Below are 62,584 nucleotides of genomic sequence, written 5' to 3'. Positions count from 1 at the left end.
TTCAAGCCCCAGGACTGGCAAAAAAAGAAAAAAAAACAAAAACAACTCTGACCTACTTGGAGAGAGCATGCGAAGGGGTGATATTGTCCAAAAAAAGTACTTATTACCTGACTTATGCAACTGTAACCTTTCTATATATCAACATTATAATAATAAAATTAAAAATTAAAAAAAAACTTTGGAAGTAGTGCTGTGGCTCAAGTGGTGACGTGCTAGCTTTGAGTAAAAGCTCAGGGGCAACACCCAGGCCCTGAGTTTAGCCCCAGGACCATTACCAAATGAAAATAGATTATAGCTAAGTGCCAGTAGCTCACACCTATAATCCCAACTACTCAGGAAGAAGCTTAGATAAGAGGATTGTGGTTCAAGGCCAGCCCATGCAGGAAAGTCTGTGAGATTATTATTATTTTGCCAGTCCTGGGGCTTGAACTCAGGGCCTGGCCACTGTCCGACCAAAAAAAAAAAGGAAATTATCATTTTTTTCTTCATTTTTATTTTTAAATTGTCATTATAAAGGTGATGAATAGGAAGTGGTGCTGGGGCTCAAATGGTAGAGTACTTGCCTTGAGCTAAAGAGTTCAGGGACAGCACCCAGATGCAGAGTTCAAGCCCCACAACTGACAAAAATAAAAAATAAAATCCAGGAAGTGGTGCTGTGCCTCAAGTGGTAGAGCACTCACCTTGAGCTGAAGAGTGCAGAGACAGTGCCCAAGCCCAGAGTTCAAGCCCCACAACCAACAAAATAAATAAATAAATAAAATAAAATCCAGTTAAGCCGAGCACTGGTGGCTCATGCCACTGGTAGCTCATGTAATCCTAGCTACTCAGGAGGCTGAGATCTGAGGATCATGGTTCAAAGCCAGCACAGGCAGGAAAGTCTGTGAGACTCTTATCTCCAATAAACCACTAGAAAACTGGAAGTGACACCATGGCTCAAGGGGTAGAGCACTAGCCTTGAGCTGAAACGCACAGAGACAGTGCCCAGGCCCAGAATTCAAGCCCCACGACCAACCAAAAAAAAAAGAAAAAGGAAAAAAAAATCCAGCTAAAGGTGATGTATAGAGAAGTTAGTTTCATAAGTCAGGTAATGAGTATATTTTTTTTTAGACAATGTAACCCCTTCCCCTCAGCTCTCTCCCAGTTTTTCCTTTTTTTTTTTTTTTTTGGGTCTGGTCGTGGGGCCTGAACTCTGGGCCTGGGTGTTGTCCCTCAGCTCTTCAACTCAAGGCTAGCACGCTACCACTTGAGCCACAGCACCACTTCCAGCTTTTTTCTTTTTGCTTATGTGGTGCTGAGGAATCGAACCCAGGGCCTTAGGCATGCAAGGCAAGCGCTCTACCACTGAGCAACCTTCCCAGCCCCATCCTTCTTGTCCACACCCACAAGTTGTATAGTTCATTTTCAACATAGTGTCTAGTGAGTAAGGAAACTATCTTAGGAGAAAACATTTACATGGAAGGAAACATCTTACTTTGCACACTTTTTGTTGTTATTGTTACTGGTCCTAGGGCTTGAACTCAGGGCCTGGATGCTGTCCCTGAGCTTTCGCCATTAAGACTAGTACTCTACCACTTGAGTTGCAGCTCCATGTCTGGCTTTTTGGTGGTTAATTATGCAGAAGAGTCTCATGGACTTTCCTGCTTGGGCTGGCTTTGGACTATGATCCTCAGATCTCATATCTCATATCTCCAAGTAGCCACCAAAAGTCAGAAGTGGAACTGTGGTTCAAGTGCTAAATTATCTAGCCTTGAGCAAAGAGGCTCAGGGACAATGCTCAGACTCTGAGTTCAACTCCGAGGACTGGCTCACACACACAAAATATCCAAAAATCATAAAGTTGTAACCATACAATCATATAATATAAAATGCATAAAGCCCTAAATGTAAAAGCTCAAATTATAAAATTCTTCAAAGAAAACACAGGGGCATATCTTCATGCCCATGGACCTGGTAATGGTTTCTTGGCTGCAGCATCAAAAGTATATGATGTAATTTCTTTGAACAGCTAACAAACTATTTAACAAAATAAATACCTGGAGTCTCAAACATGTTATAGGGGGACAATAAAGGGCAATACACAAACGGAGGAAGGAAGGGTGAGCAAAAGCTGTCATTATATCCAATGTACATTATGTAAACATTGAACTATGTAACTTGAAGGTGGGGATGGGAGGGGGAAAATGGAGAATGATGGAAGGGGTGACACTGACCAAGAAGCGTTGTATTCATGACCTGATTTATTGAATTGTAACCTCTTCGTACAACCAATTAATAAAAATAAATAAATACAAAAAGTATAAGCAACTAAAAAAATAGTAACTTGGACTTCACCAAAATTAAACTTTAATGTATTGAAGGATACCATAAAGGAAATGAAAAGACAACCCATAATATAGAAGGTATTTACAGCTAAGCAAGGTGGTTCAAGCCTATTATCCTAGCTACTTTGAGAGGCAGACAATGGAGCATAGAGGTTCAATGCCAGACCATGCAAAAACAATTCTGCAAGACTCTGTAGGTGGATCAGTAATAGGTATATTATGGCATAGATCACAGCTCAAGCTTTCTGACATGGACAAGAACTGGAGGTGTGGTTCAGCAGTATCTTGCCAGCATAGCAAGTATGAGGCCCTAAGTTCTAATACCAGTACCATAAAAAAAAAAACCCATGGGGCTGGGAAGGTGGCTCAGTGGTAGAGCGCTTGCCTTGCATACATGAGGCCCTGGGTTCGATTCCTCAGCCCCACATAAGCAAAAAGTAAAAAGCCGGAAGTGGTGCTGTGGCTCAGGTGGTAGAACGCTAGCCTTGAGCTGAAAAAGCTGAGGGACAGTGTCCAGGCCCAGAGTTCAGTCCCCACGACCGGACCAAAAAAAAAAAAAACCCATACACATATGTGAAGATATTCAGTATTATTCACCATTAAGAGAATGTGAATCAAAACCACACTGAAACCAAGCACGGGTGGCTCACATCTATAAACCTAGCTACTGAGGAGGCTGAGATCTGATGATCGAGACACTTGCCAGATTGATTGGGAAAACTCATGAAACTCTTATCTTCAATAAACAAGCAAAAATGCCAGAAGTGGAGCTGTGACTCAAGCGGTAGAGCACTAGCCTTGGCACAAAGCTCAGTAACAGCCCCCAGGTCCTAAGTTCAGGCCCCAGGACTTATACATATAGACAAAAAAAAAATCTTACACCTTAGCAGTTCCCATTCATCAAAGTTTACTGAATAAAAACATACACACAAAGACTTTTTACTGATTAAAATGAGCTTGAGCTAGAAGCTGAAGCACTGGTGTCTCATCCCTATAGTCCTAGCTACTCAGGAGGATGAGATCTGAGGATCATAGTTTAAAGTCAGCCGAGGCTGGAAAGTCCAGGAGACTCTTATCTCCAGTAAGCCATTAAAAAGCTGGAAGTAGCCAGGTGCCTGTGGCTCCCGCCTGTAATCCTAGCTACTCAGGAAGCTGAGATCTGAGAATCGCGGTTCAAAGCCAGTTCGGGCAGTAAAGTCCGTGAGACTCTTATCTCCAATAAACCAGTAGAAAACCGGAAGTGGCGCTGTGGCTAAAGTGGTAGAGCGCTGGCCTTGAGCTGAAGAATGCAGGGACATTGTCCAAGCCCAGAGTTCAAGCTCCAGGACCTACCACCCCCCCCCCCAAAAAAAAAAGCTGGAAGTGGAGCTGTGGCTCAAGTCAGAGTGCTAGCCTTGAGCAAAAATATATGTGTGTGTATATATAAATGAAATAGGGAGTCGTTGTCCAGCATATGTGAGACAATGAGTTTGATGTCCAGTATAACCAAGTATTTCTTCCACAGAGCCCTCCCTTTTTTACTACAATCTAGATGAACTTCATTCTTTTGATTCCTGCAATGTACTTCAGCTGGGCACTGGTGGTTTACTCCTGTAATTATAACTAATCAAAAAGCTGAAATCTAATGATTGTGGTTTGAAGCCAGACTGGCAGAAAATCCAAGAGATAATTGTTTTTTCATGTCAGTCCTAGAGCTTATACTCAGGGCCTGGCCATTGTTCCTAGGCTTTTTTGTTCAAGGTTAGCACTCTACCATTTGAGCCACAACTTTGCTTCTGGCTTTTTGGTGGTTAACTGGAGATTAAGAGTATTGCAGCTAGGCATCAATGGCTCATGCCTCTAATTCTAGCTACTCAGAGGCTGAGATTTAAGGATTGTGGTTAAAAGCCAGCCTGGACAGGAAAGTCTGTGAAACTCTTATCTCTAAGTACCAAAAGCTGGAAATGGCACCAGGCTCAAAGTGGTAGAGCAGTATCCTTGAGCACAAAAAACTCAAGGACAGCACTCAGGCTCTGAGTTCAAGCCCAAGGACTAGCACCAGATCTCAGCCTCCTCATAGGCATGAACAAACAGTACCAGATCTAAGAGACTCTTATCTCCAATTAACCAGTTAAAAATGTAACTGGGGGTGAGGCTTAAATGGTAGGGCACCAACCATGAGCAAGAAAGCTAAGTAAGAGCTTGAAACCCTGAGTTCAAGCCCCAATACACACACACACACACACACACACACACACACACACACACACACACACACACACACACACACACACACACACACACACACACACACACACACAGCGCTAATGCTGCCTTCAAAAAAGTAATGAAGGAAAGTATACTGTTCAATGTAGTACACTATGGGAAAAGGTTTATTATTATTCCATGTAGACTAGCTTTGACGTATCCAACTTAATTTTCTTGAGCAGGATGGATGAGTAAGTCTTCCGTTTCTCAGAAACACCTGACACATAGCTGGACACATAGGAAAGGCTCAAGAAATACTTGGTAGCGTGAAGAATCAAATGAATGTGTATGTACTTGTTTTCATACGTGTGTCAAACATACAGAGAAGTTGGGGGAATGAATATCATGATACATATTAGGTGAGAGAAAGACGCTGTGTGAAGCTGCAGAATACATAATTTATTTAAGGGACAAAACAGCATGGTTTGAACAGTTCTTCCTGCCTTCAGCCTTCTGCTGCTCAATGACACCACATGGTCAACCTTATCCTGGTCTCTGAGATTCTAATGGAGTCACTGAGGTCCTGTCTAGACACTTAACTGTCTGGTGTTATTATTCTCCCATGGCTTCCTCCTTCTCCTCCTCCTCCTCTTCCTCCTCCTCTGTCCAGCTCAGATCATCATCTGAATCCTCAGATTCTTCCTCATCCATCTCTAAGACAACTCCTGTCCTAGCCTTCTCAGCTAGTGCATCGGGGTGCTCCAGCTGGGCCCAGGATCCTGGGTCAGCCTTGACCAGGGAGATTTCAACCCGAGATGGCATCAAGGAGACAGAGCTCTGCTCCACATTAATGACCTGAAGAGGAAAAGAGAGGAACAAAGAAGAAACACAGAATGAGGACATCGAAGGAATTGGGGTTGAAGGAATAGTGATGAAAGAGAGGAAAATAAAAAAAGAAAGCCAAAAAGAGGAGAGAGGGAAAGAAGGAAAAGGGGGGGGGGGGGAGGAAGACAGCAGAGGAGAAAGAAATGGTATATAAAAGTAAATGAAGAGAAAACCTCCACTTTGCCAGTACAACTCTTTCTGTCAGGATACCCTCTAATCACTCCAGTCTGGCCCTTCTTTGCCCCCATCTGCCTCCCCATCCTCTGTTCCTTTTTGACTTACCCCCCAGAGCTTCATCTCTGCTTGGAACACGCGGTTACCATCAAAGACAAGGTGGACATGAAGCTAAGAGGGAAAAAAAAATCATGAAATAGTAGCAATACAAAGTCAGAACACATCATACAAACTGGGTGCCAACGGATCACACCTATAATCCTAGGTATTCAAAAGGCTAAATTCTGGGGATCAGTTTGAAGCCAGCCCATGTGGAAAGTCTGTGAGACTCTAATTTCCAATTAACTACCACAAAAGCCAGAATAGATCTGTGGCTCAAGAGGTAGAGCACTAGATGAGCAAAAACCCTCAGGAACATTGCCCAGGCCCTGAGTTCAAGCCCCAAGAATAGCACAAAAAAAACCGAAGTACAGCTGTGGTTCAAGTTGTAGAGAGCCACTCGAGAAAAATAAATAAGAAACATCCCCCAGGGCCTGGGAAGGTGGCTCAGTGGTAGAGCGCTTGCCTTGCATGCATGAGGCCCCAGGTTCCATTCCTCAGCACCACATAAGCAAAAAGAAAAAAGCCGGAAGTGGCACTGTGGCTCAAGTGGTAGAGTGCTAGCCTTGAGCTGAAGAGCTGAGGGACAGCGCCCAGGCCCAGAGTTCAGGCCCCACGACCTGACCCAAAAAAAAAAAAAAAAAAAAAGAAACATCCACCAGGCACTGAGTTTAAGCCCTAGAACCAGAACACAAAAAAACAACACGTCATAGAACAAGACAGAACCAGACCCGAGGCATGATCATTAGGTCAGCCAGACAACCCTGACCTAACTAGCACTCCTTCTCGGTTAGGGGACTATAGAGACTACGGTTTAAATGCATCAGCATCTCTGCCTATAAGATTATAACATCACCCAACTATCACTATGCTCCCACCCTATAGCAAATCATTTCTCACCTCAGTTTGACTAGCCTTCACCCAGTTGAATGCAGGAAGTGGAATCTGGCCATATACAGTCACCACTACTAAGGAATCTGTCTGATGCCAATCATGCCGGCAAGATGCTGGCAGCTAAAGAGATGTAAAATGCAGATGGTTAAAACTCAACTCCTGAGCCGGGAGCTGGTCTCACTCCTGTAATCCTAGCCACTCAGGAGGCTGAGATCTGAGGATCACGGTTCAAAACCAGCCCGGGCAGGAAACTCCATGAACCTCTTATCTCCAATTAACCACTAGAAAACCGGAAATGGTGCTGTGGCTGAAATGGTAGAGTGCTAGGCCTTAAGCTGAAGAGCTGAGGGACAGTGCTCAGTCCCAGAGTTCAAGCCCCACTACGGACAAAAAAACAACAAACTCAACTCCAGAATTTCATGGAGTATGTAGAAGAGACCTGCAGTGTCTCACAGACATTCACAATATTTCATGTTACAAGGTCTCTAGACTATCGAGGAATAGGAGCAGAATCTTATTTCATTCATAATAAAGGAAACAGATAGGGAGCTTGACAATGAGGTACAGAGAAGAGTTTCTAATGAAGAGTTCAGGAAAGTTGCAGCTTACCTGCTTCCCCCAGTCATGTCTACCAACTCTGCATCCCGGCTGAGCCAAAAATGCCCCAAAATCCAGGGTCTGGATGCCACAACAGCTCCAAGACTTCATCCTGAGGTAAAAAGATAATTCAACAAAATCCCCCACCACTCAGCAATCTCCTACTTTTTTGGGTACCAGTCCTGTGTCTTGAACTCAAGCCCTCGGAACTGTCCCTGAGCTTTTCCTCTGCAAGGCTGGTCCTCTACCAATTGAGCCACAGCTCTACTTCCAGCTTTTTGCTGGTTAATTGGAGCTAAGAATCTCATGGATAAACCGGATGCTGGAGGCTCACACCTATAATCCTAGCTACTCAGGAGGCTGAGATCTGAGGACTGTGGTTCAAAGTCACCCTGGGCAGGAAAGTCCATGAGATTCTGATCTCCAATAAACCACTCAGAAAACCAGAAGTGGCATTGTGGCTCAAGTAGTAGAGCGCTAGCCTTGAGCTGAAGAGCTGAGGGCCCAGCACCTAGGCCTAGAGTTCAAGCCCCAGGAACGACCAAAAAACAAAACAAAACAAAACAAGAGTCTCATGGACTTTGCTGCCCAGGTGGGCTTAGAACTTCAATCCTCAGATCTCAGCTTCCCAAGTAGCTAGATTACAGGTTCAACCACCAGCACCCTACTTTTTTTTTTTTTTTGTCATGAGGCCTGGGCACTGTCCCTGAGCTCTTCAGATCAAGGCTAGTGCCCCACCACTTAAGCCACAGCGCCACTTCTGGTTTTCTGGTGGTTAACTGGAGATCAGAGTCTCATGGACATTACTGGCCAGTCTGGCTTTGAACTGCAATCCTCAGATCTCAGCCTCCTGAGTAACTAGAATTACACAGGTGTGAGCCAGTGGCGCCTGGCCAGCACCCTACTCTTCATTGGGAAAAATCCATCTCAAGACCACCGAACACTTTCCTCTCCCCTCCCTCACCCCTCATGGAATCGAGGTGCTCCTGGGTGGTAGGTACATGGAGTAGCATCATTCTCAGGGCCTTGGTAAACCTAACAAGGATAAAGAAGAATCAAAAAAAGAATCAGTGCATTTTTTTTTTGGTCCGGTCGTGGGGCCTGAACTCTGGGCCTGGGCGCTGTCCCTCAGCTCTTCAGCTCAAAGCTAGCGCTCTACCACTTGAGCCACAGCGCCACTTCCGGCTTTTTTCTTATGTGGCTGAGGAATGGAACCTGGGGCCTCATGCATGCAAGGCAAGCGCTCTACCACTGAGCCACCTTCCCAGCCCAAGAATCAGTGCATTCTATAGTATACTGCATTCAAGTTTACACCTACATGCAGGTTTCTCTTAGCCATTGTTATCCCTCAGCCCCATGCTTGAGCTTTCCGTCCCCTCTGAAAAGTCTTACAGCATCACATCCTGGGTTTTGGCAGCTCGAACCAGTCCGAACCAGACTACTGTCAAGTCCTGGGAAAGGGAAACAAGAGTCAGAAGCCTATCTACTTCCCTTAATTGCAATTTCCACTAAATCCCAGACTGTAAGGCCTCTCTTTCTAAAGATCCACCTACCTGCCCCAGGTTTCTGGTCTAGTTCTTTTTGTTCCAATGCCATTTCCAGGGCTTGAGATATATTTAGTGGTAGCAGTTTTGGAGGCAACTCTGACCTAGGGGTTATAGGCACGTCATTCAGTTCTGATCCATTAATCACGATTGCCAACTCTAGTGTTCCTGCCCTTGGTAGTGGACGCAAAGAAGTCTGGGAAAAATGGGTCATAGTTGGACAAGTTGAGTAGTAATCTCTTTGCCAATTTTCATCTCTGTGAACATCTGTGAAATACCCAAACCCAAGGGAAATCCCTAAGCCTTCCAGTTGCTTTCAATCTGTTTCTCTAGAACTACATCATTTTATCTTCCTGTCTAATCATGAAACTGTTGCTCATATCCTCACAAAATTCATTTTCTCAGCAGGGTGCTGGTATATTGGAGTTTGGAGACAGCCAGACTAGGAATGTCTAGGATACTTTTATCTTTACTTAACCAACAATGACAAAAAAAAAAAAAAGCCAGAACTGGATCAGTAGCTCAAATGATAGAGCACTAGCTTTAAAAATAGCTGAGATATGGGGGCTGGGAAGGTAGTTCAGTGGTAGAGCGCTTGCCTTGCATGCCTGAGGCCCTGGGTTCCATTCCTCAGCACCACATAAGCAAAAAGAAAAAAGCCGGAAGTGGCGCTGTGGCTCAAGTGGTAGAGCGCTAGCCTTGAGCTGAAGAGCTGAGGGACAGTGCCCAGGCCCAGAGTTCAGGCCCCACGACCAGACCCCCCCCCCAAAAAAAAAAATAGCTGAGATAGCACCGAAGCTCTGAATTCAAATCCTAGGACTAGCACATACATAAGAAAAATTAATTTTCTTTAGCTCCCTATCTCCTCATATTTTTATTTTCCCTGCCAGTATTAAGAATTGAACTCAAGGGTCTTGAACTTGCTGAACTGCCACTCTTACCACTTGAGCCACACCTTCTATCTTGCTTTATCGCTGGCTATTCTGGAGATAGAATTGTCTTAGACTTTTCTCCCTGGACTGGCTTTAAACCATAATCTTCCAGACCTTATCCTCCTAAGTAGCTAGAATTAGAAGCACTAGCCACTTTTCTTTATCTTAAAGTCTTTTTTAGAAATAAAAAAAAAACCCTCAATTCTCAGCCAGGTATAGTGTTATATATGCACACCTCTAATCCCAGCCCTCATGAGGCTGAGACAGGATTATGAATTCCAAGTCAGACTGGGCTACACTGTTAGAACTTTTCACAAAAAGAATCAAGTAATTCTTAATCTCACTTTCATTACATACTAAATATGTATTTTAAGGGGGTATCAACTTATTTCATAGACTCAAGGTATCTAGCCCATCTCTCACGTACTGCCTAAGAGCAAAGGTCATTTCTGACATATTTCCTTAAGGCACAGAATATATATTGTACCATCTAAAACCTGACACAGGTCTTTGACCTGTGATTCATTAGTCACTTCTAGGAAGCTGCATGAATATAGCACAAACTCGGGCCTTCTGATTACTTAGGCCTTTCTCGTTGTAAGGTTTCTGCTGACTTTTGAATTGTGTTCAGAGGTTTTTGCTCCTGAAGTGAACTTGTAGCAGGGTCTTCAGGCTGAGGAGTCTCAGCAAACTTCTCAGCACAATGTGGTCCCATAGTACAGCCCTGGTACAGATAAGGATAAGGAAATAAGGATTAGAAATAGAATTCTTTACTTTTAATGTTTTGTCACTATAAAGGTGATATACAGAAGGGTTACAGTTACGTAAGCCAGGCAATGTACATTCTTTTTGGACAATGTCACTCCTTTCCTCACTCATTCCGTTTTTACCTCCCTTCCCCACTTACAAGTTGTATACTTCATTTTCAAGTGTCTATTGGGTGCCACTGCTACATTTGTTCACCCTTTGTCCCTCCATTTCTGTGCCTCCCCTTACCCTCCCAAAGACAGATAAACAAACAAGACAAAAAGAAAATGAAAACAACAAATAAATAGAATTCTTCTATTGGGAGTAGAACCCAAGGAAGGATTTACCTTGATGTTTAAGAACTCTGAGAAATCTACAGTTCGCTTTCGGCAGCATGACCAACCCTATTTAACAAGAGACCAAGGTCAGCTAAAAATGTATATTTCCTTTGGGACATGCTCATGCTATCCCCCATTACCTACTCCTCACCTTAAGTGCATCGTGGAATATTGGGACCCCAGGGTGATAGCAACAGGAATCTGTGGATACCAGATCGAAGACCACTATACCAAATGTCACTTGTCACCTTTTCTCCAGGTTCATGTTTATGGTTTCTTTTCATATAAGGCAATAAACCAACAAAGCTTGACACTTGAATCAAAATTATACCAAATAAAGACTTAAAAAGAAATCCCATTCCTTTGATAAGTCCTACAGCTAAACACCCAGAACCCCTGGCCAGGTCAGGATGATTTACTCACCAGGAAGGTTGGTATTAGGATCAAAATGTTGCCCACAGCCTTTGTTATGGCAGAGTAGAGACATGGAGGCGTTGGTAGAATTACTGAAAGGGTATTTCAAGGAGTCTGGCTGCAGAGTGGGGAACACCTCTGTCTGGAGGCTTTTAGCTGCCTGGAAGGGCCAGCTGTTTCTATCTTTAGTTCAGGAGGCGTACACCTCCTAACATGGGCAAGGGAACTTCAATTGGCCTTCTCAGCCAATAGGAAAGAGCTCTGGAGCATTTTAGCTTTGAGGCTCAGGAAAAAAGGATCAGGCAGAGTAGTGCTTGGAACTTGGGTGAGGTCAGCGAACCACTGCTGAGACAGTTTTAGATGCTGCCAATTCCAAGCCTCTGACATATCAACAGCTGCTCAGATAAACCAGTTGAGACCACCTCTCCCAACTAGATGAGGGTACCTCAACTTTCCAATTCATTTATTCCTCTCAGGGGAGCAGCTATACTGCCATGGTCATTACTTCCACATAGCACCAAGAGCACTGATCCTTGCATCTCATCCTACCTCCTCCCCATATTTTCCTGGATGGATGACTAATATTTCAAAGTCAAAGTCTTTATCCTTACAGAGCCTTCTGTTCATCTCCCAAGATACTCCCCGCCCTCCCTTCCCCTTCAAAAATAGCACAGAAAATTAAAAGGCTTAAAATGTATTTTAATAAGTTGATGCTGCATCATTGATCCATTTCTCAGAAAAACTCCAAATTTTCAGGTATTAGGGACAATCAAACATAATACACCGATAAAAAAAAAAATGCACAGCGTTAACTACCTAAGATAGGCAAGGCTAAGAGCTACTGTCAGACCATCAGCATACAGCAACCCTGTTCCCATGTTTATTCTAGGCCTATCAAGAAAAGCTGTGAAGGTCAACATCATGGACACAAGAAGGTAATTCCTGGGTTGTCCTTACCCAAGAAAAAGATGGAGGCAAGTTAACACAAGTTTGCTTTTTTTAAGATATGCTAAAATGAAAATCTCTAAGAGAAAATGTCTTCCTTAGGACATGAAGGGGTGATATATGGGCTATAACAAAACCGTACATATGCAGTCTGTGACCTCTGGACATTTGCCTGAATTCTCACCTGGGAGTGAATGGAGAAATGAGGCTAGGTCATTGGGGGAAGTTTGGTTTTTGTGGTATATGTGGCAGTGTCTCTGGGTTGAAGAGTTGTAGGGTTGAGAACAAATAAAACATTATTGACCCAAAAAAAAAGTGTGGAATGATCAAGATTATCAGGGCTAATGATCCAGTTTGTTACAGTTTCCCCAGACCCCAACAATTACACGGAGACTTCAGGAATGCACCACACGATTGATTTAACAATATACCACACCCACACAGAGCTGACTGGTTAACTATCACCCCCTCCCTTGCCCTCCGCCTCCAAGTAAACTCTCCAGAGTAACACAGGCAGGAAAGACCTATCTATTGGGATAATCCCTAACACTTTTCCAGGGTAGAATTCTGGCTAGTCCAAAAAGGGTCCTTCTTTTAAGGGTTTTGGGAAACTAGACACTGCAAATTTTATTAGTATCGGCGACGTTTGTTTGGAGCAAATTCAGCTCCAGGAGCTGCACGGTTGAATGCAGGAGGAGTTCCACCAATTGCCCCAATTCCTTCCATTGTAGCAGCCTGGCCAAAGCGTTCAGTTGTTGGAGGGGTCTTAAAAGAGAAAAAGAGAACAACATTACAATAGAACTTATGCCCTAAAAATTCCATTCACTTATACAGACAAGTCTCTCCATTAGGGTCCATTTCCATTCAACTACTCAATGCTCCAGATGCTATGGATATGGTACCTAAGTCAGCTCAAAATGCTAGTGCAAAAACTGGGGGTAGATTCAAGTGGTAGTGCATCTGCCTGGAAAGCATGAGCCCAAACCCTAGTACTACCAAAACAAAGCAAGAACACTAGTGAAAAAGAGAAAAGACAAAAAAATACATTAAAAAAACCCAAACAGGTTTGGGATGGAGCTCAGTGGCAAAGCACTTGCCTTGCAAATGCAAGGTGTCCTGGGTTCAATCCCCAGTACCAAAAAAGAAAAAAAAAATTAAAAAAAAAAAAACACAAAACAAAAACAACTCTTCTTACTAGATGAACCACAGAAGCAGCTTATGTGAATTAGGAGCCCACTTAATCACTCTACCTTTATATTTTTGGGGGGAGGGAGCAATGCTGGGCATTGAATTCAGGGCCTACATGCTGTCCTTGAGCTTTTTTGCTCAAGGTTGGAACTCTACCATTTGAGCCACATCCCTACTTCTGACTTTTTGGTGGTTAACTGGAGATAGAGATCATACTTTTTTTAACTAAGCTGGCTTAGAACCAAGATTCTCAGATCTCAGTCTCTTGAGTAGATAGGATTATAGGTGGATGAGCATTTGGTGCCTGGCTTCTATGTTTTATGTGTTTTAAAATTGTATCTATTTTTGTCTTTTCTTTTTGGTACTAGGGATTGAACCTAGGACATTGCATTTGTGAGGCAAGTGCCTTGTCACTACATCCCAGCCCTCTAACTTAAAAAAGCAATTTATTGTTATTATAAAGGTGATGTACCGAGGGAGTAGTTACAAAAGTCAGGTAATGACTCTTATTTCTTCTTGGAAAATGTCATCTTTTCCCATGCTCTCTCCCAATAGCTTTAACTTTTTTGTTGTTGTTGTTTTTTTGGTTGGACGTGGAGCTTGAACTCTGGGCTTGGGCATTCTCCCTGCACTCTTCAGCTCAAGGAGAGCGCTCTACCACTTGAGCCACAGCACCACTTCTGGTTTTCTAGTGGTTTATTGGAGATAAGAGTCTCACGGAGTTTTCTGCCCGGGCTGGCTTTGAACTGCGATCCTCAGATCTCAGCCTCCTGATTAGCTAGGATTACAGGCGTGAGCCACCAGCGCCCGGCTTAGCTTTAACTTTTAATCTACACTCTTGACTACTACCTAAACAGTATCACATATTAAATACCTAAGCTAGATAATTTGTATCCAAGTTCTTTTCCCATACTAAGCAACTAGAAACCACCATTCTCAGGAAACTGAAGCCTATTCAGATTGTTACGATTCCTTTTCTTACTAGAAGCAATACAACCTGGACCTATGATCTATGAAGCCTTTGATTAACATGCGATTTATGTGATATTGCCTAACCTTAACCCTTTAAAAAAAAACTGGTTTGGCTGGGAATGTGACTTAGTGGTAGAGTGCTATCCAGCATGCATGAAGCCCTGGGCTCAATTACTCAGTACCACATAAACAACAACAACAAAAAAAAAAGCCAAAATGGGGCTGGGAAGGTGGCTCAGTGGTAGAGCGCTTGCCTTGCATGCCTGAGGCCCTGGGTTCAATTCCCCAGCACCACATAAGCAAAAAGAAAAAAGCCGGAAGTGGCACTGTGGCTCAAGTGGTAGAGCGCTAGCCTTGAGCTGAAGAGCTGAGGGACAGCGCCCAGGCCCAGAGTTCAGGCCCCATGACCGGACCCCCCAAAAAAAAAAAAAAGCCAAAATGCCAGGCATCAGTGGCTCTCACCTGTAATCCTAGCTATTCAGGAGGCTGAGATCTGAGGTTCAAAGCCAGCCTGGGCAGGAAAGTCTATGAAACTCATCTCCAATAAACCACCAGAAAACCGGAAATGGTGCTGTGCCTCAAGTGGTAGCACGCTAGCCTTGAGCTAAAGTGCTGAGGGACAGTGCTCAGGCCCAGAGCACAAACCCCATGACTAACAAAAAAAAAAGCCAAAAGTGGTGGTGTGGCTCAAGTGGTAGAGTGCTAATCTTGTGCAAAAGCCCCAGGACTGGGGCTGGGAAGGTGGCTCAGTGGTAGAGCACTTGCCTTGCATGCATGAGGCCCTGGGTTCGATACCTCAGCACCACATATGCAAAAAGAAAAAAGCCGGAAGTGGTGCTGTAGCTCAAGTGGTAGAGCGCTAGCCTTGAGCTGAGCTGAAGAGCTGAGGGACAGTGCCTAGGCCCAGAGTTCAGGCCCCACGACTGGACCCCCCAAAAAAAAAAAGCCCCAGGACTAGCTGGAAAAAAAGTGGCTTACCCATGGCAGCAAGTAGAAGTTGCTTAAATCCAAAATAAAAAGTATAAATTGAGCCCAGTGCCAGTGGCTCACACCTATAATCCTAGCTACTCAAAGGGTAAGATCTGAGGATTGTGGTCCAAAGCCAAACTGGGCAGGAAACTTTGGGAGACTATGATTTCCAGGATAAAGAAGCCAGAAGTAGAGCTGTGGCTCAAGCGGTAGAGCACTAGGCATTAGCCTTTGGCAAAAAGGTCAGGGACAATAAACCAGGCCCTGAATTCAAGCACCAGTACTGGTACCAAAAAAAAAAAAGTACCATTTGAGCTGGGTGCCAGTGACTCATGCCTGTAATCCTAGCTACTCAGGATGCTGACCAGGTCCCTGAGTTCCAAGCCCCAGGACTGACACAAAAAGAAGTATAGTTATTGAATTTGCTCAAGATTAAAAATAGGTCAAAGTCATGGTTCACATGGTAGAGAGCCTAACAAGTACAAGTCCCAGCACTGCTAAACAAAAAGAAAAACATTTTCAAAACTAAAGAGCATAGCTGGGAACAAATGGTTCATGTCTACAATCCTAGCTACTCAGGAGGTTGAGATCTGAGGATCAAGGTTTGAAGCCATCTGGGACAAGAAAGTCCATAAGATACTTATCTCCAATTAACCACCAACAAGCTGGAAGTGGAGCTGTGTGGCTCAAGTGGTAGAGTGCCAGTCTTGAGCTAAAGAGCCAAGCAAGAACATAGAGCCCTGAGTTCAAGCCCCAGTACCAACACACCCACCCACACTCTTAAAGTTATATTTTAGTAGTCCTAAAGACTGACATCTGTAGTAAAACTGAAGTAGATAAATACAGGTGCTATAAAGAAAAAGTCCTTTCTCCTCCTACTAGTCACTTAGTTTATTACCAGTCTCCTGCAGCTTATTACCAGTCCCAAGGTTCCATCTGGCATCATAGTGGCAGGTCCTGGAGGAGCTGGGGTACCAGCTGGCACAGGAGCAGGGGGCAAGGCGCCTCTATTGTTTATGCCCATAGCACCTAAAGCAGAGGAACATGATCAGTACAGGGGAGACTGCCCATTTCTTTCTATACAAAAGGAAAATAACTCAATAAGACCTGTTGGCTACGTTATCTCACACCCACTGCCCACATAATGTTCCTGGAAATGTCAGCCCTTTAAATTTGGACAGAAGCTACATAGTTCACTATAATGACAAAAAGGTAACCTAAGTCCTTACCTCCCATAGCCATCTGGCCCATTCGTATCTCTTGTTCTCTCTGAAAAACAAAATATACTCAAGACAGTCCAAGACAGCAATGTATTCTACCACAATCCACTGAGGACCACACACTAAGGGACATTAATATTGATCACATACCCCAAGAGCACTGAGAGCAAGCTGAGGAACACTAAAGCTCCTTGTGAGTTGTACACTGAGTTCAGGTCACAGAGCTGACCTGAATGTTCCAATGTTTCCCATTAGGAACAGAAAAAGAAAGTCGTCTTCTTCCAGGGCTCCAACTCTTACAACTGCAAGGACAGCAGTGCCCTAACCAAGTGGGCTACACTTGCTTGTCACGAAGTATAAAATTTCCATCCTAAATTTCCTGGGAGGCAGAATTCCTCTTCAAACCTTACCTCTCCTTCCTATGAACTCTTTTTTTAAAAAGGTAACTTTAGAGCATAGAAAAACTGGTCATAACTTGGCATCCTAACAAACATTCCATGGTGGGCTCATCAAATCACAACCAGCTTGGTACATCATGGGCACATGGGAGATATACCGCATCAGGGAAGGTTCCCTTGAATCCTTCCTGCTGTCGTCGCATCATTTCTTCTTGTTGTCGCCGCATTTCTTCCTCACGGCGCCTGCGCTCCTCCTCCTGCCTATACAGTCACCAAGATATTTTAAGATAGAGGCATTCCAGAACTTGAACACGTTACCTTTATAGGAGTCCAAGCTAAGGTGAGCCTACTGAAATCTATCACAGCTCACCAGAATTAAGGCAACCCCCAAAGGAGTGGCAGGAGACCAGCAGTAGGCTCCTTGCTCTTTAGTGCAGTCCCAGGTTAAGTCCTAGGATCACAGGCAGCTAAACTTGAGAAGCATCCACAAATTATTTGCCAATATCTTTACAATGTATGAGGTAGCAAGGTTGTAGGAAGCCAAGAGTGAGGTTTCCTAATCTTTTAGAGCTATCAGGAAAAAAGGGCTAAAAAAAAAAAAAGTAACCTGAGCTCCAGCTGCTTTCGTTTTTGAACTTCTTGGTTATGCAGCTCTTCCATTCTCCGAAGTTCTTCCTGACGCCTCATCAAATCTACAAACAACAGGTCCAGAATATTATTTCCATAACAAGGATTTAAGAAAAAAAAAACAAAAAACAGCTGAGTGCTGGTGGCCCATGTCTGTAATTCTAGCTACTCAGGAGGCATGGTTCTCAAACACAGCCTGAGTAGGCAGGTCTGTGATTCTTATCTCTAACCACGAGAAAATGGCAAGTGCGGCTATGGCTCAAAGTGGTAAAGCACTACCCACGAGCAAAAGAGCTCAGGGACAGAGCCCAGGCCCTGAGTTCAAGTCCCATGACCAAACAAAAAGACAGGACATAATTTGAATACCCATCCAAAGTGCCCAGATTCCAAAAAGGAAGTCAAACCCATCATGTCCTCAACAAGATAGTTCACAGACTTAAAACAGAGGATTAAGTCTCTCTTTACTGAGGGATACAAATAAATTCCTGAATAAAAGCTATTTGTTTTTTTCAAAGTTTTCAGACTTACTGGCCTATACATACCCTGCCTCATTAGCATGACCTGGTGCTCATGACGAGCTGCTTCCATCTCCATCTCCAGCTTCTCACGAGCCTCCTTGATGTTACGATCTACTTGGTCCTGCTGCTGCTTCTCCATTTCAATGAGTGCCTTCCAGCGCATGGCATACTCATACTCAAAGGAGCCAGGCTGTGCAAATCTGGGTGGCTGCTCTCGCTCCCTATAGATTACATTCCCAAGATTACTGTGCTTTTCCTTTGTTTATACAACCCTTTAGAAGGTTCCTCAAGAATAGCATGACAGTTACTCAGGAGGCTGAGATCTGAGAACTGTGGTTCAAAGCCAGCCCAAGCAGAAAAGTCCATGAGACACTTATTTCCAATTAACAACCAAAAAACCAGAAGTGGCGCTATGGCTCAATAGGTAGAACACTCACTTTGAGCTGAAGAGCTCAGGGACAGTGCCCAGGCCCAGAGTTCAAGACCCACAACTGAAATAAAAAAAAGAATAGGGTGACAACTAACAGGACCACATACTTGTGAAATTGTTGGTTTTTTATAACCAACTTTTCTGGAAGCCCCTCTTCATCATCTAACTGGTCCATGGGTTCCACAGTCACAGGCCGAGGAAATCTGGATGAAAGAAGGAAGTTAAGTGTTAATCATACAACACTAGGCAGCCTCCTGACACCTGTCATGGTGCAATGACCTATTAAGTTTCACCACTGGGCAACTGAGCATATTCCCAGGGTTCTTTACACCCGACCTGAAGTAACCAAGTCCTTTTAATGGCATTATTGGGAATTTGGGGCTAACAGGATGGGGTCAGGCTTCAGATGTCTCATCTTAGCCTTTCAAAGTTTGAAACCAGTCTAGGCAAACTTAGACCCTACCCTATCTTAAAACCCAAATAAGAACAGGGCTGGGAAGGTGGCTCAGTGGTAGAGCGCTTGCCTTGCATGCATGAGGCCCCAGGTTCCATTCCTCAGCACCACATAAGCAAAAAGAAAAAAGCCGGAAGTGGCGCTGTAGCTCAAGTGGTAGCGCGCTAGCCTTGAGCTGAAGAGCTGACGGACAGAGCCCAGGCCCAGAGTTCAGGCCCCACGACCAAAAAAAAGAACAAAAGGAGCCCAGGCTAGGGGCTCACGCCTGTAATCTTAGCTACTCAGGAGGCTGAGATCTGAGGATTGCAGTTCAAAGCCAGCCCATGAGACTTATCCCGGAAGTGGCCCTGTAGCTCAAGTGTTAAGAGTGTTAGCCTTGAGCTGAAGAGCAGAGACAGAACTCAGGCCTAGCGTTCAAGTCCGAGAAAACAAAAAACAAACAAAAAAACAAATTAAGAACAAAAGGAGCCTGGTATCAGTAGCTCATGCCTGTAATACTAGCTACTCAGAAGGCTGAGTTCTGAGGATCATGGTTCAAAGCCAGCCAGGGCAGGAAAACTCCGTGAGACTTTTATCTCCAATAAACCACTCAGAAAACTGGAAGTGGTTCTGTGGCTCAAGTGGCAGAGTGCTTGCCTTGAGCTAAAGAGCTGAGAGACAGTGCCCAGGCCTGGAGTTCAAGCCCCATGACCGACAAAATAAATAAATAAATAAATAAATAAATAAATAAATAAAGGAATAAGTGTTTGCCTAACAAGCATGAGGCCCTGGTTCCAATCCCCAGTACTACCACAATATATTTACACATATAATGAACTTAAGTGGTAGACTGCTTCCCTAGTAAGGCCCTGAATTCAAACCTCAATACTACACAAAAACAATATATCAATTTTTTCACTTTTTTGCAGGTATTTGCACTACGTGTATTATATACATATATTTACACATAATATACACGAAATATGTACTTAATATATACACAGAAATATACACAGAAATACATACATATACCATACATGTGATATGCATGCATGTATAAAAATATTACTAGGTGAATTAGTATCTAAACTATATATATGCATTTTTAACTTTTTTGCAGGTTATTATGTACATGCATGATATATACACATAAATAGGTATTATGTATGTATGGATAAAACCCCTACTAGAAAAGGTGAATTCATATCTACAAGCTTTAAATGAACATAGTAACATTGCTACTAGATGCTCACTCAGGAACCCATGCTTTGTTTTTCAGATCCTTCCTTCACTTACGTGGTTAGCAGGAAGGAACCTTCACTGCATCTGTCCAGAGCTTTCCGAGCAGCTGGCTTCCCTGAGAACTCAACGATGCCTTTTCCTGAGGGCCTTCCTCGGTCATCCACAATGACTACAGCCCTCTCCACTTGGCCAAACACAGAAAAGGCTTCTTCCAAAAGCTCATTGGACACATATTGAGGAAGGTTTCGGACAGTAAGGGAAGCACTGTGGCAGGCAAAGCGCACACGCAGCTGTTTTCCACGGAGTGGCATGTTATCCAGCTCCACTTTGGCAATCTCCGCAAGGGTTCGTGTTTCCTAAGAAATAAAAATTAATAGTTTAACAAGACTACCTAAACAGTCATCAAGCGTATAAAGTTAGCATAGCATACAATAAAATGTTTTCCCCAAATACCTTGGCAACAAGCAAATAGAGAAAAATGAAAGCCAGGAACTAAAGGCTAAAACCTGTAATCTTAGCTACTCAGGAGGCTAAGATCTGAGGATCCCAGTTCAGAGGCAGCCTGGGGGGGAAAGTGTGAGACTCGACTCTTATCTCCAATAAACTACCCCAGAAAAGGCCAGAAGTGGAGCTATTGTTCAAGTGGTAGAGTGCTAGCCTCGAACACAAAGAGGCTCAGGGACAGCATGCAGGTCCTGAGTTCAAACTCCAAGACCAGTAAAGAAGAGGAAGAGAAGGAGGAGGAAGAAGGAAAGAAAAATGGATAATGAATCGGACATGTTGGTATGTGCCTGTAATCTCAATACTTGGGAAGACGAGGTAGGAGGATGGAGAGTGTTAGCCTGAACTACAAAGCAATTTCTAGGCTAGCCTGGGATACATAAGACCTTTTCTCAAAAAACGAGGCACAGGTGGCTCATGCCTGTAAACCTAACTAATCAGGGGCGGGGATCTGAGAATCAGGGTTCAAAGCAAACTCATTTAGAAAAGTCTGTGAGAGGGCTGGGCATGTGGCTTAGTGCTAGAGTGCTTGCCTAGTATGTATGAAGCCCTGGGTTTGATTCCTCAGTACCACATAAACAGAAAAGGCCCAAAGTGGCACTGTGGCTCAAGTGGTAGAGTGCTAGCCTTGAGCAAAAGAAGCTCAGGGACAGTGCCCACATTTTGAGTTCATGACCCAGGACTGGCAAAAAAAAAAAAGTCCATGAGATTTTTTTTGGTTGGTCATGGGGCTTGAACTCTGGGCTTGGGCGCTGTCCCTGCCCTCTACCGCTTGAGCCACAGCACCACTTCTGGTTTTCTAGTGGTTTATTGGAGATAAGAGTCTCATGGATTTTCCTGCCTGGGCTGGCTTTGAACCGTGACCTTCAGATCTCAGCCTCCAGAGTAGCTAGGATTGCAGGCGCGAGGCCACCGGCGCCCGGCCTCCATGAGATTCGTATACCCAATTAACCAGCAAAATACCGAAAGTGTAGGTGGGGTACAAGTGGCAGGACACCTGCCTTGAGTTCAAGCCAAGCAATTAAAGCCTTGAGTTCAAGCCAATACCAGTCATGTGTTCTAGGAAATTGTTTGGTTATACTACCTGACTAAAACTGAAAATTCTACATGATCAATTTCATATTGTTCTCTTCAATGTGAACACAGCATCCAGAAAACAGAGATCATCGTACAATCTACACTTACATTTACTGACCATATGATCCAGTCAACTTGCCATTGCATTAAGGTCTTCATTTATAGAGATAAATAATACCTAGAAATGTTTTTCTTCACATACTTTTCCTAACTCAAACTTCATTTAAAAATTAAGAGAGCCATGGGCTGGGAAGTTGGCTCAGTGGTAGAGCACTTGCCTTGCATGCCTGAGGCCCTGGGTTCGATTCTTCAGCACCACATAAGCAAAAAGAAAAAAGCCGGAAGTGGCGTTGTGGCTCAAGTGGTAGCGCGCTAGCCTTGAGCTGAAGAGCTGAGGGACAGAGCCCAGGCCCAGAGTTCAGGCCCCACAACCGGACCCAAAAAAAAAATTAAAAAAAAAAAAAATTAAGAGAGCCGGGCACTGGTGGCTCATGCCTGTAATCCTAGCTACTCAGGAGGCTGAGATCTGAGGATCGCGGTTCAAAGCCAGCCTGGGCAGGAGAGACCGTGAGACTCCTATCTCCAATAAACCACCAGAAAACCGGAAGTGGCGCTGTAGCTCAAGTGGTACAGCGCTTGCCTTGAACTGAAGAGCTGAGGGACAGCACCCAGGCTGAGAGTTCAAGCCCCAAGACTGACAAACAAAAATAAAAAAAACAAAAACAAAAAAAAATTAAGAGAAACAATTAAAGTGGCTGCTGGTTGTTGGTGGCTGAAACCTATAATCCTAGCAACTCAGGATGCTGAGATCTAAGGATTGAGGTTCAAAGCCAGCACAAGCAACAAAGTATGTGAGACTGTCATCTCCAATTAGCCAGCAAAAAGCTGGAAGTGGAGTTATGGGCTCAAGTGCAGAGAGCCAGCCTTGAGAGAGAAAAAAAAAGTGAGAATGTGAAGCTGAGTTCAAACCTCAGAACTGGCACAAAAAAACAAAGCAAAAATTAGTGTCTACTTAAGACCAAAACTTCAAAAAAGATCAAACGAGTGACAATGATCAATATGTGTTGTGTTCACAAACTGTTTTGTTGAATGGCAACCCTTTGTAGAACTACTTAAAGATAAATATGAATGCATGTGTGTATACATATGGATGAGAAAATTAACTATGAGCTAATTATTAAAGCTGGGAAATGCCCATTTATAGGCTAATTATACTATTCTGTCTACATTTATTTGAAATGTCTCAAAATAAAAGAATGAGAGTTATAGCTGTTAATGTGAGCACTCAAAACAAGATTCCACATCAGCCTGGGTCACACAGCAATCTCTACCACAAAAGAAAAAAGAAAATTCTAAAGGGCATATTTTAAGCGCTATACTCTTGTATGCAAATAAACATGTTAAACTTAAAATCTGAGGACAAAATAAAACTTGCCTAGCATACATGAAGCACTGGGTTCGATTCCTCAGCACCACATAAACAGATAAAGCCAGAAGTGGCACTGTGGCTCAAGTGATAAGAGTGCTAGCCTCTATCAGGGACAGTGCCCAGGCCCTGACTTCAAGCCCCAGGACTGACCAAAAAAAAAAAAAAAATCTCCCTTTTTTATTGTGATTCAACTACAAACTTTAGACAATTGAAGAATTATTCCCACTGCTTACCTTTTCACAGCCACCATTACCCAGCTTCCCTATCTTTAAAACACATGTCCCCTGGCCAGTGGCTCATGCCTGTATTCCTAGCTACTCAGGAGGTTGAGATCTGAGGATCATGGTTCAAAGCCTGCCAGGGCAGGAAACTCTGTGAGACTCTTATCTCCAATAAACCAACAGAAAACTGGAAATGGTGCTGTGGCTCAAGTGGCAGACCTAGTCTTTTTTTTTTTTTTTTTTTTTTTTTTGTCGGTCGTGGGGCTTGAACTCTGGGCCTGGGCGCTGTTCCTCAGCTCTTCAGCTCAAAGCGAGCACTCTACCACTTGAGCTACAGCGCCACTTCCTAGACCTAGTCTTGAGCCAAAGAGCTGAGGGACAGCACCCAGGCCCAGAGTTCAAACCCCATGACTTACCAAAACAAACAAACAAACAACAACAAAAATATGTCCCAAAGCCTCACCAGGCGAATAAAGCCAAAGCCTTTATCCTTGTGAATGAAAACTTCTCCTGCCTTCCCATATTTTTCAAATAGTTTCCTCATTTCTTCCTCAGTGATGTCAGGGGGAAGATTGCCCACAAAGAGACGGCTGCGCTGGGTGAATGTCTTCTCTCCTGGTTTCCTGAAATTCTTCAGGTCAATAGTTAAGCCTTCATCTGCAAGAAAACAGAGTCACTCAGACATTGAGGAAAGAGAAATATAGTCACATCTTCAAAGATCTCCAAATTACTAAGTAAGAGACATACTTGCAGTAAAGAAGACCAACCACTTATCAGTAAATTGTACCTCAGAATGTGAAAGTAGTATGTAGAGATGGGAGTAGGGGGGCTTCTCAAGAATTACTATGCATCAAGAACCAGGCTAAAACAGAGACACACAATAAGGACCTACCATAAAATTACATAATTCAAAGAATCTTATTCATAAGGAATCTAATTTTAGAATTTAAAGCACAACTGCTCCATTTTCCTAGCCTTCCAATTTTTACAACCTTTAGCAGTTCCCCTTCTTCAAAGTTTACTTATGAAAACATACATACAGAAGACTTTGACTGATTAAAAATGGGTGGGAGGGGCTGGGAATGTGGCTTAGTGGTAGAGTACTTGCCTAGCATGCCCTGGGTTCAATTCCTCAGTACCACATAAACAGAAAAAAGCCAGGTGTAGCACTATGGCTCAAGTGGTTAGAGTGCTAGCCTTGAGTAAAAGAAGCTCAGGGAGAGTGACCAGGCCCTGAGTTCAAGTCCCAGGACTGGCAAACAAACAAAAAAAAAAAGAAAAAGAAAAATAGGTGGGAGGGCTGGGGCACTGGGTGACTCATGCCTGTAACAACAGCTTCAGAAGACTGATTTCTACAAAGACAGCCCAGGCTGTCTTTGTGAGGTTCTTACCTCCAATTAACCACAGAGCCAGAAGTGGAGCTGTGACTCAAGTGGTAGAGCAGTATCTCTAAGTTAAAATACTCAGGAACATTACCCAGGCCCTGAGTGAAGTCCAGGGCCACCAACAAATAAAAACAAATGGTTGGTAGAATCCCTAGCTAAGCCTAAGGTAAGGAATAGCACCTAGGGCACCAATTTTTTTTTTTTTTTGGTCATGGGGCTTGAACTCTAGGCCTGGGCGCTATCCCTCAGCTCTTCAGCTCAAAGCTAATGCTCTACCACTTGAGCCACAGTGCCTGGATTTCTGGTGGTTTATTAGAGATAAGAGTCTCACAGACTTTCCTGCCCAGGCTGGCTTTGAACCGTGATCCTCAGGATCTCAGTCTCTTGAATAGCTAAGATTACAAGTGTGAGCCACTGGCGCCTGACTAGGGCACCAGGTTTAAGCTGAGTACTAACAAAAAAATTCACAAGTATACTTAGTACCCTAAGCGTCAGTTCGATAGTCTCTGATGACTGTCTCTAAGAACCAAGCAGAGATAAAGTAAAACAGACATCTGTTTAGCAGTGGAACGTGCAAACACAGCAGAACAATATTCCACTGTTGTCAGTCTGTTCCATCATTGGTTTAAACCAATCAGTCCTTTTCCATCATAAAGAATATTAAGAGGAAGCCAGGCGCAGGTGGCTCACACCTGTAATCCTAGCTATTTAGGAGGCTGAGATCTGGGGACTGTGGTTCAAAGCCAGCCCAGGCAGCAAAGTCTGTGAGACTCCCATCTCCAATAAACCACCAGAAAACCGGAAGTGATGCTGTGGCTCAAGTGGTAGAGCGCTTATCCTGAGCTGAAGAACTGAGGGACAGGGACAGTGCCCAGGCCCAGGCCCAGAGTTCAAACCCAACGACTGACCAAAAAAAAAAAAAAAAAGGATATTAAGAGGGGGAAAAAGGGCATCCTAAAGGCCCATCTTTTTTTTTTTGGGGGGGGGGTCTGGTCATGGGGCCTGAACTCTGGGCCTGGGCACTATCCCTCAGCTCTTCAGCTCAAGGCTAGCGCTCTACCACTTGAGCCACAGAGGCACTTCAAGCTTTTTTCCTTTTTGCTTATGTGGTGCTGGGGAATCGAACCCAGGGCCTCATGCAGTAAGGCAAGCGCTCTACCACTGAACCAGCTTCCCAGCCCCCCTAAAGGCCTATCTTGTAATTCCCAAAAGACTCATCTAAAAAACCAAGAAACCTTTCCCAAGAGGGAATGTATTTCTACCCCATTACTACCTAGCATCTACTCACTTTGGCTGCTGGCCTGTTGGCCATTTGCGGGTATTGTTGGTGGTGGTGGCTGCTGTTGTTGCTGCTGGTGGTGATGTTGATGGTGCTTCCTTGGAATATGGTTCTGCTTCTCCAAATTAAAGGTTTTATTGCTCTGCATTTTTTTTCACTCTACGAAGAAAATAAAATGCACTGTCAAATATATTCGGTGGTAAGGATGCAGTCACATCATCTTCCTGATGACTTATATGTTAGCCTGGTAATTGGTTACTTTGAACAACTAGAGAAAAGAACAGTTTAAGCATCTAGAATCAGTCTAGGCACTGGTAGCTCATATCTGTAATTCTCACTACTCAGGAGGCTAAGATCTGAGGGTCATGGTTTGAAGCCCGGCTGGGCAGGAAAGTCCATGAGATTCCAATTAACCACCAAAAAACACAGAAGTGAGCCAGGTAATGGAGGCCACACCTTTAAACCCAGCTACTCAAGAGGTTAAGATCTAAGGATCACAGCTCCAAGACAGCAGTGGCAGAAAAGCCCACAAGACTCTATCTCCAGTTAACTGCGCCCCCTCCCTCCCCGCTAAAGCTGGAAATGAAGTTGTGGCTCAATGGTCAAGTTCTATAGCCTTGAGCAAACAAGCTCAGGAATAGCTCCTAGGACTTGAGTTCAAGCCCCAGGACTGGTTAAAAAAAATCTAAAACCTAAGCTGCCTGTGTTCAAGCCCTAGCACTAAAAAATTAAAAATCAGTCAAGTCCCTACCTATATACTCCTATAATGCTAGTTATTGAGGAGACTGATGCAAAAACCATAATTCAAAGCCAACTTGGGGAGACCAATCCTCTGTATTTTGATCTCCAATTAACCAGTAAAAAGGCAGCATGGCTCAAGTTGTAGTACGCCAGCTGTGAGCAAAAAAAGTAAGAGAGCTATACTCTAACTTCAAGTTCCAGTACTGGCACAAAATAAAAACAATCCATAAACTACTATGCGGTATTTGTTAAAAATGATTCGTGGGCCGGGGAATGTGCCTTAGTGGTAGAGTGCCTGCCTAGCAAGCATGAAGCCCTATTCAATTCCTCAGTACCACATAAACAGAAAAGGCCGGAATTGGTGCTGTGGCTCAAGAGGTAGAGCACTAGCCTTGAGCACAGAGAGGATCAGGGACAGAGCCTAGGCCCAAGTTTAAGCCCCAGCACTGGCTAAAAAAAAAAAAAAGTCGCACTAGAATGACTTAAATATTTTCACTTTAATACTATATATTAATAGGAAACTAACTTCCCCAAAGAATCTACTCCCTAGCCAGACATGGTGAAGCATACCTCTAATCCCAGCAAGGGAAAGCTGAGGCAGGATAGTGTTTACGGTCAGGTAAGGCTATAATATGGAAACCCTGTGTCAAAATATATTTACAGGCTCACTCTGAAATCGTAGCTACTCATGCCTGTAATCTTAGCTACTCAAGAGGCTGAGATCTGAGGATCTCGAGTTAAAGCCAGGCTGGGCAGGAAAGTCTATGAAACTCTTATCTCCAATAAAACCCCAGAAAACCAGAGTTGGTGCTGTGGCTCAAGTGGTAAAGTGCTAGTCTTGAGCTGAAGAGCTGAGGGACAGTCTCCAGGTCCCACAACTGACAAAAAACAGCTCCCAATTTAACTAATGCTAATAGAAAAAATAAACATGGGGGAAAAAAACCTGCATCAGCTATAATGGACTCTAGTAATCAAGAGCTGGGCACACAAGTATGAGCTATCAACGCCTTTTGCCCAGTTTTCTTTTTTTTTCTTGGTCTGGTCGTGGGGCCTGAACTCTGTCCCTCAGCTCTTCAGCTCAAGGTTAGCGCTCTACCACTTGAGCCACAGCACCACTTCCGGTTTTTTCTTTTTTGCTTATGTGGTGCTGAGGAATCGAACCCACGGCCTCATGCATACAAGGCAAGCACTCTACCACAGAGCCATCTTCCCAGCCCAGTGTTCTTTTTTAAAAAAAATAATTTAATAAATCTTTATTTCCTTTCAAAAATGCCAAAGGGGATTATATTCATATTGCAATAGACTAAATTCCTAAGAAACTGATACTCCTTTTTTTATTTGGTCATTCGTGCTGCTTAAACTCAGCCTGGACTCTATCCCTCAGCTCTTTAACTCAAGGAGAGCGCTCTACCACTTGAGCCACAGCGCCACTTCTGGTTTTCTAGTGGTTTTATTGGAGATAAGAGTCTCACAGACTTTCCTGCTTGGGCTGGCTTTTAACCGAGATCCTCAGATCTCAGCCTCCTGAGTAGCTAGGATTACAGGCATGAGCCACCAGCACCCGGCTGATACTCTTTTTGTGCATGCAAGTGTGCTGGTACTAGGGCTTGAACTCAGGGCCTACCTGTCATTTGGCCTTTTCCTCTTAAGACTGAAGTTGAGCCACACTTCCCTTTTAGTTGGATGTAAGAGTTTTATAGACTTTCTGTCCAGGCTCTCAGACACACAAACACATGCATGCGCCTGTGTGCAGACAGGCAGACAGGCAGATAGGCAGACAGGCAGGCAGACACACATACACACACAGACATACACACATACATTCACACACAAGGAAAAAACCCGAGGGCCACCATCCAATTCCAATGATGGCTTATTCCAGTATATGAATTTAAGTCCCCCTCTTAAGCAGAAAAGGACATCTGCATTAACATTACAAAATGACTTTAAAATAGAAAAAAATGTTATACAGAGTTCTGGCTCAAATGGTAGAGTGCAAACCCTGAGTGAAAAAGCCAATAGATGGCATCCAGGCCTTGAGTTCAAGAATCAGTACTGGCAAAACAAAACAAAAACCAACCTACCTACTTTAATAACTTCGTTTTAGGCAAGAATATAAATATATTCTCATATATACAATTTTTTTGGCCAGTCCAAGGCCTTGAACTCAGGCCCAGGACATTGTTCCTGAGCTTCTTTTGGTCAAGGCTAGCATTCTTGAGCCACACCACCACTTCCAGCTTTTTTTGTTTATGTGGTACTGAGGAATCAAACGTAGGACTTCATATATGCTAGGCAAGCACTCTCCCACTAACCCACATTCCCAGCCCCACGTTCATACTCTCTTTTTTTTTTTGGTTGGTCATAGGGATTGAACTCTGGGCTTGGGCGCTGTCCCTCAGCTCTTCAGCTCAAGGCAAGCGCTCTACTGCTTGAGCCACAGTGCCACTTCCGATTTTCTAGTGGTTTATTGGAAATGAGAGTCTCACAGGGGGCTGGGAAGGTGGCTCAGTGGTAGAGTGCTTGCCTTGCATGCTTGAGGCCCTGGGTTCGATTCCTCAGCACCACATAAGCAGGGAAAAAAAAGCCAGAAGTGGCACTGTGGCTCAAGTGGTAGAGTGCTAGCCTTGAGCTGAAGAGCTGAGGGACAGCGCCCAGGCCCAGAGTTCAGGCCCCATGGCCGGACCCAAAAAAGAAAAAAGAAAAAAAAACCAGACTTTCCTTGCCCAGGCTGGCTTTGAACCTTGATCCTCAGATTTTGGCCTCCTGAGTAGCTAGGATTACAGGCGTGAGCCACCAGCACCCAGCTCATACTCTTTTAATTCAGGAATTCTACATCTAGAAATTTATCCTAAGGAAACCTTAACACTATACTATGGCCATGAAAACATTCACTATAATGGCCTGAAATATCCAAACTAAAGAATAATTTGGCTGGGGCTGGGAAGTTGGCTCAGTGGTAGAGCGCTTGCCTTGCATGCTCGAGGCCCGGGGTTTGATTCCTCAGCACCACATATGCAAAAAGAAAAAAGCCGGAAGTGGCGCTGTAGCTCAAGTGGTAGAGTGCTAGCCTTGAGCTGAAGAGCTGAGGGACAGCGCCCAGGCCCAGAGTTCAGGCCCCACGACTGGACCCAAAAAAAAAAAAAAAAAAAAAGAATAATTTGGCTGAACAATGGTGACTTATGCCTGTAATCCTAGTTATTCAGGAGGCCAAGATCTGAGGATCAAGGTTTGAACACAGCCCAGGAAGAAAAAATTCTGAGACTCTTATCTCAAATTAACCAGCAAAAAGCCAGAAGTGAAGGTGTGGTGCATGTGGTAGAACACCATCCTGAAGTGGAAATGTCCAGCACTATACAAAGGGAAAGTAAGGAATGTAACAGATACTCAAGCCTATAATCCTAGCTACTCAAGAGGCTGAGAGGTTGAGGATTGTAATTCCAAGCTAGCCCAGGCTACAAAGTCTGTGAGAGGGCTGGGAAGTTAGCTCAGTGGTAGAGCATTTCCTTGCATGCCTGAGGCCCTGGGTTTGATTCCTCAGCACCACATAAGCAAAAAAGTAAAAACCTAGAAGTGGCACTGTGACTCAAGTGGTAGAGTGTTAGCCTTGAGCTGAAGAGCTGAGGGACAGTGCCCAGTCCCAGAGTTCAGGCCTCATGACCAGACCCCCCCCCCAAAAAAACCAAACAAACAAACAAAACAAAAAAAAAACAAAGTCTGTGAGATTCTCATCTCTAATTAACCATCAAAAAGCCAAAAGCAGAGCTGTGGCTCAAGTGGTAGATTACTAGCCTTAAGCAAAAAAGCTCACGGACAGTGCCCAGGCCCTGAGTTAAGTCCCAATACAGGCCCCCTGAAAAGTTTTGTATTAGATTATGGTACATTTATACAATAGAACCTTACCTGGAACTAAAAATTAAAGAAAAATCAGGTCTTGAGGTATAGCTCAGTAGTACAATCCTGCCCATGTGAACAAAAGTCTCAAGGTTTAAAATTCCTCAGTATACAAAAAAAAGATCATGTAAATATTAAAAACTGATGTTTTTGAGGAGCCTTTATAAAAATGTGTAAATGTAGACAAGGAACAGAAGGTGGTCAAAAATGGAAATAAATGCCTTGTTTGTAGATTATTGATAATTGTTTCTCTTACCAATTCACTTAACAAGTATTTGCTGAATGTCTACTATTTGCTAGATGCTATGTTAGATGGATTAGTGAACAAAGCAGATTCTTGCCTTCAGGAGATTGCCTTCTAGTGACAAATATAACAAGCATACCTAATAAATACATAGTAACTGAGGAGGTTTAAGTGCCCTGGAAAAATACAGGAAGAGGGGTGAGGAAGTAAGTAGAGAATAGGAAGCACAGAGAGCCAGTTGACATTTTCAAGACTTACTTTTTTTTTTGTCAGTGGTGAGGCTTGAACACTGGGCATGCATGTGTGCTGTCCCTGAGCTCTTCAGCTCAGGGCTAGCACTCTATCATTTGAGCCACATGGCCACTTCCGGTTTTCTGATGGTTAATTGGATAAGAGTTTCGCAGACATTCCTGCCTGGGCTGGCTTTAAACTGTGATCCTAATATCTCAGCCTCCTGAGTAGCTAGGATTACAGGCGTAAGCCAGCACCTGGCAAGACTTAATCTTACGTGTCTCATTTGTTACAAAATATCAGAAATTAAGAGTAAGGTACTTATTAGATAGCCACTGTTAACATTTTGGTATACCCTTATTTTATATTTTAAATTACATATACTACTTTGCAACCATTTCCATTATGATACATCATGAACAGCTTTCACATAATTACATCTTTTACACAAACTACTGATACAGTATTTTCTATCAACTAAGCTTCTACTGCATTGAACATGATAAATATGCATACATGCTTTTATACTTAAAATTATTTTTTTTTTGGGTCCGGTCATGGGGCCTGAACTCTGGGCCTGGGTGCTGTCCCTCAGCTCTTCAGCTCAAGGCTAGCACTCTACCACTTGAGCCACAGCGCCACTTCCGGCTTTTTTCTTTTTGCTTATGTGGTGCTGAGGAATCGAACCCAGGGCCTCAAGCATGCAAGTGCTCTACCACTGAGCCACCTTCCCAGCCCCTATACTTAAAATTATATTCTATATTATATAATATGCATATATTATAATGTAGTACATATTATATAACATATTTATGTATTAATTATATATAACTATAGTCTTCCTACAAGTTTCATTTTTGCTTATTTACCTTCCAAAATAAACATTTTCATTTCACTAACTTAAATCCTAATACAATATTGTATATTCAGCTTTCCTTTTTGTAATAACTATTCTTTTAATTTTCTGTGCCATATTGAGGCTTTTGAACTCAAGAGACTGAGAGCTATCCTTGAAATTTTTTGCTCATAACAGGTACTCTACCACTTGAGACACACTTCCACTTCTAGCTTTTAGGTAGTTAATTTGAGATTACAGTCTCTTGGACTTTCCTGTCTGGACTGACTTTGAACCTTAATTCTCATATCTCAGCCTCCTGAGTAGCTAGGATCACAGGTGTGCGCCAATAGTGTCCCAAGCTATCATTATTTTAGCCACCTGGATGCATGCTAACTTAATGAACTAAACTGTAATGTGTGGAAACAGTTGTTTTCAGTTTTTACCTGTTACAATGCTGCAGTGTCTTCTTAGTTTTAATTTTGTTTCTCTTCCTTAGGGACAGATTCTTAAACAGAATCAGTAATTCTTGCCAGCATATGAATTTTCTCAAAAAGTTCTAAAACCTTAAATGCTATGAGCAAGTAAGTTTTGCAGTTTAACAACAAATGAGATACCTCTTAAAAATATTAAATCTGGGGCTGGGAAGTTGGCTCAGTGGTAGAGTGCTTGCCTCCCATGCATGAGGCCCTGGGTTCGATTCCTCAGCACCACATAAGCAGAAAAAAGTCAGAAGTGGCACTGTGGCTCAAGTGGTAGAGCGCTAGCCTTGAGCTGAAGAGCTGAAGGACAGCACCCAGGCCCAGAGTTCAGACCCTATGACTGGACCCCCCCAAAAAAATATTAAAGCTGGGGCTGGGAAGGTGGCTCGGTGGTAGAGCGCTTGCCTTGCATGCATGAGGCCGTGGGTTCGATTCCTCAGCACCACATAAGCAAAAAGAAAAAAGCTGGAAGTGGTGCTGTGGCTCAAGTGGTAGAGCGCTAGCCTTGAGTTGAAGAGCTGAGGGACAGCGCCCAAGCCCAGAGTTCAGGCCCCACGACTGGAACCAAAAAAAAAACTGTAATGCAGAGCTTTGACTCAAGTGGTAGAGCATTGGCAATGAGCACAAAGGCTCAGGGATGCAACCAGCCCCTATGTTCAAGTCCTTTGACTGAATAACAACAAAAGAATATATTCAAAATATATAAGCTGGGAAATTAAGGATAAAGGGGGTGGCTCAAGTGGTAGAGTGCTAGCCTTGAGCAAAAGAAGCTAAGGGACAGTGAGCAGTCCCTGAGCTCAAAACCCAGGTCTAGCAAAATAACAATAACTAGCTGGGAAGGTGGCTCAGTGGTAGAGTGCTTGCCTTGCATGTATGAGGCCCTGAGTTAGATTCCTCAGCACCACATAAGCAGAAAAAGCCGGAAGTGGTGCTATGGCTCAAGTGGTGAAATGCTAGCTCTGAGCAAAAGAAGCTCAGGGTCAGTGCTCAGGCCCTGAGTTCAAGTGGCAGGACTGGCAAAAAAAAATGTATTTTAAACATTTGGAGGCGTGGGAATGTGTCTCAGTAGTAGACTGCTTGCCTAGAATGCATGAAGCCCTGGGTTCACTTCCTCAGTACCACATAAACAGAAAAAGCCATAAGTGGCACTGTGGCTCAAGTGGTAGAAGGCTAGCCTTGAGCTGAAGAGCTGAGGGACAGTGCCCAGGCCCAGAGTTCAGGCCCACAACCACCAAAAAATATTATTAGCTGGGTGTTGGAGGCTCATGCCTATAATCTTAGCTACTCAGGAGGCTAAGATATGACAATCGTGGTTCAAAGCCAGCCTGAGTAAGAATGCCCACGAGACTCTTATCTCCCATTAACCATCAGAAAACTCACGTGGCACTGTGGCTCAAAGTGGTAGTGTTAGCCTTGAGCAAAAAGGGGCTCAAAGACAGCACTCAGGCTGAGTTCAAGCCCCAGGACAGACAAAAAAAATAATAACTAATATATAAGCCAGGCATGGGGCTCATACCTGTGTTCTTAGGACTGGGGAGGGTGAGAAGGGATGATTAATAGTTTGAGGCTAGCTTAGGCTACATAGCAAGGTATCATCTGAAAAAAATTTCAAAAATAGCAGGACACCAGTGGTTCACACATGTACTCTAAGAGTCTCAACTAGGTTGAAAGTCAGCCCAGGCAGGAAAGCCTGTGAAGACTCTTACCTCCAATTAACCTCCAAAAATAAAAAAAAAAGCTGATGTGGATCTAAGGCTCAAGTGGTAGTGGTAGCCGTGAATAGTAGAAAATCTCAGACAGAACCCAGACTGAGTTCAAGCCCCTGGACTGACACAATAAGTAGTAATTTTTGGCTAGGAATGTGGCTTTATGGTAGAGTGCTTGCCTAGTATGCATGAAGCTCTGGGTTCAATTCCTCAGTAACACATAAAAAAGCCAGAAGTGGTGCTGTGGCTCAAGTGTAGAGTAGTGCTAGCCTTGAGCAAAAGAAGCTCAGGGACAGTGCCCAAGCCTTGAGTTCAAGCCCAGAACTGGGCAAAAAAAATATTTATTCTGGGCTGGGTACTATCTCTGAGCTCTTAAGCTCATATAATAGCCTATAATACTAGTTACTTGGGTGGCTGAGATCTTAGGATCGCAGTTTGAAGCAGGCTTGGCAGGAAAGTCTGTAAGACTCTTATGTCCAATAAACTATTTAAAAAAAAAGCCAAAGTGGCACTGTGGCTTAAGTGGTAGAACACTCACCTTGAGCAAAAGAAGGTCAGGGACAGTGCCCAGTCCCAGAGTTCAAGTCCCAGGATGAGTCAAAAAAAAAATCTTGGGGCTAGGAAGGTGGCTCAGTGGTAGAGTGCTTGCCTTGCATGCATGATGCCCTGGGCTCGATTCCTCAGCACCACATAAGCAGAAAAAGCCAGAAGTGGTGCTGTGGCTCAGGTGGTGGAGTGCTAGCCTTGAGCTGAAGAGCTGAGAGACAGTGCCCAGGCCCAGAGTTCAGTTCTCACAACCAACCAAAAAAAAAGTCTCCTGGAGCTGGGCAACAGTGGCTTATGCCTGTAATCTCAGCTACTCAGGAGGCTGAGATCTGAGGTTCGAAGTTCAAAGCCAGCCCAAGCAGGAAAGTGTGAGATTCTTTCTTGTTATTTTTTTTTTTGGGGGGGGGGGTCCAGTCGTGGGGCCTGAACTCTGGGCCTGGGCGCTGTCCCTCAGCTCTTCAACTCAAGGCTAGCGCTCTACCACTTGAGCCACAGCACCACTTCTGGCTTTTTTCTTTTTGCTTATGTGGTGCTGAGGAATCGAACCCAGGGCCTCAGGCATGCAAGGCAAGCGCTCTACCACTGAGCCACCTTCCCAGCCCAAGTCTGTGAGATTCTTATCTCCAATTAATCACAAGAAAACCCAAGTGGCGCTGTGGCTCAAGTGGTAGAGTGCTAGCTATCCTTGAGCTGAAGAGCTCAGGGACAGCACCCAGGCCCAGAGTTCAAGCCCCATGACCGATTAAAAAAATAAATAAAGAAAAAAAAAAAGACTGGTGTTCTACCACTTCAAACATCATGGCTCCATTCCTGGATTTTGAGTGATTAAGTGGAGTTAAGAGTCTCAAGGACTTAGCTGCCCCAGTTGGCTTCAAACCAAGGTCTGCAGATCTCAGCCTCCAGAGCAGCTAGGATTATAGGATGAGCCAGTGCACCAGCTAGAGAATCTAATCTCCAACTAACCACCAAAAAAGTGGGAATGGTGGGTAGGGTACTAGCCTTGAGCAAAACACCTCTAGGACTCCACCCAGGTGCTAAGTTGAAGTCCAGGACCAGCATCAAAAAAAAGGGGGGGCTGGGCATGTAGTGGTGATTGGTAGAGTGCTTGCCTCTCTTGCATGAAGCCCTAGGTTTGATTCCTCAATACCACATAAAGACAAAAGGCCAGATGTGGTGCTATGTCTCAAGTAGTACAGCGCTAGTCTTGAACAATACAGCTCAGAGACAGTGCCCAGGCCCTGTTTTCAAGCCCCAGGACTAGCAAAAATAAAAAAAAGAAAGGAAAATTAAAAGCAGGGTACCAGTGGCTCATGCCTATATACCTAGCAACTCAGTAGGCTAAGATCTAAAAATTGTTGTATAAAACCAGCCCAGATTTCTAATCTCCAATTAACTAACAAAACAACAACCACAACAAAAACTAGTGAATTTTTTTTGTGGGTGGGCTTTATTGCTAGTTAATAGAGCTGTGGCTCAAGTTAGAGTGCTAGCCTTCAGCAAGGGGAAAAAAAAAGGCCAGGGACAGTACCTAAGTGCTGAGTTCAAGCCCTAGGACACACAAAGGAGGAGGTAACAATGCTTGGTAAGAAATGTACTCATTACCTTACCCATGTAATTGTAACCCCTCTGTACAGTATTTTCACAATTAAAAAAATAAGCCTTAGGACACACAAATGGAGCAGGAAATTTTGGGGTCCGATCTTGGGGCCTGAACTCTGGGCCTGGGCGCTGTCCCTCAGCTCTTCAGCTCAAGGCTAGCGCTCTACCACTTGAGCCACAGCGCCACTTCCGGCTTTTTTCTTTTTTCTTATGTGGTGCTGAGGAATTGAACCCAGGGCCTCAGGCTTGCAAGGCAAGCGCTCTACCACTGAGCCACCTTCCCAGCCCTGGAGCAGGAAATTTAAACATACAAAATGTTAAAATTCACTCAAATCAAGGAATGGACTAGTGGTGCATTAAAACTCATTTTTTGAATATTTGAGTTTTAAGTATTAAATCGCTCCCTGGCCCCTTTCCCTAGCCTAATGATAGAAACCTGGGTTATCTTCAGTCATTACTCCCAGTACTTCTTACTTCAGGTTAGAATTAAAGGAATTTTGCTATCTCAGTAGCTTATATATTATTTTGAAATCTATAGAGATCCAATCTAGTCAAAACACTACATTTACCACAACTTTTGTTGTTCTTATTGGTCGTGGAACTTGAACTCAGGGCATGGGGTGATGTCCTTGAGCTCTTTTGCTGAAAGCTAGCACTCTACCACTTTGAGTCACAGTGTCATAAGTTTGTAATAGAAATCATTTATCTCTCTAGAAGAGAGGTGCTTATGTTAAGATGCTCTAAGCTATGTATTCCAAGAAAGGTTACATTGGTTTTAGAAGGTATAGCCTGAAACATAGGATAATACCAGATATTACTGAGCATTAAAAATCCAGGTAATGGGGCTGGGAAGGTAGCTCAGTGGTAGAGTGCTTATCTAACATGCATGAAGCCCTGGGTTTCATTCCTCAGCACCACATAAACTGAAAAAGCCAGAAGTGGTACTGTGGCTCAAGGGTACAGTGCTAGCCTTGTGCAAAAAGCTCAGGGACAGCGCCTAGGCCCTGAGCTCAAGCCCCAGAACTGGCAAAAAAAAATCCAGGCTAATAAGAAGTCTGACCTGGGCTGGAACTGTGGCTTAGTGGTATATTGCTTGCTGCCTTGCAAGCAAGAAGCCCTGGGTTCCATTCTTCAGTACCATATAAACAGAAAAGGCCAGGGTCTGGGAAGGTGGCTCAGTGGTAGAGTGCTTCCCTTGCATGCATGAGGCCCTGGGTTCGATTCCTCAGTACCACACAAGCAGAAAAAGCCGGAAGCGGCACTGTGGCTCAAGTGGTAGAGTGCTAGCCTAGAGCAAAAGTTCACAGATAGTGCCCAGGCCCTGAGTTAAAGCCCCAGCACTGGTTAAAAAATGTCTGCCCTATCCCATTTAGTGCTCGTAACTATTCTGGATAGGGGTAAATGTTATCCACCACAAAGGGTAGTAATTTTATGAACTAAATAAGATAATGTACATACAGTACTGAGAGTTCATTCAAAAAGAAAGCAAGTACTTATTCCTGAAGGCACTATTTCTACATAGGTAGGTGTGCTCCAATTAAACAAATGTCATCAATGATATTCTTCCTTCCACTCAACATTCTAATAACCAAAGTCTCTATCATTTTGTTTTTAAATGTAAGTCCTCACAACACTAATCTTTTAAAAATTCTTCCTTGCACGTAATCTTTCTTCCAAGCATCTATTCACTGCAAATACTAAACAAAGCACCTAAAGTATTCTTAGATACAGTGCCTAAAAATACTAAGTATTCGCAAAGTATTTCTTGCTATCATCTACTTCTAATGATGACCAGAGTATCATTTGGAAATATTTGTGTAAATATTTCCAGAAATCTAAGTAACAAATTCACTGTCCTCTAAATACTAGGTTTCTGAAGATTATCAGCAAGGATTCCTCTCTATACTTATTTGTCCTTTAATTAACCCTGATGGACCAGGAGAGACAATGTGTTTTTGTTTATGATTTAGAAACACTGTAACTATTCTATTGGATATGATACAACTGCACAAATGTTTAGGCATTGGACCAAGCACTGATACATATCCGAAATCTAAAAAAATGTTCCCCTCCATTTTCAGGAAAAAGGTCCAATTAAGTTAAAATTGTGGGAGAAGTTTGCTACAAGCCTACCAACCTGAGATGGATGTCTGAAAGCTGTAAAATGCAGACAAGGTGACGTACTTCTCCTAAAGCCTTTCATTTAAATAAATTATACAACATACACAATAAATCTAATCACTGCCCTCCACTAGATGCCAGATTTATTATATAAAATACACAAGTCAATTCATGTTAATTTTAGATCACTAGCAAAAAGTTCAATTTAAGTACCAAAAAATAATCTACGTTAAATTATTCAACTAGGCGTCCTACACCTACCTCAACTTCGATTCTTGACAGCGAAGTGCTTGCCAGGCCCCTCTAACCTCGACTTTTCTGTTAAAAACACAAAGAATGGGTCAACTTATGAAAAAGCTTTCTCAAAGCGGAAAATGCTCAACATAAAATTTAAATTTCATTTAAGAGTTGTACCGTAATGGCTCGAAATGCTAGGCATCAAGATGAAAGTAACAGCAATAATAACAATAATAATAAAGGTTCAAGAATCTGAGCCAAAGACGGGAGGGGAGGGGAGGGGAGGGGAGGGGGTCTTAAGTAACCTAAGAGGAACTTCCCAACTAAGAGTTTCCACAAAGAAACACCGTTCGAGGGGCCCCACCGGCCCATTCGGAATTTAATGGCCTCGCGGGGCCAGGAGGAGGAGCATCTGACAAAGCGCCTCCTCCTCCTCCAACCCCGACTTCAGGGCTCCCACATAATAGACCCCACACCCTTAGCCCAGAGCAGCGCTGAAGCTGGGAACTTACTGACACTGCGAAGACTCACAGATGAGTCGAACAAAGAGCCTGAGCAACCGATTAAAGCCCCAAGCGAGTTGAGAGCGCTGGGCCAACGCGCTGGATACTCCGTTGGAGGCGACGCGGCAAGGCCTCTAGAGGCCTTGAAACCATTATCCTCTCACCAAATCTCGCCTTGCCCGAGCCTTTTTCTTTCTAGATCATAACAAGAAATCACACTCTCCTCCCAAACAAGAACCAAACCGTCCCAAAACTCACCCTCTACCAATACTTCTCTCCTCGGAGTAACGGCGACGCTACACGGCCTCTACCGTCCCAAGAAAAGAGCGCGCGACCGCCGGAAACGAGACGACGGAGCTCGGTGCCTCCCGAGGGGTACGAAAGAACGCTCTCCATTGGATATTTGAGCTGCCAATCAAGGGTTATCTCCAGAGGCGGAATCATCTTTTCGCCATTTCTTAGATTCTATTGGCTACCTAATACCAAAGACTAATTTCGTGTGAACGACAGATGGGGGACAAAGAGCGAGGCTTTGTACCTACTGCGCATGCACTAGCGGCGGCGCGCGTGAGACGGAAAAGGAAGGGGAAAGGGGAGGGAGAAAAAGGGGTGGAGGTTGGAGAAGAGTGGATCGGAAGGAGAGACTTAAACGCACTAACGGAAAGACTCTATGACCGAGTGGAGGGGAGGGGGATAAACGAGAGGCGATAAAAGAAGAGAGCAGAAAGTAGAAAGGAGAAAAAAAAAGAAAGAAAGAAAATGCGCGTGTAGGCGTACTCGGAGAATTGCTGCACTGCGCCTGTGCAAGATTCAAGAGTAACAATGTCATTGTATTCAATGTAGTTGCTGTAGTCTTTTCCTGCTTGAAAAAAAAAATGCCCCGCCATGTTTCTTTTTTCACACTTCCTCGTTAGGGCTTGCACCCTGATCCTCTGTACCTCAGTTCAAATCTCTAGTTCCTTTTCCTGCTGCTCGGGATATTCGGGAAACGCAAGAGAAATGGTGATGGTTATACAAAAGGTGCAGGAAGACAAGAGGTCTTGACACCTTGATTTCTGCAATTACACAAAGCTGTAACTTGCACCTTCGTTTCTGTGGTAACCAGGGACTTTAGCAGTCCAAATGTCTTTGTTCCTATCACTTAAAGAGAGTTTCAACAGGTTGGTCGCCATTGCCAGGGACACTAGAGATTTCCAGATCAGACCTATTCTGTATCCCATGGGAGGCTTACCAAGGTAATAACTTCATTATTTTTGTAATAATTTAACTCACTACAGTGGTTAACCAAGGACTACCAGGTTCAACTGATAGGTATTAGTAATTAATTTTGACTAGTTCTTACTCAGACTTGCAGAGTATACTAACTGGCACTATTTATTTATTGCCAGTCCTGGGGCTTGAACTCAGGGCCTGTGCACTTTCCTTGAGCTTCTTTTGCTCAAGGCAAGCACTCTACCACTTGAACCACAGCACCACTTTTGGCCTTTTCTGAGGAATTGAACCCAGTGCTTCATGCATGCTCGGCAAGCATTCTACCACTAAGCCACATTCCCAGCCAACTGGCACCATTTTATGCCACAATGACCTAGACTTGTACTGTCCTCACAAGTATAATCCTAGATAGAAAGTTGAGATCTGAGGATTGCTATTCAAAGCCAGCCAGGATAGAAAAGCCTCTGACACTCCTATCTCCAGTTAATCAGCAAAAAGCTGTAAATAGAGTTGTGGCTTAAGTAGGAGAGTGCCAAGACTTGAACAGAATAGCCAAGTGAGAGCAAGTATAGGGCCATGAGTATAAGTCCCAGTACTTGCACAAAATAATATAATAGTAATAATAATAATAATAATTCTTCCTACAATTTTTTTTTGGCTGGCCGTGGGGCTTGAACTCTGGGCCTAGGTGCTGACCCTGAGCTCTTTAGCTCAAGACAAGTGCTCTACCACTTGAGCCACAGCATCTTCCAGCTTTCTGGTGGTTTATTGGAGATAAGAATTTCATGGCTTGCCTGGGCTGGCTTTGAACTGCCAATCTCAGATCTCAGCATCCTTAGTACCTAGGATTTTATAGTCATGAGGTACCTGCCCAGCATACAAAGTTGTTTTGTTTTGTTTTGTGTTTTTGTCGGTCATGGGGCTTGAACTCTGGGCCTGAGTGTTGTCCCTCAGCTCTTCAGCTCAAGGCTCTACCACTTAAGCTACAAAAGTGCCACTTCCAGTTTTCTGGTGGTTTATTGGAGATAGGAGTCTCACAGTCTTTCCTGCCGGGCTGGCTTTGAACTGGGATCCTCAGATCTCAGCCTCCTGAGTAGCTAGGATTACAGGCGTGAGCCACCAACGCCCAGCACAAAGTTTTTTTTCTTTTTTTTTTAATTGTGAAAATACTGTACAGAGGGGTTACAATTACATGGGCAAGATAATGAGTACATTTCTTTTCTTTTTTTTTTTGGGTCCGGTCGTGGGGCCTGAACTCTGGGCCTGGGCGGTGTCTCTTCAGCTCAAGGCTAGCGCTATACCACTTGAGCCACAGCACCACTTCCGGCTTTTTTTTCTTTTTGCTTATGTGGTGCTGAGGAATCGAACCCAGGGCCTCAGGCATGCAAGGCAAGCACTCTACCACTGAGCCACCTTCCCAGCCCCAATGAGTACATTTCTTATCAAGCATTGTTTACCTTCTCCTTTGTTTCCCCTTCCCATCCCTTCCCATCCCTTCCTGCCCCCCCCCACAAAGATTTTTTTTAAGTTCTGCATTTGTTCTGTTAACTATGGTAACTTACAGTCACATATATCCTTAGAGGACTTGATAATAATGCAACTGAATAACTGGATTTTTTATTTCATTTTTTTGTGAGACAAGGTCTCACTATATAGTCCAGGCTGCAAAACAAAACAAAACAAAAAAAACCCTAATTCCAAGCTGGAATTGGTTGGCTCACACCTGTAATCCCAGCAACTAAAGATTCTGAGATTTGAGGATGGTTCAAGACTAGCCTGGAGGGCTGGGAAGGTTGCTCAGTGGTAGAGCGCTTGCCTTGCATGCATGAGGCCCTGAGTTTGATTCCCCAGCACCACATAAGCAAAAAGGAAAAAAGCTGGAAGTGGCACTGTGGCTCAAGTGGTAGAGCACTAGCCTTGAGCTGAAGAGCTGAGGGACAGCACCCAGGCCCAGAGTTCAGGCCCACGACTGGACCAAAAAAAAATACTAGCCTGGATAGAAAAGTCCATGAGACTCTTATCTCCAATAACTACCAAAAAAAGCCAGAAACAGGCTGGGAATGTGGCATAGTGGTAGAATGTTTACCTAACATGCATGAAGCCCTGGGTTTGATTCCTCAATACCACATAAACAGAAAAAGACAGAAATGGTACTGTGGCTCAAGTAGTAAAATACTAGCCTTGAGCAGAAAAAAAAAAGTTTGGTACAGGCTCTGAGTTCAAGCCCCAGGACTGGCAAAAAAATAAATAAATAAACAAAAACAAAAAGAAACAGAGAACTTTGGCTCAAGTGGTAGAGTGCTATCCTTGAACAACAACATCAAATAGCCCAGGGACAGCACGCAGGCCCTGATTTCAAGCTCCAAGAAGTAGCACAAAAAACAAAAACAACAACAACAACAAAAAACTTAGTGTTTTTTTTTGGTCGGTCATGGGGCTTGAACTCTGGGCCTGGGCGCTGTCCCTCAGCTCTTCAGCCCAAGGCTAGGCTAGCACCCTACCACTTGAGCCACAACATCACTTCCGTGTTTTGTTTTGTTTTGTTTTTGCTTATGTGGAGCTGAGGAATTGAACCCAGGGCCTCAGGCATGCAAGACAAGCACTCTACCACTGAGCCAACCTCCCAGGCCTGTCAAGCTCCAAGAACTGGCACACACACACACACACACACACAAAATAAAAAATAAAAAATAAAACTTTGGTCAGGCCAGTGGCTCATGCCTGTAATCCTAGCTATTCAGGAGGCTGAGATTTGAGGATCACAGTTCAAAGCCAGCCCAGGCAGGAAAGTCCAGGAGACTCTTTATCTCCAATTAACCACCAGAAAACCAGAAGTGGCGCTGTGGTTCAAGTGGTAGAGTACTCACCTTGAGCTGAAGAGCTCAGGGCCAGCACTCAGGGGCAGAGTTCAAGCCTCATGACCACGGCCACCAACAACAAAAACCCTGGTGGTTCATGCCTGTAATGAAGCTGAGATCTGAAGATCAAGGTTTGAAGCCAGCCTAGTAAGAAAATCTGTATCTCTTATTTCCAATTAATCACATACAAAAAAACTGAAAGTGAAGCTGTGGCTGAAGTGGTAGAGTGCTGAGCACAAAAGCTCAGGGACAATGCCCAGACCCAGTATTCAAGCTCTAGGACTGGCAAAAACAAAAACAAACAAAAGAACAAAAACCCTAATTCCTACTCATGGAAAAAAAAATGAACAATAGGGGCTGGGAAGGTGGCTCAGTGGTAGAGCGCTTGCCTTGCATGCATGAGGCCCTGGGTTCAATTCCCCAGCACCACATAAGCAAAAAGAAAAAAAGCCAGAAGTGCTGCTGTGGCTCAAGTGGTAGACTGCTAGCCTTGAGCTGAGCCTCTGAGCCCAGGCCCAGAGTTCAGGCCCCATGACCGGATGCAGGAAAAAAAAAAAAAAGAACAATATCCAGTAGTATAAACAAACATGTCTACCACTGTACCTTAAACCCACTACCTAGAGGTAGCAATTAAGATCATATTCTTGGGCTGGGAAGGTGGCTCAGTGGTAGAGCACTTGCTTTGCATGCCTGAGGCCCTGGGTTCGATTCCTCAGCACCATATAAGCAAAAAGAAAAAATGCGTGACGTGGCGCTGTGGCTCAAGTGGTAGAGCGCTAGCCTTGAGCTGAAGAGCTGAGGGACAGCGCCCAGGCCCAGAGTTCAGGCCCCATGACCGGACCCCCCCCAAAAAAAAAGATCATATTCTTGCATTTGTTTTTCTATGTATGTATATAAATTGTTATGGCCCAGGCCTGTAATTCCAGCATTTGGGACTATGACAAGAGGATTGAGAGTTCTAGGATAGTATGAGGTACATAGTCCCTGTCTTAAAAAAAAAAAAAGAAAAAAAACCACTATGGGTCAAAATGTAAAATTGTACAGCTACTCTGGAAGATAATCTTTTTTCTTTCTTTTTTTTTTGGGGGGGGGGTCCAGTCATGGGGCCTGAACTCTGGGCCTGGGCGCTGTCCCTGAGCTCTTCAACTCAAGGCTAGCGCTCTACCACTTGAGCCACAGCACCACTTTTGGCTTTTTCTTTTTTCTTATGTAGTGCTAAGGAATCGAACCCAGGGCCTGAGCCGCCTTCCTAGCCCCTGGAAGATAATCTTTAAGTTAGTCACTCAGATAATTAATTACCACAGCTAAGGGTGTATAATTCAGTAGTTGACTTTGTGCTTAGAATGTACAAAGGCCCTTCTATCTCCAAAATGAAAATAAACAAGGGCAATGAGCATGTTAAGCAAGCTGTCTACTTCAGCCTTGACCCAGCATTCTTGTTTTGTGCTGATACTGGGACTTGAACTCAGTGCCTTATGCTCTTGTTTAGCTCTTACTAGTACTCTACCATTTGAGCCCTACCTCCACTTCTGGCTTTTGCTCATTAATTGAAGATAATATTCCCTCAGGTTTGACTGCCTGGACTGGCTTCAATCCTTGATCCATAGATCTTAGCGTCCTCAGTAGCTAGGATCACAGGTGTAAGCGACCATAGCCTGGCATGTCCTAGCATTTTTGTGTGTGTGTGCCATTGTGCCAGTCCTGGGGCTTGAACTCAGGGCCTGGGTGCTGTCCCTGAGATTTATTTTTTTGGGGGGGGGGTCCGGTCATGGGGCCTGAACTCTGGGCCTGGGCGCTGTCCCTCAGCTCTTCAGCTCAAGGCTAGTGCTCTACCACTTGAGCCACAGCGCCACTTCCAGCTTTTTTTTCCTGCTTATGTGGTGCTAAGGAATCAAACCCAGGGCCTCAGGCATGCAAGGCAAGCGCTCTACCACTGAGCCACCTTCCCAGCCCCTGTCCCTGCGATTTTTTGAGTTCAAGCCCCAGATCTGACACATACACCCAAAAAGAATAAAAGAGCAGTGGTAATCTCTAGGTAGATATGAGTATTACTTCCTTTTTTTTTTTTTAGATAATCTGTGCTTTCTAAAATTTTTATAGGGGAAGTGGCACTGTGGCTCAAGTGGTAGAGGGCTTGCCTTGAGCTGAAGAGCTCAGGGACAGTGCCCAGGCCCGGAGTTCAAGCCCCAGGATCAAAACATGTTACCAATCAACTCTTTTTTTTTTTTTTTTTTGTCGGTAGTGGTGCTTGAACTCTGGGCTTGGGTGCTGTCCCTGAGCTCTTCAACTCAAGGCGAGTACTTTACCACTTGAGCCACAGCACCACAGATGGTTTTCTAGTGGTTAATTGGAGATAAGAGTCTCCTGGACTTTCCTGCCTAGGCTGACTTTGAACCGTGATCCTCAGATCTCAGCCTCCTGAGTAGCTAGGATTACAGGCGTGAGTTACTAGTGCCCAGCACCAATGAACTCTTCAATAAAGTTTTTATAGTTAGTCAGCAGTGGTTCAAGTCTGTAATCTTAGCTACTCAGGAGTCTGAAATCTGAGTATCACAGTTCAAAGTCAGCCTGGGCAGGAAAGTCTGTGAGACTCTTATTTCCAATAAGCTACTCAGAAAAACCACAAGTAGTGCTGCGGCTGAAGTGGTACAGTACCAGCCTTGAGCAAAGAAGCTCAGGGATAGTACCCAGGCCCAGAGTTTAAGCCCCAGGACTGGCAATAAATAAATAAATAAATAAATAAAATAAAAACTTCGGGGCTTGGAATGTGGCTTAGTGGTATTTTCCTAGCATGCATGAAGCCCTGGGTTCTATTCCTTAGTACCACATAAGCAGAAAAGCCAGGAGGGGTCCTGTGGCTCAACTGTAGACTGCTAGCCTTCAGCACAGAGAACTTAGGGACAGAGTCCAGGCTCTGTTTCAAGCCCCAGGACTGGCAAAAAATAAACAAACATATAAATAAATAAATAAATAAAAGTTTATAGTTAACTGTTTTATTTACACATATAAAATGTATTAATAATTTATCTATTTGTACTTTATTGTTTTAAAACAATGATTATTGTTCCTTTTTCAGATTTCCTGTGTTTTCTAAAATGTTTACAGTTAACTTACATATAATTTATTTACAATTTATATTTGTGTACTTTTTCTTTTCTTTTTTGCCAGTCCTGGAGCTTGAACTCAGGGCCTGGGCACTGTCCCTGAGCTTCTTTTGTTCAAGGCTAGCACTCTACCACTTGAGCCACAGTGCCACTTCCCGCTTTTTCTGTTTATGTGGTACTGAGGAATCAAACCAAGGGCTTCATATATGCTAGGCAAGTACTCTACCACTAAGTCACATTCCCAGCCCATTTGTGTACTTTTATTTTTATTTATTTATTTATTTATTTATTTATTTATTTATTTATTTATTTATTTATTTATTTATTTATTTGTCAGTCTTGGGGCTTGAACTCTGGGCTTGGGCACTGTCCCTGTGCTCTTCATCTCAAGGCCAGCGCTCTACCGCTTGAGCCACAGCGCCACTTCCAGGTTTCTAGTGGTTAATTGGAGATAAGAGTCTCACGGACTTTCCTTCCTGGGCTGGTTTTGAACTGTGATCCTCAGATCTCAGCCTCCTGAGTAGCTAAGATTACAGGCGTGAGCCACCAGCGCCTGGCTCATTTGTGTACTTTTTAATCTATAGTATTTATTTATATTTATTATTTATTTGAAACATGGCCTTGCTGTTTGGTTCAGGCTATCTTTGCATTTGAAATCTTCCTGCTTCAGTCAGTCATCGAAATGCTTGGGTTATAGATATAACCCAGCATACCTGAAAACCTAATTATTAACCAAAACCCAAAGTTTCCTCTTGGTATTATACATCAAATGTGCTTGAATAATGTATAGTAAAATATATAGTATCAAGGAGAGGTTCACATTCCGGAAATACTGTTCTTCTTGTTTCCTCCCCAAGTCCCCCCCCCCCCCCCCGTTCCCAGACTTGAACTCAGTATTTGGGGCTTGTTTTTTTACTCACTAGCTGATGCTCTATGACTTAGCTACACCTCCAACTCAGTTGTTGTTTTTTAAGTGGCAAGGTGTTTTTATTATTGCTGGTTTGTCTGACCCTCCCTCCCTCCCTCCCTTCTTCCCTCCCTTCCTTCCTTTCTTTGTCAGGGTCTCACACTGTCCCTGAGCTTCTTTTACTCAAGGCTAGCACTTTACCACTTGAGCCACAGCGCCACTTCCAGCTTTTTCTGCCTATGTGGTACTGAGGAATTGAACCCGGGGCTTCCTGCATGTTAAGGCAAGCACTGTACCACTAAGCCACATTCCCAGCCCATGGTTTGATTGTGTGTGTGTGTGTGTGTGTGTGTGTGTGTGTGTGTGTGTGTGTGTGTGTGTGTGTGTGTGTGTGTGTGTATTGGTACGGAGACTTGAACTTTGGGCTCTGTCCTTGGGTTTTTGTGTTCAAGGATGGTGTGCTACTACTTGAGCTACAGCTCTACTTCTGGATTTTTTTTACAGGGGGAAGGGTTGGCTTCAAACCAGGATCCTTAGATATCAGCCTCCTGAATAGCTGGTGTTATGTGCCTTGGCCACCAATCCCCAGCTTTGCTGGTTTGATTTTTTTTTTAGAGAAGGCTGGCCTTAAATACAGTCTCTTTTCCCTGTTAAAACAAAGCTGAGAAAAAATAAAGTCCAATGATTGAAGAAATGACTTATCCAAAGTTACCTGGTTACAAAGTTGACATGTTGACAAAATTGAGATTTTGGTCTGATTTCAGGATCCATCCACTCTTTTTAAAATTTTTTAATATTTTTTTAATCTTTTGAGAAAAAGTAGCCCTAGGTGTCCTCAAACTCAAGATCCAAGAACCTTACCTCAGATGCTGGGATTAGAGACCTTCACTGGAAGAGTAGAGCTGTAGGCACTTTAGGCCTAGAGCTCGCTTGGGTTTTTGCCTCTAGGCTGAAGTTCTACGAATTGTGTCACACGTCCACTGTCCACTTCAGTTTGTTTGTTTGTTTTGGTGACGGTCTGCTTAATTGGAGACAAGAGTTTCCAGCTCTAGCTTATTTTGAACGGAATTCTTAGATCTCCGTCTCCTAAGAAGCTAAGATTGTAGGTGTGATCCACAAGCACCCAGCCAGTTTCACAGACTCTTAAACTAACACCTTACACCTGAATACCCCTTCCCACTAGAGTGCTTCCCCTCACCTTGAAAGCCAGTGACCAGGCACTCTACAATCTGAGCCCTTAGTGTGGGTTGAAGGAGGGGGCAGGCAATACAAAAGAACAAAGTGACCCAAGTGAAAGAGAACAAGCAGAAACTGCAGAGGAGGAGGTACCCGATAAGAAGCGGAACGGTATGTGGGAGATAGGTACAGAGAAAACTCGTTAAGATACAGAGAAAGCTGGATTTAGAAAAACCTAAAGGGGAGGAGGAACCTCAGGCATTTTTAACTTTTTTTTTTTTTGAGAAAGCTGGGACAACTTCAAGGCCCAAAGGGTGGGAGTTGAGGAGGACTTGGTTTCAAGAAAAGTGTTTTGAAAAAGGGAAGGTAAAAGTCTCCAGGGCTACAAGGCTAGAAAAGGCCAGAGGCAAAGAAACTCTCCGCTAGCCACAGCCTCAGGTGAAAAAGGAGGAAGAGTTTGTAAAGTGTTTAATGAGGACAGAGAATGGATCCTGGCAGGTATTTTTTAAGCCAGTAGGGTTAAGGCAGGTGGCCCCTACTCTCAGTCCTCTTGTCTAACCTTAGCCTCAGTCATACCCACATGGCTGAAGACCATCCAGGAGGGGGAGCATGTGTTTGCGCGCGTGCGTGTTCCTGGGAATACCAGGCAGAGACAGAGATTGAGACAAAAAGAGAGATAGACAAGAACAGAGAGGGGGGGAGAGAGACAGGGGTGGTGGGAAGGAGAGAGAGAAAAAGAATAGAGAGGAAGAGAGAAAGGAAGAGGAGAGAAGAGAGCTAAAGCACTATAGGCCACGGTGAGGCAGAGTACTTAAGAGATAATGCAGAAAGCTCCTGCTGTAAGACTAGAGAAGATCCTAAAACTTACCCTAAAAATATAGAGGGAGTGTATGTGGGGTAGCTTTACTGGACTGGTTTGGGAGTTAACTGGCAGAAATGGTTCCTGAATAGGCGTTGTCACTGAGCCATTTAACCCGCCATGAGTGGCTGAAGAGCAAGCTTAAGGCACCCCATAACTATGACTCCGACTGGTGAGGGGGGCCTGAGGCTACAGACAAGGGGAGGAGGGGCACAAGAGGGCTGGCTCTCTGCTCCCCCTCCCCTCAGCCTCGGCTGTCACTCACTACCCCAACAGTCGCCGAGGGGGCGGGCCCGGAGAGGTGGAGATGGGGGAGGGTAATCTTGGCAGGCGCCTGCTGCGTGGCGTAGGTAGGGAGTGCTGAGGGGGGCGGACGCCGGGGGGAGGGGTGTTGAACACGAGTGGGAAGCGGAGAGACACGGAGAGGGGGAGGGGATCGGGAACCATTTGAATGAGAGGAGGGGATCACGGGTAGAGTGGACTCCTGGAGGTAGGGCGGGCAAGGGTGTGTCGGGGGGCCACACTCTTGAGCCAGGTAAGGGAAGCAGGTGCGTAGCTGCGTTTTGTGTGTACTCGTTTGTGCGTTCTTAATGCCGTAGGCTCTTTGGTAGAAAGGGGGCGCCGCCTTTCCTGGAGGCGGGCTTCAGGGCTTCAGAGGCTATCTTTTCCTCCTCAACTAACGGGGCCCCAGGCGGGGGCTCTAGCTCCATATCCAACAACTATACTCCACTCCGCAATTTCCAGGCGGCCACTGGGCTGGGAGTCTCGCGCCGGGGGCCGGCACTGTCTCGCGAGCCCCCTCCCGGAGCCAGCCAATGGGGTTGGTCGCTGGCACCGCCCGCCTGCCTGGTGCAGAGCGTTGGGCGCTGCGAGCGGCGCTGCCATTTAAAGGGGCCGCGACCCCTGTCCCGGCTGCTAGGGAGGGAGGTGGAGAAGGAGCTCGGGGCCGTCGCTGTCTGCAGTTCTAGGCTTGTAGCCGTTACAGTAACCCTGCCTCAGGTAGGGGTCGGGCCGGATCAAGCCAAACGGAACCTGCCGGCGATATTTCACAGTAGCGGGGAGGGGGGTCTGAGGAGAAATCGTAGCTCCAAAATGTCTTCCTGTAAATGCCTGAGGTGGGGGGTGGGCAACTGGAGAAGAGAGGGCTGAGGAAGCAATGGGAACGGGGGACGGACAGACGGGGCTGAAGGGAAGTGGGCTACTCGGAAAGGTAACTGGGGGTGGGGGAAAGAATGGTATAGAAGGGGGAAGGGCTGAGGGAGGACCTGGTGAGGCGGGGAGGGGGGGTGGGGCCAGACCTGATGGGTAAAGGCTGGGGAGCTGGAGGGGGGGGCACTAAGAGTGAGGAGGGAATGTAAACTGAGGTCGTGGGGGCGGGAAAAGCTCCTGAGGCGATGGCCTGAGGAGACTCTGTGGGGACGTTCAGCCCGTGTGGGGAAAGGTAAGGGGGGGGAGGGGAACTGGTAGTTGCGGTGTGTGTGGAGGGAGGGGGTCGGACGGGTAGAATGACCAAACAGCCTGGCATACGTGGGCGCCAGGCCAGACCGGGGAATGCCACTCCCCAGAGAGGGAGATGTATGGGGGTGGCGGGGAGTGGGGGGAGTGGACCTTAGAACTAAAGCCTCTGGAAACGCTTGTCCGTTGTGTGTGTGTATGGGGGGGGGGGGGAAGCGGGTAGTGGACATTAAGACTAAAGCCTTTGGAAATGCTTGTCTGTTGAGGGGGGCTGTTCATAAGGAATTATAAGTGGATGATGGGGTGTGTCACAGAGCCTGTATAAGAAGGAATTCTAAGACCACCTCTACTGCCCCCTCTTCTAATCTGCAGTCCATACCCAGCCATCCTGATGGACCCCAGTGATTTCCCCAGTCCATTTGACCCATTGACCCTGCCAGAAAAGCCCCTGGCTGGAGACCTTCCAGTAGACATGGAATTTGGAGAGGATCTGCTGGAATCTCAGACTGCCCCAACTCGAGGATGGGCCCCCCCTGGTCCTTCTCCATCCTCGGGAGCTCTGGACCTGCTTGATACTCCTTCTGGCCTGGAAAAAGACCCTGGAGTAGTCCTGGATGGGACCACTGAGCTTCTGGGGCTGGGGGGGCTGCTCTATAAAGCCCCCTCCCCCCCAGAGGTGGACCATGGTCCTGAGGGGACCCTCGCTTGGGATTCAGGAGAACAGACCCTAGAACCTGGACCAGGGGGTCAGGCCCCTGAAGTGGTACCACCTGATCCAGGGGCTAGGGCAAATCCCTCTTCTGAGGGGCTGCTAGATCCTTTGGCTCCAGATTCTCCAATAACCCTGCAGTCCTCCCATATTGAAGAGGAAGAGACAACCTCCATAGCTACAAGGAGAAGGGGCTCCCCTGGGCAGGAGGAAGAGCTTCCCCAAGGGCAGCCACAGAGCCCAAACGGCCCCCCTAGCCCTTCAGTGGGAGAGACTCTAGGGGATGGAATCAACAGTTCTCAGACCAAACCTAGGGGCCCAAGCCCCCCTGCACATCCTTCTTTACCAGGTAGGTTGCCTAAGCATTTGGCAAATCATGGCTGGGGAGAGGGTGGAGATAAGGAGGGGTGGTTCTGTGCTTTGGAAAGGAGGGGGAAACAGAAGATGGTGAGAGAGAAGGGTAGGGATATGTGGGAGAAGGAGTTGAGGTTTGAGAGGGAGGAGTGGGTGTGTGTGTTGAGGATTAATGAAAATGTGCAGAGAGCACAGGGGCTATGAAAATGGAATTAGGGTATTTTCAGAGAGAATGTTTGTGGGAGAGGTTACCTTTTTCATATCCCCGGGGCTGGGGGGAGGGTTGGTATGCCAGGGTTCATCTATCCATTAGGATTTGGGGGAGAACATTAGGCTTCTGGCCTTTCTCTTTTATCATCCTCCTCCTCCTCCTCCTCCTCCTCATTATTATTATTTAGCTGTTTGATCCTAGATGAGAGCAGAATTTCTGGGATTGATAGATGTTACCTAGTCTTTAAAGTCCAAAACAGCTTACTGATTTCAGGAGAATGATAGAAATTCAGCATCTAGCCAGGTGCCAGTGGCTCACACCTGTAATATTAGGTACACAAGAGGCTTAGATCTGAGGATTGCAGTTCAAAGCCAGCCCAGGCAGAAAAGTCTGTGAGACTTTTCTCCAATTTTAAACACCAAAAAGCCAGAAGTGGAGTTGTGGCTTACGGTGGTAGGGTACTAGCCTTGAGCACTAAAGCTCAGGAATAGTGCCCCAGCCCTGAGTTTAAGCCCCAGGACCAAAACACGCACACACAAAAATTCAGTCTAGTATTGTATCTCTGATAGAGGGATATCCTAGATGTGAGAGGCTCTAGTTTTTCCCCTGTACTGACTAGTGTCCCCTCTCCAACCTATGATGATCTTGGGACTTATATAACCACCCAAGTCTAAGGCTAACTACCCATACATCAATACTTCCCCCACCTTTCTTGCTTCCTTTGGGTGGTTGCATTTAGGTTTGCTGGTAAAATACAAAATCTTCATGAGAGATATGTTGGCTATATGTCCATAACAACCAATGTTTGGGACAGAAAGCTGTTAGAAGGTGTAGGATATATGTTTCTTTATAGGAGAACAGTTGCACATACCCCCTTCCCTTAGTACAGAGCCTGAGGTAACCCTGAGAAGGGCCCCAAGAAGCCACAGGCACTGAAAGCGGTTTTCCCTTTCAGTTTTGAGTAGTTCTTCCCCAGGAATGGAGGTGGGGGTTGGGCCAGGGGGGTGGTAAGTGCAGGCTCAAGATTTAGGCTGCCTTCTGCTTCCTTTGCAGGAGATGGCCTGACTGGGAAGGCGAGTGAGAAGCCGCCTGAAAGGGTGAGGGGGGAGGGGACTGGAAGGAGTCTTGTTATCTCTAGGAAGGACAGACCCTTCATTTTTCCCTCTCAGACATTGAGTGCTTTGAGGTAGGAGGGTGGGAGCTCTCATATCTTCTGCTTCAGAAGAAAGTACAGCCTCTTTTTATCCCCCTCTCTTAAGGGCTGGGCCAAGGGTCTCTACTCTCACTTCCCCCTCCCATCTCCTGTTGTTCCCCAATCTCTATACTCCTATTAGCCTGTCCTTTGGGTCAGTTGTGCTCCACATTTTTCCAAGGTACAGAAGAGAAGCGAGCGTGTTAGAAGAGCAGAGCCTCCAAAACCTGAGGTTGTGGATTCCACTGAGAGCAGTGAGTAGAATTTGAGGAGGTGTGACCTTGGAATTATGGGTATGGACAATAGTTAAAAGTGGGATGTGGCAGGGCATGGATCTTCTAGCTCATGTAGTCTCTCTCAGGCAGAGTGTGGAGTGCCTGTCTCTGCTATGTGTTGGCATGGGAACCAGGGGCAGTGGGAGAAATTGAAAACAAGAACAGTGAGAATGAAGAGTTTCCTGTTTCAACTATGCCATCCCTGGCCCCAATCTTCTCTTTGGGAGTCTCTCCCTTCTCCTCCCTGGAATATTATCAAGTAACTAGGAGTGAGAGATACCAATATAATAGGGGAGGAGTGGAATCCCAGAGTTGCAAGGATCAGGATTGAACTGTTAGTCTGTGGTCATCAGATAGCTGGAGACCTGGTCTAGTGGCCTTTTCTCCCTGCTTACCCCCCCCCAACTCTCACAGTTCCAGTGTCAGATGAGGATTCTGATGCAATGGTAGATGACCCCAATGATGAGGACTTTGTGCCATTCCGGCCCCGGCGTTCTCCTCGCATGTCCCTACGCTCAAGTGTGTCACAAAGGGCTGGGCGCTCTTCGGTGGGCACCAAGATGACTTGTGCACATTGCCGGACACCATTGCAGAAGGGGCAGACAGCCTATCAGCGCAAGGGGCTGCCTCAGCTTTTCTGCTCTTCATCTTGTCTCACCACTTTCTCCAAGAAGCCCTTGGGCAAAAAGACCTGTACCTTCTGTAAGAAGTACGTGAGAGCCTTAGGGGTGTGGGGCAGGATCAGGGTGGGAGTTGTGACTCAGGCAGAAGATTGTATTGGCAAGAACCAAGCAGAATGGAGCTGGGAGAGTTAATTTAGAAAGGTGGTCAGAGAGTATTTGGCTCTGTGATTGTCAGTCCGAGGAGAGGGAGAAAGCTGCTGAAATGAGAGGGTAGTCCTAAGTGAATATTCATACCTGTTACCCCTTCCAGGGAGATCTGGAATACCAAGGAATCAGTTGTGGCACAGACTGGTTCAGGAGGCTCCTTCCATGAGTTCTGCACATCTGTCTGCCTCTCTCTGTATGAAGCTCAGCAACAGCGCCCCATCCCCCAGTCTGGGGATCCTGCTGATGCCACTCGCTGCAGCATATGCCAGAAGACTGGAGAGGTGAGGATGCTTGGTTGGGGATGATTTACAGAGCCTGGCCAGCCCTGACCTGCTCCTCTGATTTTGGGGCTGCAGTGGCCAGGCCCTGTGGAATGGGGTGTGGGGAAGGAAAGGCAGCCATCATGTGGGAACACATTCAAGGATAGAGCTTCTCCAGGATGTGTGCAGCTGGCCCTCTTTGACTCCCAGGACCTCATCATCAAGTCATCAAGCCTGATGTACAGGTTGGGGGGTCCCTAGGCCTCCTTTCTGCTGTGAAGGTCTAGGGTGAGGTGGAGGGTATCTTTGTATTGGGGTGGGCGGTGGTGGCCAGGCCCCAGCTCAGGGTGTATATGTGTGTGTGTGGCAGGTCCTGCATGAGGTCAGCAATGGCAGCGTGGTACACCGGCTCTGCAGCGATTCTTGCTTCTCCAAATTCCGGGCCAACAAGGGACTGAAAACCAACTGTTGTGATCAGTGTGGCGCTTACATCTACACCAAGACCGGGAGCCCTGGCCCTGAGCTTCTCTTCCACGAGGGCCAGCAAAAGCGGTTCTGCAACACAACGTGCTTGGGGGCATACAAGAAGGTGGGGCCGAGGGAGTAGTGCATTAGAGGGCTGTGGAAGGGGGTGTGGTTCTTGGGGGATAAATAAAGGTGCCTGTTGGGTCTGAGCTAGGAGAAATAAAACAAATAAAAGGGGTTTTCAGTTGTATCTGTTATGTTTTATTTTTGAAGCTGGCTGGTGGACACACAGGCCTTTGTTATACCATCAACTATACTTTTTTTTTGTATGCCTGAAATATTTCGTGTTTAAAAAATTTAAAAATAAAAGTAAAGGGACAAATCCAGCCTCAGCCTCTCCTTCCCCATCCTCACAGAAAAACACACGTGTGTACCCATGTGTCTGGTGCAAGACCCTGTGTAAGAACTTTGAGATGCTATCACATGTGGATCGTAATGGCAAGACCAGCTTGTTCTGTTCCCTGTGCTGTACCACTTCTTACAAAGTGAAGCAGGCAGGGCTCACTGGTAGGTGCAAAGCCCTCTTCTCTGAGACCCCTGCTGGCCTTCCTTCTACTTCCCATACTCTTCTGTTCTAGAGTAATCCCTGCTTCCTGACCTAAGCCCCAACCACATCTTCCTGTGGATTTTCTGTTCCATCTTTGCCCTGCCTTACACATTCTGTATGCTCTCTCTTTCTCTCTCTCTGTCTTGCTCTTCTCTCTTTCTATGCCCCAGGCCCACCCCGACCCTGCAGCTTCTGCCGCCGCAGCCTCTCTGACCCCAGTTACTACAACAAGGTTGACCGCACAGTCTACCAGTTCTGCAGCCCCAGTTGCTGGACCAAGTTCCAGGTACTCTAGACCCTGGACCTGGGACGAAAGGGTGGCAGTAGCACAGAAAGAGAAGGGGTAGGAGAATTGGGCTAGGTAGGCCTAGGTAGAGCAAAGAACAAGATTAATCCCCCCCCACCAACACCACACACATCTTGCCCCTTCCTTACTTGTCTTCCTTCCCTCCAGCGCACAAGCCCTGAAGGGGGCATTCACCTGAGCTGTCACTACTGCCACAGCCTCTTCAGTGGCAAGCCTGAGGTCTTGGATTGGCAGGTAAGACCCTCCCTACTCTCCCACACCTTGCTACATGTCTTGAAGGGGTCTTTCTACTCGATTGAGATGTTACAGTTCTGCCCTCACTGCCCTGTGCCCTCCACCTCAGGACCAGGTGTTCCAGTTCTGCTGCCGTGATTGTTGTGAGGACTTCAAGCGCCTTAGGGGTGTGGTGTCCCAATGTGAGCACTGCCGGCAGGAGAAACTCCTGCATGAGAAACTTCGGTTCAGTGGTGTGGAGAAGAGCTTCTGTAGCGAAGGTAAGGAAGTGGGGGAAGGGGCAGAAGACCTTTTTCTTCACTGCCAGGGAGAATGACAGAACAGAAAGTTTGGAAAGAGGTCTAAGGTGCAAAGCCTTCTGCTCAGAATGTTCTACTTCATCCAAGACTTTGTGCATGAGGAGTCATTTCAAGGAAGTTTCAGGTGTAGTGCCTCAAAACAGTTGGGTCTTCTCACAAATATCTTTCTCAGGACTCTGCTTTCTCTTCCTCTCTTTTCCAGGCTGTGTGCTGCTATATAAACAAGACTTCACTAAGAAGTTGGGCTTGTGCTGTATCACTTGCACTTACTGCTCCCAGACCTGCCAACGTGGAGTCACTGAGCAACTGGATGGCAGCACCTGGGACTTCTGCAGTGAGGACTGTAAGAGCAAGTACCTGCTATGGTATTGCAAGGTAAGGAAGGTCAATATATTGGAAAGGATACACAAAGAAGCTAACAGGGAGTGTGAGTTGTAACACTGACATCAGAGTATGAGCAGATCTCCAGGTTGGGGGCTGAAGAGGCACATAGTTTATCCCAAGGGAGAAGACCCAGCACATTTTAGAAAGAGAGGTCTGACTATCCTATTGATGCCCTCAGGCTGCCCGGTGCCATGCATGTAAGCGCCAGGGGAAACTACTGGAGACCATCCACTGGCGTGGTCAGATCCGTCATTTCTGCAACCAACAATGTCTGCTGCGTTTCTATAGCCAGCAGAACCAACCCAACTTGGATACCCAAAGTGGGCCAGAGAGCCTCCTGAACAGTGAGTGCTGGGCAGTGGGCACACTACTGGAACTGGCTTGGATTCTTCCAATCCCAGACCCATCCCTTTTCTTCTTCCTCTGTTGTATCCACCCCTTCCCTGGACAGAGGTCTCTCAGTACTGTGCTCTCTTAGTTTCCAGACCTTGTGAGTACCAGAGAGTCTTTGGAGTTAAGAGTCCACTGATTTTCTCTAGGCTATATTTTTAGGGAGTAGTACCCACTCAGGGAGGTTGGGGCATGTAGGGGTGTGGTTACTTTCAGGGAGAAGAAAATATCAACATAAGCTCTACCTTTAGCAATACCAAAAACTATTACTATTTTAAAAATATTATTCTGCCACTCTACTAAACTCCTGAGGGCTAAGTGGAAAATTTGTTGTGGGAGGGATAGAGTGTTTCCTTCTTCTTTGTAGCTAGAAGTAAAAACAACTTCTTGGCTACTATTGCTGGGGCACAGAGAAGACTAGACCACGGGTAGGAAGGAAGGGGAAATCCTAGACTTTCTTTTTCTGTTGACTACCTGTCAGTGAAAGTCTCCTGGAATAGGGGTGAGGAAACCAAGAGAGCTAGTTCATCCAATGGCAGCTTTCATTTGTCTTTATCTACAGGTCAGTCTTCTGAGTCAAAGCCCCAGACACCTTCTCAAACCAAAGTGGAAAACAGCAATACAGTGAAGACCCCAGAGGAAAATGGAAATTTGAGCAAGGTCTGGGCAAAAGCCAAGGGGGAGAAGATAATGTCAGAGGGGAATACCGTAGCTGGCAGTTCTAACCATCTTTTGTCTCTTCAGATTCCTGTGAAGACTCAGTCAACTCCAAATGCTCCCACACCACCCCCTCCCCCACCCCCAGCAACTCCCCGCAAAAACAAAGCTGCCATGTGTAAGCCACTGATGCAGAACCGAGGAGTCTCTTGCAAGGTAGAAATGAAGTCCAAAGGGAGTCAGACAGGTGAGCCAGGGTACCTAGATGCCATAGACCGAATTCTAGAGACCTCAACTCTATGTCCAACATCAGAAAATGTCTTTGGTGGCTGAGGTAACTTGCATATGGTTCTTCTAGAGATAGAATTATCTCTTAACATTTTGTTCAAGAGCAGTTTTGAACTGAACACATTTTAGAGCTTTTGGGAATGAAGTCCTGGGTCAGATGTGATCCATTTAGCAAGGCCTCTGAGAAGATCCCTTTCTTGTCAACAGAAGAGTGGAAGCCACAGGTGATTGTGCTACCCATTCCAGTGCCCATCTTTGTGCCAGTGCCTATGCATCTGTACTGCCAGAAAGTCCCGGTGCCTTTCTCAATGCCTATCCCAGTAAGTGTCCTTGCCCTTCCTGGCTCTTTACTCTTCTAAGATTAAAACCTACTATCTCCCTTATTCTCATCAGCTGGCATCTTCATATTCTGGTGTGGTTCTTGGCATTTAGTTGGGATTTGTACCTCCAGGTGCCTGTGCCCATGTTCTTGCCCACTACATTGGAGAGCACAGACAAGATTGTGGAGACCATTGAGGAGCTGAAGGTGAAGATCCCTTCCAACCCTTTGGAAGCTGACATCCTGGCTATGGCAGAAATGATCGCAGAGGCTGAGGAATTAGACAAGGCCTCATCTGACCTTTGTGGTATGCCATGATAGCATATGATTGCAATGATAAAGGCTGCTACGAGTGTGTCTGCCTACAAAGGTGGAGAGTGGTGTTCTTGGTGCTGGGGATAGCTGGCATGAGCCCTTGAAAACCTAGGATGGTACTGGGCAGGAGCTACAGTGACTGAAACAATTTCTCTAACCTCCCAGATCTTGTGAGTAACCAGAGTGCAGAAGGACTTCTAGAAGACTGTGACTTGTTTGGGCCAGCTCGAGATGATGTTCTGGCCATGGCTGTTAAGATGGCTAATGTCCTGGATGAGCCTGGACAAGACTTGGAGGCAGACTTCCCCAAGAGTGAGTAGGATTCAAATCATTCTCCCTGGGTATGGTAGCATTTGTATTATCAGGAAAGGAGTGTTTCTTGTGAGCCCCAATCATGGTTATTATGACCTTAGGATTTAGGTTCTTACAGTGTTTAAGATAGCTGGTCAGGACAGGGTACACTTTGATTTTGAGTTTTGTGTGGGTTTATGCATGCACATGCTTTAAAATACTTTTTTCTTGTGCCAATACTGGAACTTGAACTCAGGACCCTGTGTTGTCACTTCGCTTTTTCACTCAAGGCAATCTATCATTTGAGCTACATCTCCACTTCCAGCTTTGTTATTAATTGGACAAGAGAGTCTCATGGACTTTCTGCCCAGGCTTGGCTTCTAACTGAAATCCTCAGATCTCAGCTTCCTGAGTATCTTAGATTATAGGTGTGAGCCAACAGCACTGGCTTTTTTTTAACCTTAAATTATGGTGAAGAACACATAATACGAATTTTATCATCACCATTTTAAGTGTAGGGGTAAATATATCCACATTGCTATGAAGCTTTTGAGTCCAGTAAAGCTGTCCAACAGGTTCATCTTGCATCAAGTAGTCAAGTAACAAAGGTGGAATGGAAGGATTACAGGGTTGAGATCTTGAGAAATTGATTTCTTCCTTTCCTTTCTGTTAGATCCTTTGGACATTAACCCCAGTGTAGACTTCCTCTTTGATTGTGGCCTTGTAGGGCCTGAGGATGTGTCTACTGAACAAGACCTTCCCCGGACCATGAGGAAGGTGAGCATTTCACATACTGCATCTACAGAAGTAAGGCGTAGGCCCAAAGAGGAGAGGGTGTCTTTTTGGGTTTTTTTTGGTTGGTCATGGGGCTTGAACTCTAGGCCTGGGGTGCTGTTCCTCAGCATTTCAGCTCAAGGCTAGTGCTCTACCACTTGAACCACAGCACCACTTCTGGTTTTCTGGTGGTTTATTGGATATAAGAGTCTCACAGACTTTCCTGCCCGGGCTGGCTTTGAACCGTGATCCCAGATCTTAGCCTCCTGAGTAGCTAGGATGACAGGTGTAAGCCACCGGTGCCTGGTGAGGGTATTCTTTTAACCAAGCTAGAAACCTTAATGTGACCTTCCTGTTCTTGACCTCTAACACTAGCAATAATGAGGTCTAGCCAAACTTTGCTCTTCCCCTAATTTACCAGATTATCAAAGCTACTGAGGCTTTCTTTTCTTTTCTTTCTTTTTTTTGGGGGGGGTCCAGTCGTGGGGCCTGAACTCAGGGTGTGGGCGCTGTCCCTCAGCTCTTCAGCTCAAGGCTAGTGCTCTACCACTTGAGCCACAGCACCACTTCTGGCTTTTTTTTTCTGCTTATGTGGTGCTGAGGAATCGAACCCAGGGCTTCATGCATGCAAGGCAAGCGCTCTACCACTGAGCCACCTTCCCAGCCCCCATACTCTGAGGCTTTCTGCCATAGAAGTTTTCTGTTTTCTTACATCAGCTCCAAACCCTGGTGGTAAATCCTATCCTGAATAGCTTCCATGATGCCCTGACTTCACTTTTGTCACCCTCCTCTTCGTTTTTCTTCCAGGGTCAAAAACGGCTAGTACTTTCAGAAAGTTGCTCCCGGGATTCCATGAGCAGCCAACCCAGTTGTACTGGTCTTAACTATTCATATGGTGTCAATGCTTGGAAGTGCTGGGTGCAGTCAAAATATGCCAATGGAGAAACAAGCAAGGGTGATGAGCTGCGCTTTGGCCGTAAGTACTCCAAGGAGGAAGAAAGGACAAGGGAAGAGGGGAAGGGTCGAGGAGACTGTGATTCAGCTGAAGATGTCTAGGAATGATAATGGTATAATCACTAAAGGTGTTCTGTGAAAATGAAGTTGAATTGTAGATTGATTAAAGGGACATTCTAAGCCAGGCACAGGTGGCTCATAGTGTCATCCTACCTATTCAGAGAATGAGATCTGAGGATCCAGGTTTAAAGCCAGTCCAGGCAGACAAATCCAAGAGATTCATCTCCCCTTAACTAGCCAAAAGCCAGACGTGGAAGTGTGGCACCAGCCTTGAGTAAAAAAGCTAAGCAAGAGTTTGGCACCCTGAGTTTAAGTCCCACTATCGACACAAAAATAAAGAATAAATAAAGGGAGATGCTAGGGCTTGGAACATGGTTCCATAGCAAGCACAGGCTCTAAGTTCAAACCTTAGTAAAGATGTTGGGGCTAGGGATGTGAATCAAGTGATAGAGCACTTACTCATAAAATGCAAGGCCCAGAGTTAAGCCCCTCGTATCCCTCCCCATTTTTTTAAATTAAAGGGAAGCTAGGCACTAGTGCCTTATGCCTATAATCTTAGCTAATTCTAGCTACTCAGGAGGCTGAGATCTGAGGATCATAGTTCAAAGTCACTGTTGGCAAAAAACATCCCTGAGACTCTTTCTTTTCTTTTCTTTTCTTTTTTTTTTTTTTTTTTGCCAGTCATGGGGATTGAACTCGGCCTGGGCACTGTTCCTGAACTCTTCAGCTCAAGGCTAACACTCTACCACTTGAGCCACAGAGGCTGAGATGTGAGGATCATAGTTCAAAGCCAGCCCAGGCAGGAAAATCCATGAGACTCTTACTCCAATTAACCACCAGAAAACTGGAAGTGGTGCTGTGGCTCAAGCAGTAGAACATTAGCCCTGAGCAAAAAAACTCAGGGACAGAGCCTAGGCCCTAAGTTTAAGTTCCAGGACACACAGTACACACACACAGAAGTGCTGTAAAGTTTCAAGGCTGAAGGGTGGGTTTATTCAGAAGCTAGATGTAATTAAGAATTAATAAGTGTGGAGCTAAATGAAATTCACCAAGTGGAGTTTTCTTAATCCCATTCACCTCTATATGTCACTGCAGCCAAACCCATGCGTATCAAAGAGGATATTCTTGCCTGCTCAGCTGCTGAGCTCAACTATGGTCTGGCCCAGTTTGTGAGAGAAATTACTCGACCCAATGGTGAACGATACGAACCGGACAGTATCTACTATCTGTGTCTTGGCATTCAGCAGGTATCCCTTATTTACTGCCTCATTCCCTTCATCCAACACAGACAGGTCCTGCTAGAACTGTTTGTAGCCCACTCCCTGTTGTCACTTTTCTCCCCCCTCCCCATCCCCAAATCAAATGGTTAGCTTATCTTTAAACTCCTGTGATAAATAGGATACAAGATGTCTGTACTTTCTTAAAATCGGAATTTCTTTCCAGTACTGTTGTCATTACTGTGTGGGTCCCCTTTGTAATCCTTAAACCCATTTTAAGAGGAGAGGGCTGGGTTTCTTGAGTGATAGGCTAATGTTTAGTTTTCTCTAGGAGAGGTCAGTCATATATGACCTGACAAGGGGGTTTGGAGCTTCTCAGGAATATTTCCAAGCCCAAACCACAGTACTTAATGGTATAAGGACACCTGAAGGAAAGCACACTGGGTCATCTAATCAAGCAGCTGTTTCCCCTTATCTACTAATTATCAAGCCCGATGCTTGGGGCTTTCAGCACCA

At 45.1% G+C, this 62,584-nt stretch overlaps 3 protein-coding genes across 13 annotated transcripts in view; 1 reads left to right on the top strand and 2 right to left on the bottom strand.

The window, feature by feature from the left end:
• Positions 1 to 4,946: 4,946 nt before the first annotated feature.
• On the bottom strand, positions 4,947 to 11,745 carry Itgb1bp2 (integrin subunit beta 1 binding protein 2). 2 transcript variants are annotated; one of them, XM_070040313.1, is made up of 11 exons: positions 11,142 to 11,745; positions 10,870 to 10,919; positions 10,728 to 10,784; positions 10,248 to 10,357; positions 8,711 to 8,805; positions 8,550 to 8,608; positions 8,122 to 8,192; positions 7,170 to 7,269; positions 6,567 to 6,680; positions 5,676 to 5,738; positions 4,947 to 5,363 (listed from the first exon to the last, which is right to left on the bottom strand). In XM_070040313.1, exons 1-11 carry the CDS (start codon positions 11,203 to 11,205, stop codon positions 5,121 to 5,123), a joined length of 1,026 nt encoding a protein of 341 aa, XP_069896414.1. In that variant the 5' UTR covers positions 11,206 to 11,745; the 3' UTR covers positions 4,947 to 5,120. The 2 variants fall into 2 exon arrangements, with proteins under 2 accessions (XP_069896414.1, XP_069896413.1); XM_070040312.1 differs by having other exon boundaries at positions 10,215 to 10,357; positions 11,142 to 11,742.
• Positions 11,746 to 11,810: 65 nt separating this feature from the next.
• On the bottom strand, positions 11,811 to 39,470 carry Nono (non-POU domain containing octamer binding). 4 transcript variants are annotated; one of them, XM_070040307.1, is made up of 13 exons: positions 39,364 to 39,470; positions 38,627 to 38,683; positions 25,976 to 26,125; positions 23,766 to 23,959; positions 20,129 to 20,430; positions 18,507 to 18,602; positions 17,994 to 18,190; positions 17,432 to 17,516; positions 16,983 to 17,085; positions 16,436 to 16,475; positions 16,126 to 16,235; positions 15,851 to 15,918; positions 11,811 to 12,843 (listed from the first exon to the last, which is right to left on the bottom strand). In XM_070040307.1, the coding sequence occupies exons 3-13, from the start codon at positions 26,112 to 26,114 to the stop codon at positions 12,708 to 12,710; spliced, it is 1,470 nt and encodes a 489-aa protein (XP_069896408.1). In that variant the 5' UTR covers positions 26,115 to 26,125; positions 38,627 to 38,683; positions 39,364 to 39,470; the 3' UTR covers positions 11,811 to 12,707. The 4 variants fall into 4 exon arrangements, with proteins under 4 accessions (XP_069896408.1, XP_069896410.1, XP_069896411.1 ...); XM_070040309.1 differs by lacking the exon at positions 39,364 to 39,470 and adding an exon at positions 39,115 to 39,321; XM_070040310.1 differs by lacking the exon at positions 15,851 to 15,918 and having other exon boundaries at positions 11,811 to 12,842; positions 16,105 to 16,235.
• Positions 39,471 to 48,511: 9,041 nt separating this feature from the next.
• The window catches only part of Zmym3 (zinc finger MYM-type containing 3), a 19,464-nt gene continuing 5,391 nt past the window's right edge, over positions 48,512 to 62,584 (top strand). The window contains exons 1-21 of one of the 7 annotated variants that reach the window (XM_070040303.1): positions 48,512 to 48,533; positions 51,049 to 51,734; positions 53,004 to 53,047; positions 53,324 to 53,396; positions 53,832 to 54,126; positions 54,351 to 54,528; positions 54,878 to 55,096; positions 55,389 to 55,539; positions 55,750 to 55,865; positions 56,034 to 56,120; positions 56,230 to 56,380; positions 56,622 to 56,794; positions 56,982 to 57,147; positions 57,756 to 57,853; positions 57,938 to 58,097; positions 58,346 to 58,458; positions 58,590 to 58,764; positions 58,938 to 59,084; positions 59,737 to 59,840; positions 60,645 to 60,813; positions 61,947 to 62,098. In XM_070040303.1, the coding sequence (XP_069896404.1) occupies positions 51,068 to 51,734; positions 53,004 to 53,047; positions 53,324 to 53,396; positions 53,832 to 54,126; positions 54,351 to 54,528; positions 54,878 to 55,096; positions 55,389 to 55,539; positions 55,750 to 55,865; positions 56,034 to 56,120; positions 56,230 to 56,380; positions 56,622 to 56,794; positions 56,982 to 57,147; positions 57,756 to 57,853; positions 57,938 to 58,097; positions 58,346 to 58,458; positions 58,590 to 58,764; positions 58,938 to 59,084; positions 59,737 to 59,840; positions 60,645 to 60,813; positions 61,947 to 62,098 (3,438 nt within the window). In that variant the 5' untranslated portion in view covers positions 48,512 to 48,533; positions 51,049 to 51,067. Of the gene's footprint in view, positions 48,534 to 49,687; positions 49,770 to 49,823; positions 50,221 to 50,574; positions 50,663 to 51,048; positions 51,735 to 53,003; positions 53,048 to 53,323; positions 53,397 to 53,831; positions 54,127 to 54,350; positions 54,529 to 54,877; positions 55,355 to 55,388; positions 55,540 to 55,749; positions 55,866 to 56,033; positions 56,121 to 56,229; positions 56,381 to 56,621; positions 56,795 to 56,981; positions 57,148 to 57,755; positions 57,854 to 57,937; positions 58,098 to 58,345; positions 58,459 to 58,589; positions 58,765 to 58,937; positions 59,085 to 59,736; positions 59,841 to 60,644; positions 60,814 to 61,946; positions 62,099 to 62,584 lie in introns of those variants that run through there. The other 6 variants (XM_070040301.1, XM_070040304.1, XM_070040305.1 and 3 more) reach the window with 6 other exon arrangements.

This window comes from Dipodomys merriami, unplaced genomic scaffold (assembly GCF_024711535.1).
Source record: "Dipodomys merriami isolate MVZ:Mamm:240054 unplaced genomic scaffold, mDipMer1.0.p SCAF_3, whole genome shotgun sequence".
NCBI classification, from domain to species: Eukaryota; Metazoa; Chordata; class Mammalia; order Rodentia; family Heteromyidae; genus Dipodomys; species Dipodomys merriami.
Note: the sequence above shows the minus strand (reverse complement) of the source record. Positions and strands in the feature narration are given on the sequence as shown.

What these genes read in the sequence shown, in the direction of transcription:
- Itgb1bp2 (XM_070040312.1), bottom strand. Translation starts at nt 11,205, where the DNA reads ATGTCTCTACTCTGCCATAACAAAGGCTGTGGGCAACATTTTGATCCT. An exon ending in GACATGACTGGGGGAAGCAG is followed by an intron (nt 6,681 to 7,169) that starts GTAAGCTGCAAC and finishes ACATCTCTTTAG; the next exon opens with CTGCCAGCATCTTGCCGGCA. An exon ending in TGAAGGCTAGTCAAACTGAG is followed by an intron (nt 5,739 to 6,566) that starts GTGAGAAATGAT and finishes TTTCCCTCTTAG; the next exon opens with CTTCATGTCCACCTTGTCTT.
- Nono (XM_070040307.1), bottom strand. Translation starts at nt 26,114, where the DNA reads ATGCAGAGCAATAAAACCTTTAATTTGGAGAAGCAGAACCATATTCCA. An exon ending in GGTTCCTTCCTGCTAACCAC is followed by an intron (nt 18,603 to 20,128) that starts GTAAGTGAAGGA and finishes TCTTTCATCCAG; the next exon opens with ATTTCCTCGGCCTGTGACTG. An exon ending in AAAAACCAACAATTTCACAA is followed by an intron (nt 18,191 to 18,506) that starts GTATGTGGTCCT and finishes TGTAATCTATAG; the next exon opens with GGAGCGAGAGCAGCCACCCA.